Source organism: Eptesicus fuscus, chromosome 11 (genome assembly GCF_027574615.1).
Source record: "Eptesicus fuscus isolate TK198812 chromosome 11, DD_ASM_mEF_20220401, whole genome shotgun sequence".
NCBI lineage: Eukaryota > Metazoa > Chordata > Mammalia > Chiroptera > Vespertilionidae > Eptesicus > Eptesicus fuscus.
This window is the reverse complement of record NC_072483.1, coordinates 73,936,212-74,007,666: the sequence shown is the minus strand read 5'-3', so window position 1 is coordinate 74,007,666 and position 71,455 is coordinate 73,936,212. Positions and strand designations below refer to the sequence as shown.

The window sequence follows — 71,455 nt, the reverse complement described above, 5'->3', positions numbered from 1 at the left end:
CTTTCCAGCTGGCTGGCCCTTCGGGAGCCTGTTAAACTGATTCTGGGCACCTCTGGGGTCTGATGGGTTTTGTGACCCACAAAATGGGCCTGTCTTCCAGCTCCACACTCACCCCTGGGAGGCAGCCGGCTGAGAACACAGACCCACTTAAAGCTGCAGAGCTGTTCTCAGCCTCAGAGATTCTGGAGCTCCATAGAAATAATAGAAATGAGAGTACTTTTCTCTTTTACTTAAAAAATAATTTACGCAAGTCAAGTGCCAAAAAAGGGCTGAGAACACTGTGATAAGTTTGCGGTGGGAGGCGGTCTGAAATGGGCAGGATTAGTTTTGTAATCCTCTCTCCCCCTAACCTCCTCCCCCGCTTCTTTCATTATATTTTTAGCAGACTCTCTGGCCAACCACGTCTAAAAAGACAAATGCAAGTACAGTGAGTGCTTATCAAAACCAAAGGATGTTTCTCTTTCTTCTTCTTTCCCCCCTAAAAACTGTCCAGGAGCATGGAGAGGACTGGAAGTGCTGGTCGGTCTTTTCAGCCACATGCCTCGCCCGAGCTTGGATCTCAGGAACATTTTCATGCCAAGGCCCATGTGCCTGACTGTCCAAGTGTCGGGGGGTCACAAAGCACAAACATTGCTCAGGGCTATTTTAAAAATAGTTTAGCTCTTTGATTAAATTGTTAAATAGCCCTGAATCATGTTTTCTCTGCTCTAGCAGATGTATTTGTGCAATTGGCCTAATTTTAACACAGGCCCCAGTACATTATAGTTACTCAACAATTGTTGAATAGATGAGCAATTCCTTAACTCTGTGTCTGTCTTCATTTAACATGCATTTATTAAGCCCCTCCCCCCCTCTCTGTGTGTGTGCTCATGCTTCTACAAGTGTGTGTCCACAAAGGGGGTTGTTAAATATTTAAGTGAGGAGGAGCTGGGGTTTGGATGTGAAATGAGGTCCAGGGCACTCCACACCTCAAAGTAGGGCAGACAAGGGCCCTGACCCCGGGGCAGGGCAGTGGCCTTGGTGCCCACTGCTGCCCTGTGCAGGAATTATTGCTAAATTATATTGTCCAGCAGGGGAGGCAGTGGGTCGGGCCGACAGGTACCTATTGTTGTACATAGAATATGTTTGTGAAACATATGTTTCTTTTGTATGTGATAAACACCTTTTAAAGAGAAGAGAATTTCTTCCTTCGAAGCAGGAAGTTTCAAGTGAGCCAACTGAAAACACACACACACACACACACACACACACACACACACACACACACACACACCCTAAAGCTGCACAAAGCCACTTCATAAATGATGGAAAGCAGAGTATCCCAGTAACTGCAGAACTGAAAGCACAGAATTCAGCCTGGCCTAGCTGGGAGCACACGGCCTCCTTCATCCCTAGAGCTCAGTCTTTTCAAGTCTGTCTTCTGTCCCTGCCTCCTCTTATTTCTCGTCTTTCTCTCCGGGAGTTGTTTCCCACCTGACATCAGTTTCTAGAGCCCCCTGCTTGTCCAGTCACCTGTCTTTTCACATTATCAAAACAAAAAAGGTTGCTGCACTTCATTCATTTGCATGGTCTGATCAGCACATATACATTGATTAGACACATGCAAATTGATTTGACCCCTGCATTTTATGGGAAGGAAACAGATTAGTGAAGATAAGACTCTCAAGATCACACTGCTATGGAATAGCAACAACCCAACCCTTGATACTGATTGAGAATTGGTCTATAATAATTGTTAGATCAGAGCTATAGGGAAGATTCTACAAACTTGCCAATTAGAAACTTGAGGTGGAACTGAGGCTGAGTCAAGCCAAGCTTTCTGTCATTTTGATAGCTGATCAGTCTGCTTGGATCAATACTGTTTGTTTCGGCTTCCAGTAATTTCTTCTGCACAGACTGTACTCAGAATTTGTAGACCTAGCTGAGTCCCTGGTGTCATCTGCTCTCTAAAGTTCTCAGCCACCAGAAGCAGTCCTGACTGAAGAATATGGGAGCCTTTTGGTAAGAAGACTAGCCTTTTGGAAAGATTTTTTAAAAAATTGATTTTTAGTCAGAGAGGAAGGGCAAGGGGGAGGGAGAGAGAAACATCTATGTGAGAGCAGAACATCCATTGGCTGCCTCCTGCACACCCCCTACCAGGGATTGAGCCTGCAAATCAGGAATCAAACAAGCAACCTTTCGGTGCACGAGACAATGCCCAAATGAGCTACATCCACTGAGGCAAGACCAGGATTTCTGGTTTGCCTGTCACTTTGATGTGAGAGAGAGAGAGAGAGAGAGAGAAGTGGGAAAGTCAACACTGGAAGCCCCTGCTGTTCACAATGACCCCCATCATCCACATTTCTTGGTTAAACACTTTAAAGATACAGGACATCATTTTAGGTGCAACAGGAGACTCATAGACAAATATACAGAACTTCTGTTTTATGGATTAGGGTTGGAAGGAAGACAAACACACATGAGTATTTGTTGCTCAAATGCAAGGGACTGTGTATGCACATGGATGATGTGATGGTCTTTGGCCAAAAGCAACACAGTTCTGACCGGAAGGACTTATAAGATGGTGTGCTCACATGTATCACAGTCCATGCTGAGGTCACGGGGTTCCGTACACATGACTACCTTCGGAAAGGAAGATCTGTGGTCTCTGGAGAAAATCCAGATGAGTGCAGAAGGAGAGAAGAGATAGAGAGCAGAGAGAGAGAGAGAGAGCTGCCCACCTTTCAAATCCCACCTCCACCCCGCTCCCTGCCTCCTTACCTCCCTCCCCAAGTCAGAATAGCCATGGGCATGTGCCAGACCCAAGCCAGCTGCTTCTGTGACCTGTTTATATGCTGTAACCAGAGCCTGCTCTTGCCTAGGCTGCCTAACAGCTGCAGAGATAAGGAGATGGGCCTTCGCTTCCAGAGATTGGATGACCTGTGCTGGTGTCCATCTCGGGGCAGGTTATCCTGATCATTTTCCCAAGCCCAGGGTGGGATTGGGAAGAGGTAGGGCTGACAGCCAGCTACTGTTCAGGTGGCAGGGGTGATCTTCCTGAATCCAGGGTGAAGCTCAGAGCCTTATACTGCATTTTCTCCTGTGGTATCTCCAGCACCCCCTTCCTCCGGCTCCCAATGGGGTTGCTTTCCACGGGGTCAAGGGAGGTGAGAGAGGAGTTCTGCATGTTTCATTAGTTTTTTTTCCTCCCTCTTTATCTCTGTCATCACAGAAACAGAAAAGAACACGTGGTGAAGCTCTGGGTCAGGCCGAATTCTAGATTCTGCTGCCAAACTCATTTTTCAGGCCAAGCACTTCTTGCCTCTGCCCTACCCAAACCTCCCCTCAGAGTCAGCCTCATCTTCCTTCTCATCTTGGTCGCCTCAGCCTTTCTGAGGCGGTGGGAGGGAACCCCTCCACCCAGGCCAGTCTGTATTCCCTGCAAGAAAGCAGGGGTAGTGAGCCCTCCCTGCCAGTGCTGAAAGTTCTTCACATCAGGCTCACCCCTGATCTCTCAGTGAGCTGTGTCCTGACCCCCCACTTTCACATCCATATCGTCCTTACACCCTCCAGTCTTCCTTTCTTCCTTCCTGTTAGTTCCCTCTCCAGCAGGTTCCTCTGACTGGGAGCAGCCCCTGGTCCAGTGAGTGCACACTGTGCCCTGGCTCTCTGTGTTCACATCTCTCAAGTAAGACTAACAGGTGGTTAGTATGTTCTTTCTTTTGGTCTCCTGCTTCCCTATCACTTTGGCCAGCGGTGGGGGCACAGATGGGACTCCTCCTGGGGCCTAGCACTGACATGACCCATGACCTGGGACATTGAGCTGCCTGCCAACGAGTTCTGTACTGTCCTGGCCTGTCCCTCCTCTGATGGTGATCTTGGCAAGGGTGGGGATGGAGCTCATGGCATTGGCAGTTTGTTGAATAGCTGCCTCAAAGGTGAAGGTATGGGAAAAACAACAACAACAACAACAACAAAAAACACAAGCAAACAAGGCATTTAGTCTAAGATCTGGATTCAAGTCCACACATGGGCAGTGACCAGTTGTGGGACCTCAGACAGTTTTCTCGTCATTTAAAGTGGGAATGGTGAAACTTTACACTTATTGGGGTAGATGGCAGGTTCAGGGGAACTAATGGAAGGAAATATCCTTGGGAAATTGTTTTCTTAGTTTCTGGCACATAGTGGATCAGCAATATTTGCTGCATGTATGAATAAAAGAAAGAAAAGCGGATACATCAAACTATAAAGCTTAAAACAATCACCAAAATGAAAAGGCAACCTGTGGCATGAAAGAAAATATTTGCAAGCCATATATTGGATAAAGGGTTAATATCCAAAATATATAAAGAACTCATATAACCCAGTAACAAAATAAATAAACAATTTAACTTGAAAAGGGGTGAAAAAAAGAGGGGGGCAGAGGAACTGAATAGACATTTTCCCAAAGAAGACATACAAATGACCAGCAGGTACATGAGAAGATGCTTACCATCCCTAATCATCAGTGAAAATGCAAATCAGAATCACAATATTATCACCTCACACCTGTTAGAATAGATGTCATCGAAAGGACAGGAGATAAGTGTTGACAAAAATTTAGAGGAACGGGAACCCTTGTGCACTGTCGGTGGAAGTGTAGATTGGTACAGCCACTAGGGAAAACAGTATGAAAGTTTTTCAAAAAATTAAAAAGTGGAACTACCATATGACCCAGCAATGTCACTTTTGGTTATAGATCTAAAGAAAATGAAAACAGGATATAAAGAGATATTTGCACTCCCACATTCATTGCAGCCTTATTCATAATAGCTAATGGAAACAACCTAGGTGTCTGTTAATGAATGAGTAGGTAAAGAAATGTGCTGTATACATATTAGAATGTTATTCAACCATGAGAAAGAAGGAACTCCTGCCATTGGTAGACAACATGGATGGACACTGAGGGTGTTAATGCTTAGTGAGATAAGTCACACAGAGAAAGACAAATACTTATGATACCACTTAAATGTGGAGTCAGAAAAGCTAAATAGTAGAATCAGAGTAGAATGATGGTTTCCAGGGACTTGGGGCAAAGGACAGATGTTAAAGGAAACAAACACACAACTGTAAGATGTATAAGTTCTGGGGCTTTAATGCATAGCATGGTGATTATACTCAACAATAGTGTACTATGTACTTCAGAGTTGATAAGAGACTAGAACTTAAATATTCCCACTGCAAAACAGAAATGACAATTTTGTGACCTGATAGAGATACTAGCTAAAGCTACAGTGGCAATCACATTGCAATGTATAAATGTATCAAAGCAACATGGTGCATACCTCAAATTTACCCAATGTTTTATGTTGATTACAGCTCAATAAAAAAACAGATAAAGGAAGAAAGGAAGGAAGGAATATGGAGCTTCCTGGAACACTTGCTTTTTAAAACATTGAACTCTAAAGCAAACTGGACTTAGAGGCTGCTGAGCTTGCAGGTTCTGGCTCCAATTTGCTGTGTCTCAACTTTGTAACTGGGCGCTCACTGACGAGGCTTTTTTATCCTTCCCCTTGATCAGAGGCTAAGGGACAGGGAGAACACCTATTAATATAACTGTTGGTTCATGTTCAGGAGGACTTCCTGGCAAGGAAGGGCTGTCTCACCTACCAAGTCTTACTGCTCCCCAGGGACCACCACTCTCTGTCCTCCGATCTTATTGTCCCCCCTTGGTTATCGAACTTCTTCTGCACCCTCCCTCTCCGAGGCCTTTGCAATGTCTCCCCTGTGTCTGGACCACTTTCTGATATAGGTCACTTCCAGGACTGTGTCACTTTCCAAGTGACCTGGTAGGCCAGGTAGGCCTCTGGCTTTCAGTTTCCTTATCTGTAAACAGAAAAACTAGACATAACCTTTGGCTTCTTGAGAGAACTAAATGGGATCAAGTAAGGGAAGCTCCTAACCCAAGGCTTGGCTCAGGGTCCTGGCACGGGTGATGGCAGTTCCTATGATTTTTGTTCATTAGAGTAACTCCCTCCTCTCTCTGTTTGGAGAGCTGTCACCCTCATTCTGTTTCTTGTTCTGCTTTTCCCCAACAAAGACTGGCTTTAGCCCATTTCCTTACTGTCACTACAGATAAACCCATCACCTCCCACCCTATCTGCCCGAATCTTTGTTTTACTAAATGTGGAAGAAGTTATAAAGATTTTAGAACTTCACAAAGTCCTATAAGCAACACCTGCATAATAACACTCCTGTTGGGATAATAGCTAGAAGCTTGGGTGGGTGCTTGTCTCCTGCTTGAATTCTCCTCCTCCTCCTCCTCCTCCTCCTCCTCCTCCTCCTCCTCTTTATCATATCCTTCTCCTTCTTTTACAAAATAGGTTTATTTACTAACCAAAACATTGATCCTAATTAAAACAACACTTTGAAATAGTTGCATGCAAAATGTTGTGGTAAAGATAATTGAATACAATAATGAAAAAAAAAAGCAGTATGGAGGCTTGAACTGAGCTTGTTTATTCTTACAGCTAATTGCCATGAAAAGTGAGGAAGAAAGTTTCATTCTGCTTTTTCATAGATCTGAGTACAGGTGACATTGTTCAGTATGCATCTCACCACTAATTTTCCATCTCCCATTGTTCTTGTTATTTCCCATCCCATTCCTGAAGTTGAACCAGTACATTGTTTATGAAGTTGCAGATCTGCGTGTTTCTGCTATCATCTGCAGTTTCTTCAAACTTTTGATCATTGTACCCATTTCTCACACAGCCATTCCCACTACTACTGCCTTCATGAGTCCATCCAAGTCTATGCTCTTCACCAGGTGTCTTTCTCCAGCTGCTGAATGGTGACCATGGTGGACATTTGGACTTTCAGGATGGGCAGACAAGGGTCTGGCTTGGGTAGGTGGCACCAAATGGCCAATGGGAGGTGTACCCTCCTACTTGAATTTTTAATAGTGAAGTTCACAACCTCTAGCCCCCTATTTCTGACAACTTTTGGATGGCTCTTTCCTCATCAAAAGTAGCCCTAGAGATACAATCAAGCAAAAACTTGCAGATCCACCAACTAGCTATGAACTTTGACCTTAGGGGTAAGGATGGGAAACTGAGAAGAAATTTCCTTAGCATTGGTTCACAAATTTCAGTGTGCAGAAATCACTGGGGTGCTTTCTAAAAAGTGCCTATTGCCAGCCCCTCCCCATTGATGATGATTCAGTAGATCTTGGGAGGGTATCAGGAATTTACTCTTTAACAAGCTCCTTGGGTAATCTGAGGTCGGTGGTCTAAGAAACCCCACCCATAACTGTGAACACCTGAAGATATCTTTTGCTTACCCCTGTGTTACTCCCAGGTTGTCCTCCCCATCATAGCCAACCTGAGTTCATCTGCTCAAGCACAACTCTTGAGTTCTTTTCAGTGGTTAATGGTAGAGCCAAGGATGCTTGAGGTAGGGGAGGTTAGCTGTTCCTTCTCATTTCTGCCACCACATTCTAATGAAAGCAAGTCTCAGACCAGATTCACACCTACAGTTCTCAAATAAGCATTCATGGTCAAATAGGCATGATGTCACATCTTCTCTGTGAGCTTATATGCCTCCTTCTAGATGCTCTGACTTCCCACGGAAAGTTTATTCAAGGAAGAAACCACACAGTTCCAAAGGCAGGCTCCTGTTATGCTGATAATTCAGTATCAGGCCATTTTTTGAGCAATGGCTGGACACAGAATGGCTTAGGGGCCAAGTCCCAGAAGCCATTCTAGGCACAGGCCTAGGTCTCCTTGGGTTTTTATACCTCCTCATGCAAGGTAGGGAGTGTTTCTAAATGACTTTAGCTAACCTATATCTTGTGAATATAAAATTTTACAAAAAGGACCAATTTCCATCATTCTCCATGCTAAATATATGTCACTAATTTCACCAGTAAAAACCCAGCTTGACCAGAAAATTAACAAAGTCTTAGATATGCTCAAGGTCTTGATATTCAAAAAACTTGGGGTGGCTGACCCTGGAATCATGACTCTGGAGTCCCCGGAAGGCCAGGCAGAAGCTACCCTTTGCAGGACTTCTTCTGAGCCCACTCTTTGCTCTGTTCCTCCCTTTCTGTCCTGCTCCCCATTTCCTTATTGGTCCTTCTGGGAGGCACTTACATAATAAATCATTGTGTTAGAACCCTCCTCTTAGGGTCTGCTTCTGGGGTACCTGATCTAAGGCAGCCAGCTGTGCATTTCTGAAGCTTTAAGATCAAATCAAATTACCAGAGGAGCTTGTGAAAAATGCAGATCTGAAGGTCACACCTCAGAGACTGGGTCTGAAGGGTGGGGACCAGGAATCTGCAATTTAGTGAATTCTCTGGGGTATCTTGCTGACTGTGGCCCTTGGGCCTCTGGAAGTGCTCCTTCCACCAGACATGGGTTGATTGCTAGCTCGGGCCTCTGCAGACCCCCACTGCCCTGACATCTGCTGATTCCACAACTTCAAGTGGCTTGACTTCAACCAGGAATAAATTGCTGCTGCCTACAGTCCAACTGGCACTCTCCTGGTGTCAGGTTGATCCTCAAGGCCTCAGGTCATTTACACTCAGCTCCAATCCAGCCAGGTCACTTTTCAGAGACATATATGGCTGAACATTTGCGAACCATGAGACCTCTCCTTGGCTCCCATCTTTCTGTCCTACTTTCCAGCACCTACCCAAGTTGCCCAGTTTTTACATCCTGGTTACTGAGTCACACACACACACACACACACACACACACACACACACACACACTTTTTATTTCAGATCTCAGCAACATGTGGTGGGATAGAATTCTGAAATAGACATTTCTGGCAGTAAATATAATAGTTACACAAGTGTTATTGTCATACTTCCTGGGTTGTATCTGAGCTCCATCACTTACTTGCTGTGTGACTTTGGGCAACTTTTTAAACTGCTCTGTGCCTTAGATTTTTCTTTTTTATTTGAAAAATGGAAATAACAAGAGTAACTACCTCTGAAAGTTTATTTGTTGTTAATAAGTAACTGCTTGGCACATAGCAAGTGCACATTAAACATCCATTTATTATGCAAAAAGAACAAACTCCCCAAATTCCTAACCAGATGAGTCACCTGGCGATGACAATGTTTTTTATACCCTTAGTACAAGGTGTGTGTCACTCATGAGCCCTTGGGAGGCTCTTACTTCTCTTCAGCCCTCTGTGCTCTCTGCAGGGGAGCACTGGGGAAGCGACAGGTGGAAACAAGTTGAACAAAAGTTTTGTAGCTTTGCATTGTTCTATTTTGACTGTTGACAGGCACACAGAATTCTGACTGTAAGGATAACCAAGGGGTTCGTATTGGAAAGCAACCGTGTCCAACACACATTCACACTCATGTACACATTCTCACACACTCATATGCACACTCACACGATATATTCTCACATACATATTCTCTCACACATTCTTACATGCTGACATATATTTGCTTTCACACACACAGCATAACCCACATTCTCACACCTACATGCTTACAAATATCTTGCACCCTCACACATGTATCCTCACCCACATTTTCACACTCACATGCTCACAAATATCTCATACCTTCACACACATTTGCCATACACTCACACAGGTTTCACACCGACATGCTCACACATTCTCACAGTCTCACACTTAAATACAAAACTTCTGCAGAGTCAGCATTTAATGAGGCCTTTACTGGTGGAGGTGCAGGATCTGGGAGGGTCAGGAAGAATTCAACAGACTGTCATGGGGCCTATTCTGCGCTGGGCCTAGGGAGCTGACTGATAATTCAGACTTGATTCCTATGTTTTCTAAGTGAGGTGGCCATGGGCAAAACCAAACCTATAACAGAGTCAAAGAACTGAGCCCCATGCTAGACATTCAGGCAAGATGTGGTTGGAATCTGCCTGGTAGAGAACAGCACCACCACCAATGGTAGAAAGAAACAGCTATGTACCAGGTGCTATGCTATGCACTTTAATGAAGTATTTCATTCAATCTGCTCAACAACTAGTAGGCAACACTATAAACCCCCTTTGCAGATGAAGAAACTGAGGCACAGTGAGGTTCAATAACATTTGTGTCCTGCAGCTTGTATGTGTGGGCCTCGGGTGTGAACCCTGGTAGCCTTTGTGAGGATGGTAGCCTGCCGCTGGGTTACACGGAAGGGGCAATGTTTGAGCTGAACTCTGAAGCCTGTGTGTAGGGTGGGGACATGGGAGATGAAGAAAAGTTACAGATGGGAAAGTAGATGGCATGTTCCTGGGAAGGGAAGGCAGCTGGGGGTCAGATCAGGGCGTGACTTGAATGCTTGTTTAAAGAGTTTGGCTTTTGTTTTTCCCCTGTGGGCCATGAGGTCTGGAGGAAGAGAGCGATTTGTCTTTTAGGAAGACGATTCTGACAGGACAGGGTCAGAGATGGCAGAAAGAAAGCCTGGCTAGGATGCTATGACAGTGAAGGGTCCACGCGAGAAAGATGGGGGCTCGATGAGTCCACTGGAAGAGTTCAGGCCATGACAAGGGTCTGGGGGCAGGCCTTTCTGACTGATGGCTGAAGGCTGTCTTGGGGGAGAAGGAAGGGAGAGGCCACATTTGACAGGGATGTTTCTAGTGAGGAAGCAGGAAAGGTGTTGGGGCTGGTGACAGTTCCAAGAACACAGGAAAGAGAACAGACTCCAGCGGGACAGGTGGTGAGGAATATGGTATGGATATGCTCAGGGAAGTGTGTTCGGGAGTAGGCAAGGGAGACACTTAGCCCCAGGCATATGGGGCAGTGTCCTGAGGAGAATGCTGGCGTGGGAGGCTGGGGAAGCTGCCAGTGCTGGCCAACACAGAGGTCAAGCAGAGAGCATTCCACTGGGGAAGAATGGTCAGTGTGTGTGGTTCTGGGATTGCCCTGCCTCTTCCCCTCCCTCCTGGGAGTCAGTTCTCCCCCTCAGGGCCTGCTTTTTCCACTTGACCTCTTCCTCATGGTCACTGACAAGGCTCCTGTTCCCAACTTGCTCTCTGCACATCTTCCTTGGCTTGGGAGGAGCCAGTCATCTGTGGGTAAACCCCTCACTTAAGGGTGAACAACTATGATTGAGCCAGAGCCAGGAACCACTGTGACAAGGAAGAGAGGGATAGCAAAAGATATCCCTCAGATATGGCCTTGACATGGATGAAGGTGTCCACTCTGCCAAGCACTGGACAGAGCCCTACGGGTACAAAGATGAATGAGATCTGCCCCTGCCTTCAAGGGCTTCCAAGATCAGCAAGAAAGAGCCATGCAAAAGCATACCCTGAGATGCTGAGGATGTAAGTGCTGTAATAGAGACCACAGTGATGGGACCAGAGTAAAGGGACTGGTGGATTCTTTCTGAGAGTGTCATGGAGCATTGCCCCAAAGAAGGAACTTTTGCACTGGACCTCGATTGGTGAGCAGGATTTTCTAGGCAGAAAATAGTAGGCGGTAGGATGAATTACAGGATAGGGAGGGCATTCTTGACAAGGAAATCATACTAACAGAGTCACAGACCAGTGGAAAAGATAAAATACATGGTTTGATGTAGAATATAAGGGAGCAGATGGGTGGGTGTGGCAGAAGATGAACCTGGACAGGTAGGTTGGGACTAAACTGTGAAGGACCTTGTGGCTTAGGAGAGTTTTGAGTATCCTTTTGCAACATTGTGCAATCAAATTTTCTGTAATGGTGTAAATGTTCTATATTTACATTGTCCAATATGGGAGCCACTAGACTCACATGGCTATTGAGCACTTGAAATGTGGCTTGTGTGGTTAAATAATTGAATTTTTATTTACTTTACTTTATGTATATTTTAACTTAAATAGTTACATGTAGCTAGTGCCTACTGTATGGGACACTATATCTCTAGGTACTGGAAAGCTTAAATGAGGGAAATAGGGAACAGTGCAGGAGTGTGGTTGATGTGGTGACAAGCATATAGCCAATAACTAGCCTTGTACAATATATAAGGTCATCTACACTAATAAAAGAGAAACATGCAAATTGACCATCACTCTGCTACACCCACAAGCCAATCAGGAGTGAGTATGCAAATTAACCCAACAAAGATGGTGGCGGCCACGGAGCTGGAGCGAGCAGGAGGCTTGGGTTACCCCCGGTGATGGAGGAAGCCAAGCTTCCCGCCCACCCTGGCCGGCCCTGGCCTCTGCTCAAGGCTACAAAGTTTCAATTATAGAAGATAAATAAATCCCAGATACCTGCTTCCAGCCGGCCCTGGCCTCTGCTCAAGGAGGCGCTGAAAAAAGAAAAAAAAAAAAGAAAAAAAGGAGGGACTGGGAGCTTGGGTCACTGGGGTGTGTGGCCAGCCTGAAAGCAGCCCTCAGCCACACCCCCGTGGCCCGATCCCTGTATACAGGCAGTTGAACATCCCTCGAGGGGTCCCAGATTAGAGAGGGTGCAGGTTGGGCTGAGGGACACCACCTCCCCATGCATGAATTTTGTGCACCGGGCCTCTAGTTCATACATAATATAGTAAAAAAGTTTGCAAAATCAACATTTTTTCACAATGCCCTCTACCACAATAATAACTTGTATATATACCTTTCTGCACTGTCACATCTGGGAAGTGTCATGTGCTCCTCACAATAATTCTGTGAATTGGGCAGAGATCATCTGTTCCTTTTTCAGCAAGTTGGGGTTCTCTAAGATTATGTAACCTCTCCCACTTCTTCTCTTCCTCCTCCCTTCCCCTCTCCCCTCTTCCTTCCTTTTTACTTCCCTTGCCCTGTTCCTGTTTCCTGGGATAATTTTAAAAACTAAGCCCCCATACATTCAAACCCTTGGCTCAGGCTCTACTCTCAGAAGAGAAACTCAGGTTAAGAGAGGCTTAGGAACTCTCCTGGGGCTTAAGCTGGAAGAAGAAACTCAATTTCAGAGCTGCAAAGAATTTTACCAAATTTCCACTGAAGGGTCCTGAGAGATCAAATAGCACACCCACTCATTTTACAGATCTGGAAAAAGGCCAGAGACCATCTAAGACCATCCCCCAAACCTATCAATCCAGGGATAATCTGGAATTTCTGCTCCTCATGAGGTGAACTAATCTATATAAAAGCAGAGTGCTTAACACAGCAGGTACATGGTAAATGTGAAAATGAAATGACACGGGGAAGGGAGTGGATAAAGGTCCTCTGTGAGATGTACAAAATGTTTTCACATGTCTCTGTGACAAACCTCTGCCTTCAGGATCATGGCTCTCTCCACCTGTTGCTGCTGCTCTGGGCAGGAGGCTGAAGAGGCAAGGATCTGTTGCATCTAGAATATATATATATAGGATCTGTTGCATCTAGAATATATATATATTTTACCAGGGCTTCTAGTTCACAAAATTGTCTGGCAATTTATAGTTCAGGTCTTTGAGGAAGAAACCCCCCCAACATATTTGAGATGCTGAAGTATTTTCTCAGGGCCTCAGTACAATCACCACGAGCAATGAATACAAGCAACTGGGTTTGGCTTAAAAGACAGGGAGATTCAGAGATCACAGAAACCCCCAGGTTTAGGTCTCTGGATTAAATGTCTTAATTTGAATCATATAAAATCACTCCCTTTTCTAGGTCAGAAATGGTTGAATATTGGTAATTTTATATAGGTCAGCCTATAACTGACAAATACATATTACATATTTATGGGAGAGCCAGAGAATATGAATATCATGGGTGTTGCTGAAAAGCTAGTCTAAATGTTCCAGAAATAGTCTCCCTGCTGATAAAAAGGTGGAAGAGGAAAGCTCTCTTGGACATCTTTCCAGAGGGTGAACAACAAGATTAGAAGTCCATGACAGGTCTAGACTCAAGAAGATAAATGTGGAGGTTGTAGGGACTGGCTCTTAGGATTAGCTGTGCACACTGTTGGTCTCTGGACGTGAGGCATTGGGACCTGGGTTTGATAGTGAGTTAGTCACAAGCATTAACTGACTTGGACATGAGTAAAAGTAAAATAAAAGAGTCAATATTAGGAGAAATTGAACCCAACTCTTGGGTGGTGGCTTTTTCCTTACCCTTTGGCTTGTCTCTTCATTTGTCTTCCCATTATACCTGAAATCCAAAGTGGTGGATGGTAGAGTAGGACTGAGGGACAGGTGTATAGAAAGACGTGGTTAACATAGGGGAATATGATCAGCTCTGGGAGGTGATATTAGGAGTCTTCATCCCAATCACCTCAGCTAGTCCTTTTCAAGGACAAATACAGCTATGATAATGTTGTTTTCTGATTTTCATAATATTTTACAATTTACTAAGCAGTCCACAGATATTATGTCATTTATTTTGATTTTCAAACAACCTGTGAAAAAGGTATTGCAATTTCACTTTTCCAGATTGATTATGGTTCAGAGAGCAATTCTTCAATGATGACAGTTGGTACAATCAGGTTCAAATGTGTGTCTTTGGCCTCCATATTGATTTTGTTTGATCTTATGGATGGTGGCTAAGGCCGTCACATAACCAGAAACTCCTAGCAAAAGCAATTGTTCAGATATTCATGGAGTCCAGGCTGGTAACAGGCATGAGTGAAGCTTGTTAGATATAGGACATTAGGGAGTGGTGGGGACTGTGGCCCAGGAATGGTGAGCCCACACCCTGCTAACGGGGGCAATCATTACTCAGCTCCAGGTGATTCTTGCCAAGAAGTACTGGCCTGATTGTTTTTGAGAAAAGTTGGAAATTCAATTAAATATTTAATGAGTGCCTTCCATGGCATCAGGTAAAGCAGTGAAGTAAATGGATAAAAAAATTTCTTCATTTTAATGTGAACTTGTCCAATTTTTAAGTGTTGGGAACTAATAGAACATTTAGAAAACATTGTCTAGGCCAAACAAAACACATTTGTGGGCTATGTTTGGCCTGTTGGCTGCCAGTTTGTGACTTTAGTTCAAAGACTTTGATGGACCAAGTGTTCTCCGAAGAGGGGACAGTGAAGAATGGCCCACTAGGACCAGGGAAGAAATTATTAGCACTTTTATGTTTATTGTTTTTTTTTAATCTCATCCTTTAAAAGTTCTTATCTCTGTGAATGCTGTATCATATACATAATTGATTTGTATATAGCATATATATATCCTAATCAATATTTCAATAAGTATTCTATTGAAATAATATATAAAATAACAATATTATTTTAATATAAAGTATTTAAATATCTATTGAAATATTTGAATAAATGATAGTTCAATATCTATTGGTTAATTAAACTAATATCTGTTGTTATTTTAATATTTAAATATCTATTAATATCTATCAAATATTTAAATATCTATTAATATCTATCACATATTTAAAATATTTGATAGGTATTAAGTATTTTTTTGCTTTTTCTATTTTTTAAAAATTTCTTTATTGGTTAAGGTATTACATATGTGTCCTTATCCCCCCATTACCCCCAGAACCCCCCCACTCATGCCCTCACCCCCCTGTTGTCTGTGTCCATTGGTTAGGCTTATACGCATACATACAAGTCCTTTGGTTGATCTCTCCCTCTTATCCCTCCCCTCCCCTACCTTCCCTCTGAGGTTTGATAGTCTGATCAATGGGTATTAAGTATCTTAATAGGTATATTGGGAAGACATGATTCAGTATTCTTATTGATAGGAATGTGAATCAGGAAAGGTTTAAGACCACTGGGATAGTCCTTAAAAAGTAGATAATTGTACACCCCCTGCCTGCCTGAAACATGGCTAAATGCTCAGAGGGCTTCAGGGAAGTGGGTTTGGGCAGAGTATCTATAGTAAGATTGACTCAACCCAAACCATTCCCCTGTTTCTTCTGCCAGAGCCCTGCAGGTCCTGCTGAGTGATGGAAGAAACAATTGGAAGATGGTGCCAGTTCAGCATAGACCAACATTTCAACCATTCCAGCCATGCTTATGGGGCTGTATGGTCATGATAGTTTCTATTTCTTTTAAAATGGGGCATGCTGTGACACTATAGCTGTGCTGGAGAAGTAAAGGCTGAGGAATAATTTAATCCTTACCCTTTAGTGTCAGGAAGGTTGTTATAGGAAGGCAGGTGATCAGATACTCTTCAACTTTCCTGAGGACAGAACACGAGTAGGTGGATGTAAACTGCTAATAGGAGATTCGGGTTACTGTTACAGAAGACATCTTTGACAGTGAGCTTTGTCTGAGTCCTGTTCTAAAGCCTGTCTTGGACACTGTACTCACCATCTGTCAGTAGAATGGCAACATGATGTCCCAAAAAGAGCGTTGAGCAAGGAGCCAGGAAATGAGTGCTCTAGTCTTGCAGGGACCTTTTGGTTGTCATGACCTTAGAGAATGTGAGATTTGTTCTTCTCTGGATCTCATTTTCTCCTCTTGAATAAAGGACATGATCTATGGTCTCTGAGCTTTTTTCTTTAACTTCAAACATTAGTCTCATGCTAAGAGTCTAGGTGTTGGAAAGTTAATACCATGTGTTGGCAAGTATTTTTCTGGGTTAAAGCAAGTTGTCTCTTTAACCTAGGTCAATGTACTAGCTTCTGTAGCAAACAAATCCCATAATGTGTAATGGCCCAGACATAGTAGAAGTGTATTTGTTGTTCACAAAAACTATAAAATGGGTTTTCCTGATTGACGGGCCATTTTCCTCTAAGTGGTGATAAAAAGATCCAGGAGCTTTTAATCTTGAGGCTCTGCCATCTTCAATACTCCATGGCTCCATGGTGGCCATGCTCAATTACATTTAGCTGATAGAAGGGAGAAAAACATGGATAATTGAGCCTGGGATACTTTTATGGGCCATTCTTGGAAGGATGTGCATTAATCCTGCTCAAATTCTATTGACTAGAAATCAGTCTCATGGAAATGCTGAGGTACAAGGAAGGCTGGGAAATATAATTCAACTGTTTTTTTCCCCCAGGGAAAAAGAAACAATGGACTTGGCTAATAGGAAACAATATATATCATAGAGAGGAGAGCTAAAAAGAGAAAAGATTGTATGGAGTGGAGAAGAATAGGATAAGGATGATATTAAATATCTTCTAAAAAGCTTGGAGCAGTCCTCAGCTGATGAAGAATGGCAGGACCTGGGTTTTAAAAGATTTCCTGGCCCACATGGAGGAACCCTGAGCTAAGACTCAAGATACCCTAGGTTCTGGTTTTGGCTAAGTTTTAACCTCACTATGGGACTGAATAGAATTTACTCAACTATTATGCTTCAGATTCCTCATCTGTAAATGGCTTTTTCCCTTGCTCCATTCAGATCTTAACTCAGATGTCTCCTTTTTGAGGGGGCTTAGTGTTTACCTTTTTTATTCTTTTCTAGCCCTTGATCTATTGATCTCTTCCCCTCACCCTTATTATTTCTCTTTAATGCACTTATCACTTTTTGAAACTATTTTCTTGACTTGATTGCTTGTGTATTTTCTGTCTCTCTCTACTAGAATGTTAACTCCATAAGTGAAGGGACTTTTTTGTGTTTTTTTTTTTTTTTTGTACAATTTGTTCCCCATAGCATATGTAGTAAGCATTAAATCAATATGAGTTGAATGAATGAATGAATCAATGAAGATAAATTGACCACAGGACCTTTGTAGAGACAGCTGCTGCCAGTGGCTAATATTCTTCAGCAAAAGGAGGAGAGCTGAGGTCTTGGGTTTGATGGTCAGGGGTGAACCTGAGTCAATCTCCCTCAGCCTACAGTGGTGGCACTTGAGCGGGGCACAGGGCAAGAATCTCTGACACTGGAGGCCAGCTGTCTTTGCCCCGTGGCCCTGATAAGATCCTGGGCCTCAGAGTTCTTTGCCACCCTCTCCTTTTCTCTTTTTAGGTGGCAATTGGCTGACTTCCCATGAGGTATCTTTGGCTTCTTCTTTAAGACACTTGCTCTTGCTGTTGAGAAATGACTAAGCAAATTCTCCATCTCACAATGGTCAGCTTCCAGCCTGCGAGAGCTGATGCTGCCAGCTCAGATTGGTTTGGAAGGACAGGTCCTCCTTATAAAAGAGCTCACTCCCTCCTTTGCTCTGTGTTCAGAAAAAAACAACAACACTAAATAGATACCATCATCACTGCCTTCTTTGAAATGGCCTTACTCACCTCCTCTTGATGGAATTCTAGGCTGACTTCCACAAGGGAGAGGAAAGCAGAGATTAATGATTTCTACTCTCTGTGTTCAATGTCCAAGATTTGCAAAATGACTGGTAGAGATGGTAGTATAATAATAATGACCCCATTTTCTGCTTACTGAGTGCTTGCTATGTAGCAGGCCTGGTGCTAACCTCTTCAGGTATATTAGCTCATTTGATTCTTGCAATGAAATTATGAGGTAAATGTTTCGACTTTATAGAGAAGAAATTGGAGGCAGTCTAAGGAACTTGTTCAAGGCAACGTGGCTCATAAGTGGAGAGACTGCATTTAAGCATTGGTCTCTGTATTTCCAAATATGGGTGCTTGCTCATCCCGGCTGCACTCTACATCACTGCACAGATCATTCCTAGAGCTGAGTACAGTGGGAACACAAGTAATTTTTCCAAATTTCTCTGCTGCCCTCCCCTTAGTTCACATCAGAAAATCCCCTGCTGAGTTCCATGGGAGGTTAACAGGTTTAATGTGGAAAATTGATTTAGAAGTGAACTAAATTTGGGAACTACTGGGTGAAGATTAAATTATAAAAGACTGCAGAATCATTAATTTCTTCACATTGATAGCACATCTTCAAGAGAGGGATATCATGCTGCCATTCCTAAATTAATTGACTAGGATACCCTCCCTCCTAGAGTATCTTGGGGTTCTCGATGAACACTGGAAATTTCTGAGCTCTACTAATATACTCACTGATCTATAAAGGTGCTTGGGCATTCTTTTCATCCCCACTTTCCTAATCTGAAATCCATAAATCCATAGAAAACCTACCACTTTCTAGGCACCATGCAAGATGTTCTCTCCCATGTCATCTTATCCATTCCTACCACAACCTAATTTCATAGGAAAAGAAGCAGAGGATCAGCAAGACCTGCTGGACAGTGAGAGAACTGACATTAAAACCCAAATTTTCACCCTAACCCGTTTGACTCAGTGGATAGAGCATCGGCCTACAGACTGAAGGGTCCCAGGTTCAATTCCGGTCAAGGGCATGTACCTTGGTTGCGGGCACATCCCCAGTACCCGGAGGTGTGCAGGAGGCAGCTGATCGATGTTTCTCTCTCATCGATGTTTCTAACTCTCTATCTCTCTCCCTTCCTCTCTGTAAAAAATCAATAAAATATATTTTAAAAAAAAACACCCAAATTTTCCAATCCAGATTTACTGATTTTCCTCCTATACTTCAGGATTTATTCCTTCAGTTGATTATCCAAATTCTGGGCATTAGTAATAATCCCAAGTCAAATCCTACTTCCTTCAGAAGGTCATATGTCCATTGCTCCCTCCCTGACCTGTGCATGGCTATCTCTCCCTTTCCTAAACTCCCTTCAAATTCACTATCTCTACCAGGATTTGATACCCACTTCATCTGATTGCTCTTGGTACATATCATCTCACCTTTAGGAGTGAGGTACTATCAGACTCATTTTATAAATGAGGAAACTGACATGTAATAAGGTTCAGTCACTTGCCAAAAGTCACAAAAGAAGCCAGGCCTCAGGACACACATTCCTTCCACTATTCTGTGTTGCTTCCATCTAGTTCAACTCCTTGTTTCATTAGTTGGGGGAACTGAGGCCAGAGAGGGGAAGTGACTAGCCCCAAATCACACAGCTTGTGAGTAGCAGTGCTAGGATCACCTGTAAAGCCTCCACACCAGGCACCTTTCCTCCCAGCAGGCTGCTTCTACAGGTTTGATGCAGGACCCAGCTGGGACTGCCAGTCAGCTCCTGTTACCTGGATGCTGTAGAAATTGTACCCTGTAGCTGCAGAGGCAGCATGAGCCTGGTAGCCTGCTCCCTGGGGAATAGCCAAGGAAGGTCATCCTACTAGCCTGCAGACCCAGCACCTAAAATAAACCAGGCTGCAAGCCCAAAAAAACCCCAAATAGCCTTCCCACAGCCCAGGGCCAGGCACAGCCTCAAACTCCCAGGTTCCCTTGGCACAGTGCTGAGCGCAGTATTTATCGGTTGCTGCTTCTTTTTGTTTCGAAGAAAATGGGTTACTATTATTCTGGATCTTAGAATTCAGGACTGACACAAGTGAGGAAATTAAGATCTAGGAGGCCCTTGGAGCACGATGCGGAGGGGGAGGGGATATTTCGGATAGTTGGCTTCCAAATTTGAATGCTTATCAGATTCACTGGAAGAATGAACCAGGCTTCATCCTAGACCTACGGAATCAGAATCTCTGGGGCCAGGGCCAGGGGCTCTATTTGAACATGTTTCCCAGGTAGTCTCTTCTGGTCCAGGTTTGTAAGCTACCATCCCAGGTTTGTTCCTTCTATTTGCTAGCCCACTTGATTTCCAAATCCCCTCTCCCCACCCATTCTCAACTCTCATTAGTGCACTTTTTTTTTTCACTTGTGAAATTTAAAATTCTATATTGTCCATGTGCATAGCATTGTGGATGGTGTGATAAAAACGCTTAGTGGAGTTTCCATTATCTTTTTAAATGAGGGTCCAAGTTTCCCCTTTATATTGAAGTTTAGAAGTTTCTGTTCTACAAGAGGTTTTAAATTCATAGAGGAGTCAGTTCTGAGAAATTCGGTCACCTAAGAAGTCTGTCACCAAGGCCCTGTGTTTCCAACGCAGTCTGTAAAACTTAGAAGTTACGAGAGTAATTACAGTTGACAGGAGACATGCCATTGTATTTAAATTTCTTAAATACCCTTGCCAGCAGCTGGCAATACCTGTTGAAAGAGGAGAGTTTCTTTTATGATTTAAGAAAAGATTGAAAGTTATTTTCCTTTGGTTTTGAATGCGTCAAAGAGGTTTGAGTTGGGTAAAGAGCTTTTTCTTCCTGACCAAGGAGAAGAAGGACTCAGATGGAATGGGGACTTTCTCAGTTCATCAGAAGACCCGAGAGGAGAACAAATGAATATTCTTTCTTCAGTAAGCTAAAGCACAAGTGGCACTAAGGGGACAAGAGCCATACTAGCCATGGGAGACCCATGGGAACCTGGGAGGTAGTTAGCAGCACCTCAGTGGAAAGGACACTGGAGTCCATTCTACACTTCCTTACCTAATGGTGGGGCAACAGAAAGAAGGGGAGAGAGAACTCTAGTTGAATACTTACCACAACATCAGGCATTATATTAAGTGCAGGGAAATAAAAATCACTAAGACATAATTTCTACATGCAAGGAGTTAGTTGTTTAGAGGAAGCTTGCAATGAGAGAAGGCAAGGCGCTGTGATTTTGTTTTGCTGACTAGATTGTTGGGATGGATTGTGTCTGCCATGGGTGTGTGTGTTTGCGGGGAGGGAGAGACAGACACCATTTACTACATCTAGATCTAGATAAACCATAGCTCCATCTTGCTGCTCAAGGGAGCTGTGTGTGCACTGTGGCAGGGCTCAGGGAAGACCTCCAAAGATAGCACTGTTCATGCTGCCCAAAATGGTTGAGGCCTCCAGGGAGGCAAGATTTGGGAAGAAAGATTGGAGAGAGGTCATGGCCATTTCAGAGTGAGGCAACAGACCCTTATGTGAACTCAGAGAAGTTTCTGTTTTTGTACCCACAGAGTCCTGATGACAGTGCTAGGCCTCAGCAATACATAAAGTGGACCGAGTTTTTCTTGGGGGATTCTCCTGTTTTGAACGCTTTAATCCCTTTAGAAATTCCGTCCCTTTGTCATTGAACAGGTCCCCTTTTGTTCAGAGAGAAAAACTGCCAGACAAATACATTATATCACTCAAGGTGACTTAAAGAAGTTCTAGAATTATTTAAATTTAAAAAGAAGGTGGGGGGAGAGAGAGAGAGGGAGGGAGAGAGAGAGAGAGAAGCTTAACCCAAGTCCATCAACATTAGAGTTTTGATTTAGGCATTTACCTAACTGGGAATTCTTTAGGTCAGGGATTGGCAAACATTTTTGTTAGGTCGAGGCATGGGGGAAAGACCACAGCCATGCAAGCATCCGCAAGGTAGATGGTGACAAAGATAACTGGCGCCTTCCCAGACCCTTGCCAGCCTTCTCAGACCCCTGCCTGAGGCAGGAATTCCACACCTCTCATGCCCTCCACCCTCCCCTCACTAAACAGCTGTATAAAGGAAGTACCTAAGCCCCCGTTTTGGCGCGAACTCCCCTGGCCCACTCTCCGACCGGTGAGTTTCGCCCGGGAGCGCAAGATTAAAACCTCCCCACTTTTCCATGGCCTGGACTCTGTGTCTTGTTTCCTGCGTCGCAAACCTTTCAATTTTCTGTAAAGGTCCAGATAAGAAATATTTTCAGTCTTGCTGGGCATGCAGTCACTGTTGCAACTACACAGCTTTACCATTGTTCTGCAAAAGCAACCACAGATAATACCAGTAAAGTGAACTGGAGTGGCTATGTTCCAATAAAACTTTATTTACAGACATTGAAATTTGAATTTCACCCAAATTTTCATGTGTAGTGAAATATTATTTTTCTTTGCATTTTTTGCCAACCATTTAAAAATGTAAAAGAAATTCTCAGTTTATGGATTTGGCCCATGGGCTTTGGTTGGCTAACTCATTATCTCGCTTATCACATCCTAACTTAAGATGCATTGTATCTGGGTAAAGCAACCCTGCTTGAACATTCTCTTTGTATAGTCTGGCAATTTATCTATTTATTCAGTCAAATACTTACTGAGGACCTACTAAGTGCTCAGGGCTGTTCTGGGTTTTGAGGATTCAGAAATGGACAAGACCAAGTGCCTGCCTCTGGGTGGTTTATATTTCCCTTTCCATGGGAAGAAGATTTAGGGCCCGGAGGCATGGATTTGGGTTTTGGTTTCAGCCCTTCCTTGCTGCTTTTTAGCCACAGACTTGGAGGCAAGGCACATTTTAAGTGCTGAGCAGAGGGACCCTGAGCACAGGTCCTCTAGTGATCCACAGGGAAGCCCTGGGATAGCTTTAGTGTTCTGAATTTCCAATGAAAAAGTCTAGAAAAAAAAAAAAAAGAATAAAACAGCTCAAAACCCAAGACCTTTTGGGCTCAGTGTACTCTGGCAAAGCATCCCGGTGGGGTTCTGGGGTGGTTTTCAAGAGCCGTGGCTTCTTTTGGACTTTCCCATGGCTTATCTCAAGAAAACCACTGTTCTGCAGATGTTCCCTTAGGACTGGGTCATGGTGAAGGCCCTTTGCAACAGCAGTGACCCCTGCTGCCAGGGCTTCGGGGTCAGTGGTCATGTGCACCCTGGCAATGGCCCCCATCTCTCCCATTCCAAGGCAGGTGATTGAAAACTTTGTGAATTCCTCCTCAGAGACAAGAAGGCCCCTCCATGATGTAGGAGAACACATATGACTGTGTTAAGACAGAAGAATAGCTCTATAGTGAGTAGGAAATTGCTCCCAGCCCATGGGCCCTCACGATTTACAGTATATCTGCTTCACAGCTAGTCTCTTCGCTGTGTGTTGGGAGGAGGTACTGGGGAATTGAGCCTGGAAGATCAGGGATTTGGTATGGTTCTTCCTTCTAAATTCTATATAACCTGCCTTGATGAGAACTTCCAGGAAACCCCTATAGCAGCCCCTTTGTTCCCTCCTAAAACCCAAACTGGCCTTATCACCCATTAGCCATGTGACTTTGATGTCCCCCAGGTCCCTCATGTAGATAATGAGTGACTTCATTATAAGATTTCATGACCTCAAATGTTTATACCTGTTGTCAGAATCTAAAGTTCGAAACATCCTGTCTTCTTTTTTCTTTTATCTCTCTGATTCTCCTACTCTGATCTGGCTTAGAGATGTTCAGATTTGCTAAAACATCACCTGGTTGTTCCATCTCAGGCCATGTTCCCAGAAAACCAGGGCATAAGATGTGGAAATTAGTGGAAATGAGGAGGGGAGGAAGGATGTGGCCCCTGGCCTTCTAGGTTTTCATTAGAATCCTCCTCTGTCTACTGCCCTACCCCCAGCCAGATTTTTTAGTAACTATTAATGTGTATGGGTAGTTATTTTCAAGGCTTGATCTTATACATTACGTATTATACACTCACTGAAGACAGAGGCATAAGACAGGTCAGTTATTTGTTTTGTAACTACTACACACCAACTACAATGCTTGGATAGAAGAATGGATAAAATAGACCCAGAATACTCCTAGATGGTGCCTTATACTCTAGAAGGTCATCTCTCTAATTCCCTCATTTTGTAGTTGAGGATTTTGAGGCTCAAAGTGAGACTGTAACTTATCTAAAATGAGTCAAGGGCAGAGCCAGAACAGGAACACAGGCCTCTTAACCTAAGTGAGACCAGGCTTCCTCACAAACAGAAAGCAGAAATGGTATTTCCATACATTTGCTTAGCATTTGAAATATATAGAGTATGTCTAATCTCCATCTCCATTGTGGGGAAGGACAGGCATTATAATTATTATTCCTATAATTACGAATAACCTTCATGGTTATTCGTTTTCAGATGAATAAACTGAGGCTCAGGAAGTTAAGTATTTGAATAAAGATCAAGTGGCTAGAGGAGGCAGAGCTGTGAGAAGAACTTGGCTCTTCTAATCACCTGCAACACAAATATTTCCACTTGCACCAGCCACCCACCCTCCTCTCTCCTCAATGACTCCCTAGTTGCCTCTGATCAAAGAGGAGTGAAAAGAAACTCAAAATATCTCAGTAGTATGCTGCAGTACTGTCAGCATACAGGAACGTGGCAGAGACTATTAGGGGAGGGCTAAAGAAAATTTAGGGAAGGCACAGCACGAAGAGAGGTGAGAGGTACAGGCGAGATTGAAGAAAAAAGAGGCATAAAACAGGTCAGATTAGGGATAACAGAACTTGCCAATAATTTTGACTCCCTCCAAAATCAAAATTGACTTACCTTGTATAGATCAAAACAGTTGTCCTGGTAAGGGAGGTGATGGGACACACAGTGAGGCTTGGACCACTGATAATCATGAGAGTTATAACCCCTGTCTGATTTGATTACCTGGGGTCTGATGATCCAGAGTGATGGGCTGCCCAACTTCACCCTTGAATTCCTTCTGATCAGATTTCTCCTCACTACCCAACTCCCACCTGGGAACTAGAAACAGTAGGCACGTGACATGCTCCGAGAATTCTGTTTATGCAGGTTAAGTTCTACATGGGGAGAGTGGTAAAAGAGGAGAAAACCTCAGGCTCTCTCGACTGTTTTTTAAATGATTTCTCCTAGACTTTTAAGGATCCTGATGGCATCAGAAGTTCTAGAACTGACTCTACTAGTAACCCATCCATTAAGTCATCAGTTTTTTAAACAAATTTTCTATCATCTAATCAGTGATTTGTAATGAGCATCTTCTCTGCAGCCATTCTTTGATCAGCTAATTTTGGGTACATAAAAAGAACACACTTCTAAGACTTTTCAACTAGACTATATGTAATTATTCACTTATTTGCTTGTTAGACTATTGGGACTCTTGAAATTAATCTGCCACCTGTCAGCACACTGTCAGTGGCTCTGTGTTGTATAGAGAGATTATGACTTGTCCATCCATTTGATAAATGTTTATTGGGCATATACTATCTTCTGGATATAGGGATGAAATAGTGGTCAAAGTATTTATGGTCTCTAAATTCAGAGAGCCCATGCTTAGTGAAAGAAAAGAAGCAACAGCCAAGAATAATAGCTCAATTATGAGAAATGCTTGGAAGGGAGCAAAAAGGGTGTGAGATAATACAGTAACATTCAGGTGAGGTGGAACCCAGGATATTTAGGTAGAGTGGGAAAGAAAGTGTGGGTGGCATCTGAAATTTGACTCTGATCAACCATGAGGCACATGAAGGTAGGGGTGGAAGAGAAAGAAGAGGTCCAGAGAAAGACAATGGATCCTTTAGTTATCTATGTCTACATAACAAACTACCCCAAAACTTAATGGTTTACAACAACAATGTATTTATTGTCTCTCACAACTCTGTGGGTTGATTGGACATTTCTGGGTGTTCTCACTAGGGGGATCTCTCTTACAGTTGTAGTCAGATAACAGTTGGGACTGAAGTTATCTGAAGGCTCAGCTGGGCTGGATATTCAAGCTGGTTTTCCACTTCTATGGTGCAGGGGCCAGGCTGGCTGGACTAGCTGAAGGTTGCCTATCAATGCTCTCCCTTCCTATGGCTTTTCCATTTGTCTAGGTTGGGCTTCCTCATAGCATGGAGGACTCAGGATAGCTGGACTTCTTACATGGAGGCTGGATTTCTTTAGGGTGAGCAGAAAAGGGAAACTGCCCAAATTGTTAAAAACTAGACCTGGATCTGGTTTAGTGTCACTTCCACAGCATCCTGTTAATGAGGGCGGTCACAGGCCAGCCTAGATTCTAGGACATGGAGTTTTAGATTCCACCACGAAGGGAGAATGCCCGATGCTTTCAAGGAGGTAATGGACTGATGGTGGCCATCTTGGAGACAAGCTAAGGCTTTGAGGTATAAGAGGCTTGTATGTTAGTGGACCAGATAGTCATCCAGTATTGCTAGAGTGTAGTGAGGGTGGCACAAGATGAGTTAGGAGTGACAGGCAGAACAGGGTCCTTATAGCTATGCTGTGGTAGGAAATTTAGATTTAAAAAACTGTCATGAAAGCCTTTAGATATCTTGCTTTTCAAGCTGTCTCTTTTCTTCCTCCTTCCAATTCATCCTCACTTTCCGCAAGATGGTTATCCTAAAACCTAGCACTTATCATGTACTCCTGTGTATTCCAAACGTTCAGTGACTCCCCATCGCCTCCAGCCTGGCTTTTCAGGGTTCTTTGCCACTTCTCTCCCATTTTTGCCCAACTTGTTATATTGAGCCTCTTCTTTCCCCTGAGAGGTGCCTTTTGTCTCCCTGTCTTCATCCCAAGTCACATCAGTCACTTTGCTCATAATACACTCCCATGACCCCATCTCCATTTGTCAAAATCATACCCTTCTTTTAAAACTAGCCTCCAATGACCCCTCACTCCTGGAAATCTCCTCATTCTTGGTGATTGGAAGGTGCAGCTACATTTATATCTGTCTAACCATCACTCTCACAGGCCCATCCCCATTGACCCTAAGTCTGTGAGGACAGAACGTATAACTTCTTAGCTTCTCCTGCCCCGAAGCCCTATGCCTTGAGCACAGCAATCAGTAAGCTGATGCTTGTTGAATTAAACAGTGGTTTCTCTGGGACACCAGCCTACAGTGTCTCTTCCTTTCCCATGGCAAATGTCAGCATTCAGCTCCCAGCAACCCCTGGTCCATGGCCCCAAGGTTCCTGGCAGGGCTTTCCCGCAGGACCTGGAGCTGCTGTTCCCAGAGAGTCAGGCCTGCACAGGCCAGAGCCAGCTCCCAAGGAGATGGAGAGCTTCTGATTCGCCAGATCCCCTGGCTCCTCTCTCTCAGCTTCCTTGCACTTATTTTCCTTGGCAAGAGAAAGCCCCCAGTCACCACTTCATCTTCCATTTATAGGCATATATGCATCTTTGTTATTCTTTTCAGAAAATGACAGTGTTCTCAGCTTAGAAAAAAAAAAAAAAAGAGAGAAAAAGAGTGGAGGGCCATGCAAAGCAAAGAAGGCTTTGATATAAAGCCTCCATTGATTCCTGCAATATTTCTGTTCATATTGGAGAATGGAAGCCACCCTTCCGGCCTTTACTGCTCTCTTATCTCTGCCTCAGCCTATATTATTAGCTCCTCACACTTTACTTAAGTGTATTATGGGTGAAAAGAAAGCCAGGGTATGGCCAATAAATTCGGCAAAGATTCTTATTATCTAGACAAGGAAATGGGCATGGCTCCCTGGCTTGAGTCCATGTCTGCACAGTCTTTGAGTTCTTCTTCTGACACCAAAGTATTCGTTGGTCAAAAGTCAGACTCTGTGGGTTCTGTATACAAAAAGGAGCAAAAAATAACAACAAATATTTATGTAGTGCTTTCTCTAGGCCAATCACTATTTGAAGCAATTTTTAAATAGTAACTCATGTAAATCTTTCAATAATCCTAAGAAGTAGTACTATTTTTAACCGCATTTTACAGATGAGAGAATGGAGGCAGAGAGAAGTTAAGTCACTTAACCTAAGGTTACACCAATGTTCAATGACACATTTGGGATCTGAGTACAGAAGGCTGATTCTAGACTCTGTGTCTTTAACTACTCACAATGCTACTTTAATTTGCTCATCAAATTACATGCATGTTTAAATAACCTAACAGGATCACTTAGTCCTTCTTATATACCCAAGTGCAGTACAAACAATGGTGTCTGAGGGTTGTGTGGGCAAGGTCTGGAACAGGTCTGAACCAGTTCTCAGCACAGGTAATTTGATTTGGTTCAAATTCTGACTTTCCCACAGATTTATGATTCTCAGTATAGTGTTTCATGCTTAGTGTGATTAGCAAAGATATTTTCTGATATCCAAGAACAACTCACCTCTCTTGGCTCAAACTCATAGCTTGAATACTCACTAAATTACCAATTAATTCATTTCTTTTTTCCTTCATTTATTCATCAAACTCTGATCCTATGTCTTGTATATAAGATACCATATGGGCAAGTGAAGGATGAGTGGAAAAAAGGAAAACTAAATGAAATAGTTGTAGTCCCTGCCTTCAAGCTGTGAGTTTGTGTGCACATGTGTACACTTACAAGTAAACTTGAGAACCCAACTTTATATACTGTACTCATTTGGGTCGTTTAGTACTCTGAAGTGCTCAATGTGATGCATCTTACTGGTTCCCTAGTGTCCAGAACACCACACATAAACAGGTTTTTGAAAGGCAGCTCACTGGGGCATAGTTGCTCTTATTGGCCAGTGAATCTCTACGCTGTCCAAACTGGATAGAATAGTGATGGTAGATTATTGGTTCACGCTGTGCACGACACTCTATTCAATTGCTAAAAAAACAAGAAAAGGACAAAAATGTTAAAAAAATGATAAGACAAGCCATAGACTGGGAGAAGATATTTGCAAAAGACACATCTAATAAAGGACTATTATCCAAAATATGCAAAGAACTTTTTTTAAAAATTATTTTTTGTTAATTCTCACCTGAGGATATTTTCCCATTGATTTTTAGGGAGAGTGGAAGAGACAGAGAAAGACAGAGAAACATCAATGTGAGAGAAACACATCGATGCTGAGCCTGGAAGCCTGCAACCAAGGTACGTGCCCTTGACCAGAATCGAATCTGGGACCCTTTGGTCCTGCAACCAAGGTATGTGCCCTTGACCAGAATTGAACCCGGGACCCTTTGGTTCTCAGGCTGATGCTCTAGCCACTGAGCCAAACCGGCTAGGGCTGCAAAGAACTCTTAAGGCTCAACAGTAAGAAAACAAACAACCTAATTTAAAAAAATGGGCCAAAGACATTAACACACACCTCACCAAAGAATATATGTGATGGCAAGTAAGCCTATGAAAAGATGCTTCACATCATATGTTATCAGGGAAATGAAAATTAGAAAAACAATGAGATACCACTCCCCACCTATGAGAATGGCAAAATCTAGACTACTGACAACACCAAATGTTGGTGAGGATGTGAAGCAACAGGACTCTCATTCCTTGCTGGTAGAAATACAAGATGGTACAGACATTTTGGAAGATAATATGTCATCTTCTTATAAAACTAAACATACCCTTACCATACAATCCAGCAATTGTGCTCCTTGATATTTATCCAAAAAAGTGAACACTTATGTTCCCACAAAAACTTACATATGCAAGTTCGTAGCAGCTTTATTCATAATTGTCTAAATTTTAAAACAATGAAGATATCCTTCAGTAGATAAATGGATAAATAAATGGTGGTACATAAAAGAATACATTTTTCAGCTATCAAGCCATGGAAAGGATAGAGAAATCTTAAATGCATATTACTAAGTAAAAAAAGCCAATTTAAAAGGCTACATACTGGATAATTCCAATTATATGGCAATCTGGAAAAGGAAAATTATAGAGACAATAAAAAGGTCAGGGTTTGGGGGGTTTTGGGTGGGAAAGAGATGAATAGGCAGAGCACAGAGGACCTTAAGGGTAGTGAAAATATTCCGTATGATTTCATAATGATGGATAATGGATACATGTCATTATACATTTGTTCAGACTCACAGAATGTACAACACCAAGAGTAAACCATGAACTTTGGGTAATTATGATGTGTCAATGTAGGTTCATTAATTGTAACAAATGTCCCATTCAGGTGGAGGATTTTGATAATGGGGGAGATTCATGTGTGAGCAGAGGTTATATGGGAAATATCTGTACCTTCTTAATATTGCTGTGAACCTAAACCTGCTATGAAAATAAAACCTTAAAAACAAGCAAGCAAGCAAGCAAGCAAGCAAGCAAGCAAGCAAACAAATCCTGGTGTTCTGACCTTGATAAACCACTTTGCATCTATAGCAGATACTAGTTGGTTATCTTTGCCTCATCCATTTTCCCTTCTTCTTTGTCAAAGGCCTCCAGTTTTATTTGGGAATTCAAGTGGTCCAGGGAAGCTGCTTTTGCTGTTGGCTCATTGGGAGCTTAGTCAAATAGAATAGCTAATTCCCTGCCAGTAATGATTACTTCTGGTGTGACTTGCGGCTTAAGCTAGCAAAGTCCAAGTGAGTATCAGGCCTTTTTTTGGTGAATGCTGGGACAAAGATGCTCTTGTGTACCTTCTAGATGTGAATGAGGAAGTTCATGACTCTGGGAGCTGCTGGCTAGCAGCCATTCTTGGGAACAGTAGGGGATACAGTGTGGAGATGAAGTTAAAGTTAGGATAGAGAGCTAGAAAGAGAATAAGTTCTCAGTGAAACTAATGAAGCCAGTATACCTTTCATCTTTTTAATTAAAGAGCCAATAAAGTGCTTTTAAGATTTAACATATATGAGTCAGATTTTCTTCTACACGCAGTCAAAAGAGACAGCAAGTAGGTGCATTATCTTTTCTGGCACACACTGCTCTGGACATGAGTAAATCACTCAGCCTTTTTGATTATTTTTATGGATGCAGGTGGAGTAAAAAGAATTAAAATGCATTTTTAAAAAGTTAAATCATTTTTTATTGTTGACAGTATTACAGATGTCCCCCAATTCCCCTTGCCTCTTAGCCCCCCTCCTCCCAACACCTGCCCCACTCAAAGTCTTTCTTTTTTATGTCTCATTTTTGTCTTCTGGAGAACACAAATACCCCCGTCATGGTAACCAGACCCTGTTGGTAATTATAATGGACTAGAGGTCTGGTGCGCGAAATTCGTAGATGTGGGTGTGTGTGTCCCTCAGCCCAGCCTGCACTGTCTCCAATCTGGGACCCCTCAAGGGATGTCCGACTGCCCATGTAGGCCCGATCCCACCAGGATCAGGTCTACACGGGCAGTTGGGCATCCCTCTCACAATCCAGGACTGCTGGCTTCCAACCGCTCGCCTGCCTGCCTACCTGATTGCCCCCAACTGCCTTCCCTGCAGGCCTGGTCCCCCCCAACTGCCCTCCCCTGCAGGCCTGATCACCCCCAACTGCCCTCTGTTGCAGGTCTGCTCCCTCTCAACTGCCCTCCCCTGCTGGCCATCTTGTGGCAGCTATCCTGTGTCCACATGGGGGAGGCCATCTTTGACTACATGGGGGCAGCCATCTTGTGTGTTGGAGTGATGGTCAATTTGCATATTACCCTTTTATTAGATAGGATTGTGTGGACAGTGTTCCCAAAGAATAGAACAGAAGTGAGTGGAGGGAAAGATTCTGTATTTAAATTTCACTAGTAGCTTTCTTTTCCATGCTTACTATCTTTAAGAAAGCAGACTCTCTCTGCCTCATACTTTCTCTTGGTTTTGGGCAGAGGTTTGAAGGGGAGGGTTTGAGGAGACAGTTATAGAGTGTGGGTAGGAGGAAGCACTTTAGTGAAAATTTAGAGCTATGTTAGAGGTAGAAATCTCTCACATTTCCCTCTATTTTATAGGAAGATAAGCTGAGACATAGAGTTGGGTCCCAGTCCACATACCCTGGGCAGTCCAGCCACATTACAGAGATTTGAATTTGAGTCTGAACTCCCAACCAGGCCTCTCCTCTGGATGACCTCTTTGCCTCCTCCTGAGTCTTGTGAATGACTTCCCCTGGAACCAAATAAGATGTTCTGGAGAAAGCACTATGTCAGCCTTGTAGGCAGAAGGGTCTGGTTTCCTGAGATACCATTGCTGGACTCATGGTGCTGGGCTGATTCTGGGCTCAGGTGTTTTCTAAAGTCAGGTGACTGGTTTTTACAATATCTTGAAGCTTCCTTCAGAGGAACATGGAAGCACATGGGACACAGGTCTCATAACAGTTGAAGAGGGGAATGAGGGCTGAGGCATGGCAGTTAGCTGTAGTCAGCAAGAGTCCAAAAGGCAGGAGCAGTTGGTGGCATGCAGCAGCATTGTCCCCTCTGACCTTCAGCTCCTGGAGTTCCAGTAAAGGTCTTGGCTATGCTGCAGCACTGGGACTCTGCATCTCAGTAAGATATTTTCTCTTTCACTGTAGAATTGAGAAGAGTAAGGAATATAGAGGCTTAAGAAAGATCCAGGGGCCTGAATGTATTAGTTATCTATTGTTTTCTAAGGAATTACCCCAAAACTTAGTGGCTTAACTCTGGTCAGGTGGCTCAATTGGTTGGAGAATTGTCCAGTAAACCAAAAGGTGGGTTCAATCCCTAGTCAGGGTGCATACAGAAGGCAACCAATTGATGTTTCTCTCTCTCTAAAAAAATAAATAAAACATATCCTCAGGTGAGGATTAAACAAAACACTTAGTGACTTAAAACCACAAACACCAATTGCTTCATAGTTTCTATGGTTCAGGAAATGGGTGTGTCTTCACAAGGCCCTCTGGCTCAAAGTCTCTCATGATGCTGCAATCAAGGTATTAGGAAGGGCTGTAGTCTCATCAGAAGCTTCAACTGGGGAGAGTCTGATTTCAAGTTCACATAACAAGCTCACATGTTGGAATTCTGTCACCACAGGCTGTTGGGCCAAGAACTTAAATTGACCACTGGCTCTGGGTAAGAGGTCTTCCTAATTTCCTTGTTATACATCATTTTCCATACGGCAGTTCACAACATGGCAACTGTACTCCATCTTTGTGAATAAGTAAGAGAGTAAGAGAAGGTGAGCAAGACAGCAGCAAAGACTTTTTCTAACAATGGAAAAAAGACACCACTCACAATAGTCACGCATCTTCAGTCCAGGACTGTTTCCACACGGGGCAGAGAAGAAGGGTGTCACATGATTCAGGGCTTCATTTGGTCACCTGCACACAGAAAGAACACACTGTGTAACCAGAATTTCATGAAAGATCATAGGAAAATATTTTAAGCCTCTTGTCCTCAAACTTCTAACCACAGGAGCTCACACCCAGAGCATGTTGCTGCCGGGTGGGCCATGCATGCCACCATTCCTCTGGGTCCTCCTTCCTTTCTCAGCTAGGACACATGTCCTCAAAACCGTCCTAGTCCAACCAGCTCTGCTCCAACACAGGGACTCATTAACCCAGAGGGTATCAGGCCTCCAAAGCACTTTTCTCCTGGTAACCTCATCTTTTGCACAGAAGTTATAGTCTTTACTTTTCATTTATATCATTAAAACTCTCATTTGGGCAATTTCCTCAGAACAAAGAGACTCTCTATGCTAAAGAATTGTTGATGTTTTCCATTTCATGCCAGATAAAAATTGCTTGCAGCTTGAAGAAATTAAAAAAAGTTAATTACAGAAGTAATGTGGAATAAAATTTAAACAATATAGATAAATCTTCCTTGTTCACCACATGATCTTGTGCTCCTTCCCAGAGATGATCACTGTCAACAGTTTGGTGTAAATATTTTAAAAAATGTACAAAATTATGTGTGTGTATGTATATTCATGTGCTTGTCTATATATATATATACACACACACACACACACACACATACATATATACATATATACACTTATACACACACACACACACATACATATATCATACACACACATACAGGATGAGGCAAAAGTAGGTTTCAGTTATTTGTATGGAAAATAATATATAATTAATAAATATTAATACAAGAGTAAACTCTGTATTTCACATATTCACAATTGTAAACCTACTTTTGCTCCACCCTGTATATGTGTTTATGTACACACACCTGTTATTTTTACATAGAAAAAGTTCTACCCTGTTAAATTTAAAGGATATCATACCATATGTATTATCTTGCTAATTTCTTCCCCACATAATAATATGTTTTGGAGATCTCAGTTTATATCAGTACACATATATGTATGTGTATATTTCTAACAGCTACTGAATACATAGTGGCACAGATGCATTTTACTTTATTATATAGTTCCCTAGGGTGTGCTACAAGAAAGGACACCTGCATTAGGCTTTAGAGCAGGCCCACTTTTATTGCTAAGTCACTGTGTGAGAGTCTTGTTCACTTTAAATGTGGCTATGACAATTTTGAACACTTCTTGTGTGGAGATGTAAAGATTTCTCTAAAATGTCTAGAGGTAAAATTTCTGCGTCCAAGAATTTGCCCATTGAAATTTTTAATAAATCAGCTTACTTTTTTTTTTTCAACTTCTACCCCTCAAGGTTTCAAAAGTCTTAGGGCCTGAGTTTCTGTTTGAACAACTCAGATATATCCCTGTGGTTCCCTCACTCTTTATGGTTTTCTACATGGCTTGTTGCGTGCATTGTTTATAATTTTCTTTCTCAGATTAGACCTTAGAACCAAGACCTGGCTCCTCATTCATGTTCTAAATATTAAGTCTTCCTTGATGATGGATTAGCCTCATGATACTTCTATCAGTTTTCCGATTAAGCTCAAAGTCTTAGTACACAGTCTACATATAGGAGTACAATTTATAGGCACATATCTTGGCACCAACTTAACATAGATCAGAATTAAAAATATCAAGCTTATGTTTCACTTTCTGGCTAACCCTGCCACCGTTTAGTCCTGAATCTGGAGGATAGCAGCTTTTTCCCCATCATATTCTAGGTTTAAAACCTTCCCAAAGGCAGGTCCAAACTTTCTTCCAGCTGCCACTCAGCCACAGCCTCAGTCTCACCAGCAGAATCTCTGCATTCCTGTCTTCCTCAGACCTGGGCTATGGAGCATGTCCCTCAAGTTTGCTCTCAGCTCAGATTAGTGTTAGTCTATGATTATAAAGACACCCCTCCCCCCTGCCCCATCCTTTTCTAAGTTAGAATCTATTTTGCTTGAACAGCCCTACATGTGCTAGGTCCCCCCAGCTCTCAAGATCAGAACTCAACCCTCTGCTGTTCTGATCAGCTTTCTCAACTACTAATTGACAGAGTTACAAGGAGCCACTCTAGCCTCCATGAAAAATTTAGCATGTAATTGAGGAAGAATGTATCATCAATAAATTCATGTATTTAATAAATATTTATTATATGATTCAGATGGTGGTAGGGGATACTATGGTCAGAGAGAAAGAAAACCAAACCAAACCATGACCTTCAGCTTTATGAAGCTGGCAGACAGGGAATTAATAAGGATGAAACCCAGTATGTGAAAAGTGATATTAAAGAACATGCAAATGTTTGAGAGTATAAAAGAAGATCTGACTTAGATGGGTTGTGAGGGAGGGGCAAAGATAGCTGCCCTAACAGCACCTTCTACTAACAGCTCTTTTTTTTCTGAGTTTTTGTCAGAACCAGGGTATTCAGGTCTCCCAAACGCTGGTTCACTGCCCTTTTCCACTCCACCATGTGACCTTGGTCCTCATTTTTTTTTTTTTTTTTTAATCTAAATGTGAGGCTGGTCTAGAAAAACTCTGAATTCCCTTCTAACTACAATGTTCTTCTTTGTCTTCCTTCTCCTTATAGAAGATATATGTGGCCACTTACCAGCAGCATTGCATCCATCCATTCATTCATCACATGTTTGTTGAGCAACTATTATGTGCCAGGCACTGTATGAGGGGCTGGAAACATAGTGAAGTATGAAACATCATGCTGCCTGCCCTATGGAGTGTCCAGGCCTTGAGTACCAGTTTGAATTAATGGAGCCCTCTCTGGCCATATCAATGCGTTTAGAATTGAGTTGTGGTGGTGTAAGCAACATTGGGAACTCCTGGTGTATACTTTGAAGGGCCCAGGACAATAGTTTGCATCTTTTAGGCACTTAACACACCCTTAATGAACTTTGCTCACCTTAAGGGCATAAAACCTGGGGGCACAAAAGATAGCAGGGACCTCACTTTCAACATAAAAAGCAGCTGTAGCATAGCGGCCTCTCACTTCATGAGGTTTATGGCACTGGCTGCTGTCCTGGATAGATGTGGGAAAGCATAAATACAGTTCTGGTTCAGAGTAAACAGTCAATAAACCCCACTGGTTCAGCTGGGAGGATATTGTCCCAACCTGGAACCCTGGAGTGAGCAACCTGGATGAAGGGATGATGGTGGTCTGTCTTCAGGGAAATTATGCTCCTTTAGGGCCATGAGAACACATCCCTGTAGCTCTAATATTATTTTAGCCAGTGTGGACTTCCAGAAGGGCAAACACAGTGAGCTGGAAACTGAGAGGTGATAAAGCCCATTCTTTTCTGGCTGGGTTGATTAGGAAAAGGTTCTTGGAACCGTGTTTTAAAATATGGGAGGAATGTTAGAGAGGTGATAGTGAGAAACAAAAGAGGTCTCTTTCCAGAGGGAAGCCTCCCTTTGGGCTCTGGCTCTATTCCCTTGCAGTTGAAACCATGAAAAATAAGTAGACCTAGGAGAGAAAGTGCTCATCTCCAGAGTCTTGGGATCTCATGCTTGGATTTTCCATCTCTTCAGTAGGGGTGAGGAAGTGCAGTTTGTGCTATGGGCAGAGGGATGGGGAAGCAGACCCCGGGAGGGTCATCTGAGGGCCCTATGACATTTGGAGAGTCTTTCTTTTAGATGAGGAAACTGAGACAGAATGTGGGACCTCTTTAAGCCCAAACAGTTTTCAAAATAAATTTTAATTCATTAAACTACAAGCTAAAAGAAATAAGAAGGAGACATATCTCTTTTTCTGAGTCTTTGCTCTTTGTCTACACCTGTCCCCACCTCATGGGGCACCTCCCTGGCCCTTGCAACACCCCAGGCTGGGCATCAGGCCAATCTTTCTTAGATGAAATCCAGGCTGCCAGATTACCCCACCCCGCCCCCCCCTCTCTTGGGAGATACAAAGGGCTTCTGTGACTCAAGCTAGAGCTCACAATCCTCCTCTGTCTTTCTAGCAACACAGTGAGGCCATGGGGTGCATCTCATGGTGGTAACCCCCAACTGACTTGCTATGTCTCAAATAGCATGAAGGTTTCCACTCTCAGCCCCTGGGGCCACCCCTCCACACTTACACCCTTATTTCACTCAAGTTAGCCTTTTTTTTTTGGCCAAAATTCCAGGGGGTCTAGTTTGGCTCCTGAAGTCAGGGCAGGGGTGGTCTGCAGAGGAACTGATATTTATAGAGTACTCACCATGCACCAGGTATGATGTGCATTGTTTTGCATATGGATCCTTTACAGATCCTCATGGTGACCTTGAAGGGGGTGTTTTTAACCCGGTTTTACACAGCAAGTGACAGAGGCTCAGAGAAGTTGGTTAACTTGTTCAAGGTCATGTAACTGTTAAGTGGTTATGGCAAGATTTGACTCTAGAACTCGCTAATGCCAAGGCCTTTGTTTTTTTCTGTTATAATTTGTTGCTTAGGGTTTGACTCATGATCCTGTCTTTACCAGAGAGATGACAAATGTTGTCTGTCCCTGTTCCTGTCTGTCTCCCACTCCCAAACATTCTACTTCTATCAAAATACCCCTTCACTTTGGAGAAGGACATGGTCTGGTTTTAAGGGTAGTGTGCCCGGGGCAATATGGGAGGGGGACAGCAGAGAACAGAGGTCTGGTTCTGCCTCAGTCACTAACTGGGCATCTTAAGCATGTCTTTTCCAATCTCTAGGCCTCTGTTCCTCCACCTATAAAACTAAGGCCACAGTGTCATGGTTAAGCACACAGATGCAGAGCTATAGATAGCCTTGTTAAATCCCACCTCTGACACTCACCAGCCATTTGACCTTGGATAAATTGCTTGATCTTTCTCTTCCTTGGTTTCTTATCTTTAAAACAGAGGTCATAATATTATGTACTTCATGGGGTTGTGATGACTATGAAAGAAGTATAATATGTATAAAGCTCTTAGGAGAGTATCTAGCATAAGTACATTGCTATTATTATTCCAAGATGTAAAAATTTCTACAATTCTATTTCAAGTAAATGTATGGAAAACAAGATAGAATGTAAAGCCTAGTGCCACCATCTTGAGTTTTTCTCTCTCTATTTTTTGCCTTTGTGAGTGTGGGTGTGAGTTAACAGGTAGATGTGAGTAGATCATAGTGATAATTAGACATCAAGTTATCCCCCATCCTGTGTGTGTGTGTGTGTGTGTGTGTGTGTGTGTGTGTGTGTGTGAGACATATAGAGCTTCCTGATATGACAAAATGAACAAACATTAAAAACAATTATATATTGTGTTTATACACCAGCCAACTTTGAAACCATTCACTAGGAATCCAATGTTGTAGAAATTATATAGCAATACAGTGGTGGGCCATTTTGGCCCTTGTCATCTGGGAAGACAATCATTTAGGTACACCAGGGACAATAAGGATGACCATGGGAACAGCAAAAGTAGCACAACAGAACACAGCAACCACTTCCTAAAACTTTAGATCTAAAATATTAAGTTAATCAAGACGTAGGGGGTAGGTGTACCCCCTTTGGATGCTTCCTGAAGCTCCCTGACTCCCAGGCATGTTTACTTTTGCAGAAACATGAGTAGAAAACGTGTCCCTAGTGAATGGGCCTGTCCTTGCCTTCAGCAGCAGCCCTGCATGCAGCTCTATTCTTCTTCTTGCTTTCCCATTTGCTGTTAACTTTTTCCATGTGATAATGTTCTCCATGGGGAAAATAAAAGGAGTCGAGAATGAAGCCAACTTCTGGTTCTGGCAGTGAAAGTAAATTGTATGTTATATGTTCTCAGCAAATTCTTTGTGTTAAGATGGCAGTTTTACAGGAAAAACGGTATGTTAGAAGGGAGTTCACAGATGCAGGGATGGAAGAATGTGGCTGCTTTGTACCCAGGATGATGTTTCTTCCCCACGGAGCAAGTTTCATTCTATAATGGACATTGTGCTTGGCTGCCTGGCTTACACCCTCCTTTCTGTGATGGTAGTCCCTCGATTTTCCCTTCAGGACCAACCCCACCCCACTACAACACAAGCTTGACCATTATTTTCTCTCTCCTGTGACCCTGAATTTTTAGGGGAGTGATGTAAGAATGGAGAACAATTGGAGACATTTCAGTGTGAGGAGAGCACCCTGTCTGCTTCCTGCCTGACTCCCATCACATGGCCCAGCTGTCTAGCTTTTCCTTGTCTCCCAGGCAATTCCATACCTTCTAATAGATCCCACATCTCCCTCTTTTAAGTTAACTAGAATCTGTCTCTGTTGCTCTCAACAAAATGCAAACGGATGCATACTTTGAGCAGTAGCAGGTAGGCTGTGAGCTCGTTCCTGATCTGCCAGAGGGGAGTAAATAGAAAAGAAAAAGGGGATAGATTAAGTGGTCAAGCCAGAGATTCCCTTTCTAGCCTCCCATGGTGGCAAGGCTGGGAGAGGCCTCACTGTTTGCAGAGCTTTTTCTAATCTCCTCTTCTCCCCCCGCCCCCCCCGCCGCTCCTCCTCCTCCTCTTCTTCCTCCTCCTCCTCCTTTTCCTCCTCCTCCTCCTTCTCCTTCCTCTTCGCCTTCTCGTTCAATTCTTCTTCTAATTCTCCTCCTCCTCCTGTTTCTCCTCTTCTTCCTCCTTCCTCTTCTTAATTTTCACCTAAGTATATGTGTTTTTTATTTTATTTTTTAATTGACTTTAGAGAAAGAGGAATAGATATATAGACATAGATGTGAGAGAGAAACATCAATTGGTTGCCTCCCACACATGCCCTGACTGGGGATTGGACCTGTTTGTCTGTAGCTACACAGACCTGGAGTCAAACCTGCAACCTCTTGGTGTACAGGACAATGTTCCAACCAACTGAGCCACCCAGCTGGGGCTCTCACTTCTTTCTTGTGCTATCCCTGGGAAGTATGATCGGTCCCCATATTCTGAAGTAATGTGGCCTGTCCATGGTTCAGAGGTGGCAAAGAAAGTCCTTTATCCATACCCTGTGATTCTGCTGGCTTCTATTTCTAGGAGAGAAGTCAGAGAGATGGCTGCTGCTGGGCTATATTTCTTTACTCATCAATTAGGACTTCTTTTTTTAAGAATCAGAAGAGATTTTAGAGTCCCAGAGAAGGCTCTAAATGAGTTGCCATGGAAGTTTGGGCAAAGCCCAGCTGGGGTCTGCTCTCTGGGCTTCTAGTCCAACATTCATAGTGTGGCTCCTGGACCTATAGCATCAGTGTCACCAGGGAGCCTTAGTAATGCAGAATCTCAGGCCCACCTGGACCCATCTGAATCAGAATCTGCATTTTATCAGATTGGTCCCAGGTGAAAATTTCAGAACCATTTTTGTATATCTCTCATGATATTGTTCTGAAGGAAACAGTAAGTCAATAAATCAAGGTCCACTTTCTAGTCCTGTTGAGAAGCTCTCCCTTTCTGAGAGCTTCCATTTGAGGGACTTTAGAGGATGATCCCTTCAAATTGTGATCAGGTTCTTTATGTCTTTTCATTAGAAACCACCTGTGTATTAGACCTGAGGGCTTCATAGCTAATTAATTACAGAGACACATGCCTGCTGCTAGTGGGAAAAATAAACATGATCCTAATCAGTGAGTTTATTAATCCATCCTTGGTCCTTTTCACTGACATCAATTCTCAGATTTTATTTTTTACAGAATATTAAGAGGTGAATTCATTGATTTGTCTCCCAAGAAACAAAGGCTGTTTGTGTGTCCTGATATGATGATCCTCTTTCCCCTCACTCAAGGATGGCTTGTTCCTGCTCCTATGGGTGTGAAATCTAGTTGGAGAGATAATATCATCCTCAGGTCCTACATTTTATAAGAGAGCAAAACAAACCATAGGGACGTGTAGGTGCTTCCTGATCTCAGGATCTGGCCTAAGTAAAAGGGTCAGGGGAAATAAAGAGGCTCTAAATCACAATGGAGGCTCTCTGCAGAGCAGGTAAGCAGCACGGAGGGTGTCTGTTCACAGCTTCAGGCTGTAAGTCATCCTGAGGTAAGGCAGCACACAGAATCATGAATCAGGGCCAGACAGTCACAATTATATCTAAAAGGCCAGTCCAGAGGGACAAAAAAGGCAGCCAACTTACTTAAGGCCTATAATTTACCAACATTTAATATTCCTTTTTAAAAATATTAAAACATTTTTTAAATTATAGTTGATATATAATATTATATTAGTGTCAGGTATACAACTTAGTGATTAGCATTCATATAACTTATGAAGTGATCATCTGATAAGTGTAGTAGTCATTTGATATTCTTACAAGCCTCCTAGTGAGGTAGATATTATGACTGATTTTTTACACATAAGGAAGATGAGGCTAATGGAGGTGGGAAAATTCACCAGAGATCAAATGGCTAGTAGAACCAATGCTCAGAGGAGCCACCCTCCCTTCTGCCTGAGTCAGGCTTGGTTACAGCGACGGTGGGCTGGAGTCATAGTAAGAGATGAAATGGCCCCAGCTGCAGGTCAGGAGGTGTGCAAAGGCTTGGAGTAAACCAGGACTGATGACAGATCAAGGTCACAATGCAGGAGGAGTTGGCTCTGATGGAGTGCAGACCCCCGGGTTTCAGTTCTGGAACCTTTCCCTAGTACGGTGCTGTGTGGAGAGAATTGTCATCTGTACCACTTCTGGGATACTGGGCTCGATTAGGGAGAGGCCTCATGTTTGGGCTGATGAAAGGCTGGAGAGGGAGGGTGGTTTGGGGCTTCAGAAGTGAGGTGAGGCTCAAAGTGAAACTGCTTCCTGACTCATCAACCCAGTGAGGTGGTTTAGCCTGGCGACTAAAACCCCATCCTCCTAGCAATGAGGAATTAAGACTCTGTCCCATTTGGTTTTCTCTCAAGAATGGGCCTGGTGAGTGAGTGAATACTGATTGCAGAGCTAGGATGCTGCTGTCCTCTGGTCTCAAAGGACAGAGCCTTTGGGTGAACCCGACACTGAAGTCCCAGTCCATGTCTGACTTGCACTAGCTACTCTCAGGGCACACAGAGTCCCATCCCAGCTGCCAGTTTCTAGGCCTTCACCCCTTCTGCACAGCCCTGAACGCTTCTCCAGAACTTCCTGTTTGCCTGTGGCTGCACAGACACGGCTGGTCCCACCCAGGGTCATTTTGTGAGGCCCAGGGCAAGAGGTGGGAGACAGCTCTGTTCTCCTCATAGCTCCTCTGGGTTTTCTCCACACACACACACACACACACACACACACACACACACACACACACACACACACGTACTCTGGGACCACTCCCATCAGACCCTGAGGCTAGTGGAGCAGAAGCCTTGTATCCAAGTCAGCTCACAAGAAGGTCAAGGTGACCCAGAAGGGCCCGTGGCCAAGATCCTTAAAACTTTTATTTTTTATTTTTTTGACTTTCCAAAATGTCCGAGTAAATGATGACTTCAGGACATAGTGTTCCAGAGCAAACTGTAAGGAGGAACATAGTCCACTTGGTTGTGGTGATGGAGGAAAAGCACACCAAGGGCAGAGTGTTTGAGCTCCACCACTGTGAAAGGACCCCTGTGTTATCTACCCGTGTGCCTGCCTGGTGGTTGCTGGGCCTACAGGAGCTATCGACAGAGAGACGGAATGAATGTTCCTGGAGGGCAGGGACTAAGTCAACACGAGCATTGGAAAATTTCCAGCATGAGCCTGGAAAATGTTCTCACTGCAAAAGTTTTCTGGTTGGTCACCATTCCTTCTCCAACCTGTCTATGACGGCCAAGACTGCAGTCACCAGGCAAGGGCTTGGCTGTCCTGATGGGCCACCATTCGCCACATGCCCATCCTAGTCATTAATTACTTTGTGTTTAGAGAATTGTTGAAATATAATATTGTATTAGAACAGTTTGGGGATATACTTGTCCAGCAAATGACATGAAAACATGCTTTTGAAACTGAGGGCTCAGGAGCCCTGAGAAGTCAATTTGGGGCCTCTCTACTGCTGAAAGGACTTTGTTCTGTGACAACAAATGAGAGAAGACAAACACGATACTAAAGGAAAAAAGAAATGTTGCCTACAAGGTTGTGTTAGCTAGCATCTTTGGTTTTTCAGAGCTATTCTCCAACACACTGTGCTCCTTGATGCCGCGGGAGGCTGGCCCTTATATTTAGTATCATGTGGGATCCCTTCCTGCTGGCTTCCAGTTCAGTGTGACCTATGCAAGCACAAGGAGGAGATTGGAGGGCATTGGAGAATGCCAGGGTGTTTCGGTTCTGCTTCTGAGACTCCGGCAGTAGCTATGATCTTCCCCAGTACAGTCTTTACCAAGAGGCCCATGTGCCAAACACACAGTTTTGGCTTTCCTGGGGCTCCATGTAGTTCATTTGACCCTCAGACCCACCATTGTTTGTTTCTAGATGTCTCATTTCTATGAATAGTCCCTTCAGTCAATCTTCATTTGAGCTCTCTGCAGGAGCCACTTTCCTGGGGGATCCTGACCAACTTCCTGAGCAGAACAGTTTCTTGAGGGAAGTAAATTTCACACTCAGCACTGTTGCTCTCCTAGTTCCTGACTCTTGCCTTTGCCCTATGGGAGAGGTTGTCTTTGTGAATACTGTCAATCTGAAAGATGGCAGAGACAAGGTGAAGCAGTGAACACAGTGTGAAGGGGGAGCTGTGCATGAAAGCATTTGAAGGCCCGTGGCGGGCAACACAGCAGGGGCAAAAATGGAAAAGGTGGAAAGGAACCCAGCTCAGATTGTGGGGTGTGCAGTCCAGCAAAGCAGCCCCAGCTGACACTAACTTTAGGGTTTCCTTAGCACAGCAAAGCCTTGACTAAGGTCATCCCTTATCAAAGCTTCCTGGCTGGGCTATTTTGGTCCCATGTAAGACTGTTCAACTCCTTCCTCCACTCAGTCCTCCTGCCCCCTTTCCTTCTTGAGTATTGGTCTCTAATAAGCATCTTGCATCCAAAATCCATCTTAGTTTTTGCTTCCTAGATAAGTTTAAAAGAATTTATAGCTGGAGCAGCAAAGGCTTGACATTAACTGATTCTGTGTGTTGCAAGGACCTTAGTCTTTCTTTACATGGAAACAGAGGAACTCCCAGAGGGCACAAGAGAATGCGAGATGGCCATTTCTGATTAGGGAGTCTAGATCAGACTGTTTATAAAGAGCTTTGTGCAGTCACGCTATGAACAAGCATTAGTAGGCGATAAACCAGGCATAATATGGAGGCTGAGGTTTATGGAGTATTTTCTGTATTCCTTTTTTTACCAAAGTAAATTGGAAATATTAGGAGGAAGTATAAATTCAGTTAATGCTAAGGGGAGATTTGAACCTGAACCTGACAAAGGGATCAGTCTGTGCATTCTCTACTGAAAAATCACTGATCCTTTTGCTGTACTACTAGAATATGACCTACAGGGACATTAATCTCCCAACATTCAGTACCGGCATGCCTCACCAATGCTTCATTAAAAATACAGTTTGGTCACTTAGTTCCATGTCACAATCCCCACTGTTGGAAATGTAAACTTCATGTCTAACCTTATCCTTATTCCTTCCTGGTTGCAAGCAACCAAGTGGGTGGCTTGGTTTAAATGAGAGTCTCAATTCCAGCTTGTGCCACCTTGGTAGTGACTCTTAGGCAACAGGAAACACTCATTAAGAAAAATATTACCCCCAGTGTCGAGATTCCTGGCTGGACCATATCAGAACCCAAGATCAAGGTTTTTTTCCTGCCGATAATCAATATAGGTCCATCCAGATGGAGGTAATTCCTACTTCCAGACACACTTAAGGTTTATTTATGACCGTCACACCATCTGGCTTGAACCTCCTAGGCAATATCCCACCTTTATCTTTGTCCAATTCAAGCCCAATATAGGATGTGTAGGTCCTAACAGTCTGCTAAACTTGCTCAGATGAATTAGAAGCACCTCTGAGTGTTTTCTACCTCTGGAACATGCCTTTAGTTGAACATGTGGTTTGATGTCCCTCCTTATGCTATAAGCTCCTTGACAAAACCAGCTACAAACTCATTATTGGCTCTATGATCTCCTCTCCCTCTCCATGTTGGGGAGGAGACAGCATATGAGACCAAGATCCAAATATGGCAATGGCGCATAGCCAGAGTTGGGGCACATGGAAAGGAGGACAGGACAAATTGCTTTGATATTTCCCAAGTTATGTTTAATGGTTTCATAACAGCCAATTATTCCAAGTCTGCCTAGCTCAGAAACCCCTTTTCAACCAAAGATCAAAATAAACATACTTTTCAGTGTTCAACATTTTATTGAGATGTTGGGGAGAAACAGCCAACATTATACATTCCTCATTTCAATCACGATTGGTATTTTACCCATAGGATAGGTTCTTTGGCTTTGATCTAACTTCAGGTCTCTTTGGCAGTCCTCCTTCTGTTGTCCTCTTGTTGCTGCCTGGTGTTGTTTGAAGTCCACCAGGGCAGAGCCCACTAGTGGGGTCACACGTGGGAGCGGTAATTGCGATTGGCTGTTGGGGAAGGACACGTTTGCAACAGGGACACCAGTTAGAACATACCCATTCATACTGTTCCTGCCCCAGAAAGAATTTAAATGGAAATGAAATTCTTAGGCTGAGATTTCAGCGTCCTATGAGAGCTAACTTCAAAAGGGAGGGCCTTGGGGCAACAAGTTCCCCCATGTTCAACTGTTGTACTCATCCCTCACTCACCATCATCGCCTCGTTTCCTATTCTTCAGGCCGCCCTTCCGGTATTTTCTTTTGCTGCCACCTCTCTTCACTCCCTTGTGAGGAGATCTGTTCTTGCTCCTCCTCATGCCATGACTCTTTAATTTGCGGCTGGTCGACATTGTAATTTCTGCAAAAATGAGGAGCTTTGCAGAGCCAGGAGGCTGCGAGTCTGGGTATTTAAGGCCTTAGCCATTGTGATTGCAAAGGGGTGTGGCTTAGTAGGTGGGTGGGGCTCCATTGTGCTGTCACTAGCCTTTGTTACACTAAGGTCATATATGAGAAATAAAGTGGCCCCTCTTAATGCAGCTCAAATTTTGAGGTCCTTTTTTATGTTAATGAAGCTTTCTAGACAGGTGTTATTGAACAACTAAATTCCTGTCCTAAGCTGGGCTTCTGGGAAGTGCAAGAGCCATTAATATAGGTATCTCCTGCCTGTAGAAAATTTAATGGTGGTTGAGTGTCTGTGTATGCATGCCTGTTTCAGTCCCTCTATAGCATTGGGAGATAATAAATGTGTTTCTCTATGGACTTGACTCTAGGAAATCCAATCTAATATGGTCAAAACATAAACATTCCTTCCTTTTCATCTAAATCTGGATTTCTCAGTCTCAGCTCTGCTGGCAGTATGAGCTGAGTAATTTTGTGGAACTGTTCTGTGTATTGTAGGATGTTTGGAAACATCCCTGGACTCTACCCATCAGATGCCAACAAAGTCCCCACACAGTGACAACCAAAAATGTTCCCAAATGTTCCTTTGGGGAGGGGAGGGAGGAGTAAAATCACTCCTGGCTGAGAACTATTGGCTTACCCAATGGTGATAAGAAAATAGCAGTGGATAAAAACATAAGTAGACTGTGCTCATGGAGCTTTCAACCTAGTGGGGGGAGAAAGCCATTAATATGACATCTATACAAATCAATGCATAATTACTTTCCAATAGGGTGCGGAATGAGGTTGAAAAGAGAGACAGAGAACAGCCTAGGCTCAAGTACATTATGAAGCTATGGAAAAATATTTGAGGATAATATGAAGAGACTAGAGGCTGTTGGGTGGGGGATAAATTAATGGGGAAACGAAGTGAATAATGGGAGAAGCTATTGCCAAGAGTAGAGGTTCAAGAGAGAGAAATATTTGATAATGGTTTAGGCCTGACCAGGGAGATAGGATGAAGAGATATAGACAGGAGACAATGACTTGGTGATGGATTGGATTTGGTTGGCAAGAGAAGTGGGTGTCAAAGGTGTGGCTTTTGTTTCTGTCTAATGCAGCTTTCTGGGTGTTGGTGCCACTCACTGGGTTATAAGGCATTTTAGTTTTTTAAGACATTTTGGCTTTGAAATGCCTTTGAGATTTCCAAATAAAGATATTGAGTGATTATTGTGTAGGTAGATCTAGAGCTCAGAGTAGAAGCCTAAGCCAAGATAGTCATCATTCCCAACTTCCCTGATAATGGACTCATCCAATCTTTTCTTCTTCCTTTTTTATGTCTTATATTGAGTCCTTTTGAAAAAAAAAATATCAGGGTTACTTAGCTATTCTTTTCTCTCTTCTTCTCTCTCTCCTGCCATTATCCTTTCTCAAGAACCAAGCAGCTGGACTGCAAGAGGTTCTTAACAGAAATTGGTTGAATAAAACAGAGAATGTAGTTCAAGCTCCATTCCCTGTGTTTTTGATGTCTATAAAAAAAGATGAAAAATTATGTTTTGAAACCCAGTTTCTTTCAAGTGACACTATTTTTCTGTTTCCAGGCAGGCCTCTCTAGAGACCCTCTGTTAGAATCCTTTTTCACCCAAAGAGAGGAGAGCTGTATGAAACAGGCTGCTGCCTTGCCTCTTTGTCCTGGGGGGAACTTTTCTGTCCACTCTAGCCTTGTTGTTCTTCCTATGAACAAATTTCATGAGAGCAGGTATTTAAAAATTGTGTTCACTGCTGTATATTCCCAGGCAATGAACAGTCCTTTCACAGAATAAGAGCCTAATAAGGATTTGTGGAATATTTGTTGAATAAATTAAAAACCCTACGTTCCTGACTATCCTATTCATCCCCATTTTGTCCCACCTCTACAAGGAAGACTTTCTTAACTTTTCAAATTTTTACTATCTTTTGAAATTAGTTCAAAGTCCACAGTCCTATGACATTGTCCTTAAAGTCTGGACAACCAACCTCAATGGTATAAAGCCCTATTTTGTGCCCACATTGTCATGTCACATTAATGAATCTGATCTAAAGAGAAGGCAGTGTGTCTCGGTGTTGGTCCTGACTGTGCCATAAAAATCACTTCTCTGGATTTCAGCTCTCTTATTTTGTAAATAGGTAGGTTGAGTTAAGTAATCTATGAGATCATATGGCTACTGTGGCAGGCTTCCTATAGTTAGGGACTGCATTTTTATTTCTATTGCATTTCTCACAGGTTCATTCTAACCATTTTGGTGTTAAGAGGCAGACAGTACAACATAGAGTGACAATGTATACCAAGTGGGAACATTTCTAGAAAGGGAAGGAAAAAAAGACATTTGTCTCCATAATGAACCTTCTGGTGCTCTGTGTTGGCCTCTCATGCCTGACTGTGCTGACTTGGTGGTCTCTAGTTTGAGATGCATTTTCTGGATGGTCCAGGAGACTGGGTAACACTACTTACCTCCAGTTCTTTACATCCCCTGAAGACTCACTCTGCCAAGGAGAAGCTGAGGTCACAGGGAAGAAGGAAGCCAGACTTGAAAACTGATGAAGAAACAAAGAAGCCCCTTTACATAGGGTTAAGGAATTAGTTCTGGCTTCAGATAAAATACTGAGAAACTCCAACAGCAGAAAGCCCAATGCTGGCGACAGTAATTCAAAGACCAGTTTGGGTGGGGCTGTGGAGTGTTTGGGTTGACTTCTGTGTCAGACATTCTGCAATGAGATGAGCAGGGTTCAGCACTGGACACCTCTGCCTTTCTCTTTCTCTTTCTGCTTCTGCCCCAGTGTTGGTTGTGCCAATACAATTTAGATAGAGCACAATGAGTTCATTCCTGACCTTCCCAGAGCTCACCTTTCCTTGAGAACCTTCTGTGAATCCAGTCTGCTATCTCCTTACCTTTTCTTCTGCTCTGTTTTGTATCTTCCTTTTTTAAAAATCATTTTTTTAATTTTTCAATTACAGTAGACATATAATGACATATAATATTATATTAGTTTAAGGTGTACACACCAGTAATTAGACATTATATAACTTACTAAGTGACCATCCTGATAAATCTTGTACCTAAGTGACACCACATGTAGTTATTAGCATATTATTGACTATATTCTCTATGCTGTATTTTATAATTAATTTGTAACTACCAATTTGTACTTCTTCATCCCTTTACCTTTTTCATCCAACCCCCTAACACCCGTTTCATTGGAAACTGTCAAAATGTTCTCTATAGGTATCTATAAGTCTATTTCTATTCTGCTTGTTAATTTTGTTTTTTAGATTAAATTTTTGGTAGGTACGTTTTTATTGCCATCTTATTGTTCATATTTTTTATCTTCTTCTTAAAGAAGATCTTTTAACATTTCATGTAATACTGGTTTGGTGGTGATGAACTCCATTTTCTTGTCTGGGAAGCTCTTTATATATTCTTTGATTCTAAATGATAGCTGTGTTGGGTAATCTTGGTTGTAGGTCCTTGCTTTTCATCACTTTGAGTATTTCTTGCCAATCCCTTTTGGCAAAGCTTCTGTAGAGAAATCAGCTGACCATCTTATGGGAACTCCTTTGCAGGTAACTAACTGCTTTTCTTTTGCTGATTTTTAAGATTCTCTCTGTCTTTAACATTTTGCATTTTAATTATGATGTATCTTGGTGAGGGTCTCTTTGGGTTCATCTTGTTTGGGACTCTCTATGCTTCCTGGACTTGTATGACTATTTCCTTTACCAGGTTAGGGAAGTTTTCTTTCATTATTTTTTTCAAATAAGTTTTCTTGCACTCTTCTCCTTCCAACACCCCTATGATGTGAATATTGGTACACTTAAAGTTGTCATAGAGGCTCCTTACACTATCCTAATTTTTTAAAATTCTTTTTTCTTTTAGCTGTTCTGATTGGGTGTTTTTTGCTTTCTATATTCTAAATTATTAATTTGATTATCAGCTTCATCTATTCTACTGTTGATTCCCTTTTATGACTGGTTCTTTTATGTGGTTTCCATTGTCCTTTTTTATGCTATTGAAGTTCTCTGTAAGTTAATCTACTCTTCCCCTAAGTTCATTGAGCATCTATTAAATTGCTTGCTTCCATTTAGTTTATTTAGTTATTTTTTTGGAGTTTTGTTCTGTTTTCTAATTTGGGACACATTTCTTTGTCTTTTCATTTTGACAGACTCCATGTGTTTACTTCTATTTATTAGGTAGAGCTGCTATGTATTCTGGGCTTGGTTGCATGGCCTAATGAGGTAAGTGTCCTATAGGACTAGTGGCACAGCCTCCTTGTTTACCTGAGATTGGCACTCCAAGTAGGCCCCACTATGTAGGCTGTGTATACTCTCCTGTTGTAGTTGAGCCTTGATTGCTGTTGACATGTCAATGGTAGTGATTTACCCCAAGATGATTGGCTGCAAGGACTGTTTGCTACTACTGTGGAGGATCAGCTATGCAGAGGCCCACCCTATAGAGCAGGACTTACTTCAATAGGGCTCTGGTGCTCAATGAGTCTGTCCCTGAAGTGTGTCACTTGTGAATGTGGTTGGATGGTGCCACAGTATGGTCTGAAGCTGTCCACTGGGTGTACTGGCTCTGAGGCTTCCTGGGAGGTGCAGGACAAGGTCAGCCACTACCTGTGTTCTGCCTGGCACTAATCAGCATGAGTTACAAAACAATCTTGCTACTAGTGCTGGGCTTGGAGGTGTCTGGGAGAGTCCAAGCTGTGAACCAAGGCCAGATTCCACTAGTGCCATACCTTGGGCTACTTAGTGAGAGGTATGGGGCATGCTGAGGCCAGATGCTGCTTGTTTGAAAGATTTTAGGAAAGTCTGAATCATAAGCTAAGACAGGGCATTCCTATGGGAAAGCCACTGGAAACAGTTTGGGTGGACCTGCAAGTTGGGTATGTTAGGGTATAAGGAAATAACAAGGGCAGGGCAAACAGTGATAGCCAGTTTGATAGAGACTCAGATATGACACCTGCCTGCCAGTTCTGAGGGGGTTAGGGCCCAAAAAAGAAATAATGACTTTTACCAGCACTTATATCTGGGAAAAAGCTGCCTGATGTCAGACAATTCAGCTTGTTCCATATGTCCCCTTTTGAGCTGCTGTCCCAACGCTGGAGCTCCAAGCAAGTATGTATGAGTAAATCTGTGCATGGGCCCTTTAAGAAGAATACCTGGACCCTAGCTGGTTTGGCTCAGTGGATAGAGTGTCGGCCTGCGAACTGAAAGGTCCTGGGTTCAATTCTGGTCAAGGGTACATACCTCAGTTGCAGGCTCCTTCCCGGCCCGGGCCCTAGTCTGGGCTCATGCAGGAGACAACCAATTGATGTGTTTCACATCGATATTCCTCTCTGTCTTTCTCTCTCTCTTCCACTCTCTCTCTAAAAAAAAAGAAGAAGAAGAAGAAGAAGAAGAAGAAGAAGAAGAAGAAGAAGAAGAAGAAGAAGAAGAAGAAGAAGAAGTAGAAGAAGAAGAATGGTTGGGACTCCAAAAGCCCCCCATTTCATTCAGCCACACTCCCTGTTGGTTTTTACAGCAGAAGCTATGGAGACTTCTCTTCCTGGCATTGAAATCCTGGACTGGGGTCCTGGTGTGGGGCTGGGACCCTTCACTCCTCAGGGGGGTCCTCTGCAGCGAAGATGTCTCTTTCAATTTTTATGTGCTACACGTGGGTGTGGAACCAGCCCATTCTGTGTCTCTGCCCCTCCAACCAATCTCAAAGTGGCTTCTTCTTTATATCCTAGTGTAGGACTTTCATTCAGCTAGATTTCAGGTGGTCTTGAAATGATGGATGTCCTGTAGTTTAGTTGTAATTTTGATGTGGTGGTGGGAGGATGTGAGTACTGTGTTTACCTATGTCACCATCTTGATTGGAAGTCTATTTTTCTTTTTGGCTGAAGAAACCAAGGCACAGGATGGCTACATGAGCTAATTCTAATAATTGAGCACAGGAATAGAAGATACACCCAATAAAACTGTTTTATCCATATTTTGGCTTTATGGTGGGTCTTAGCTGTTTTTTGAAAGAAAGATATTTTTCTGAGAGCTATTGGGACAGGAAGAGAGAATGGAATCTTTAGAAGAGGAACCATCAGCTTCTTCTTTCTTGGGCTGAGATTTATCTTGCCTGGAGACAGGTGGATGGATAGAATGATATCTTTATCTGCTACAAAGATGGTCAAATGACACAGCAGGGAAAGGCTTGGAGATGGGTATTCCCTCTGGCCCTTTTCTTAGATTAGGAAGGAACTGACTTTGGGTGTCACTATTTTGGATCTCTAGTTGAGTTCCATCTCCAATTCAAACTCACTCCATTAATTTATCTGGGGAGTCTGATGGATGTCTTCTTCCCAGGGCTGAATCTTCATTGTAGCTCATTAAGAGTGAACATAGAAAAGTTGCTGACAGGCCTTACACATGTTGATGACTCAGTGTGAATCCTTCTCTGAATCATAAGTCTCTCCAGATGTTGACCTCAGCTGGGTAATGGGGACCTTTTACTCTGTTCACATGTACACCCTGCCTTCTTTGCTCTAGATGCTGTTGCTATTCACATAGGCAAAAGGGGTTCACAGGCAGGCTGGGAGATGAGAAAGTGGCCTAGAGATGGGTCTTCCCAAGAGGCAGAGCTCTCTGAGCTCAGGACTCATCTGGTGTTTTCTGTAGGAAACAAAGATAAACCAAAGCCCAAGCCCAATGGGTGGTTTTCAGAGAAGAAGGAAGGCGGGACCTCAACTCAATTTGCCTCTTCCAATTCAGTTCTGGGAATTGAGAGAGCATCTTGGTTCTGAGAATGGTTTGGGTTCTATCTGAAGATTTGTTGGAGTTCTTTCCCAATTTCCCCTCCAGGTTTCTTTCCCATTGGTTCTGACTGTATTCCCAAACTGTCTTTCCATAAGCAATTCCTTTTTTTCCAGGAATAGAGAGATTAAGGCACTAAAAGGTGGGAGACTCATCACAAGAGCTGTGACCCTGAGAGGTCCCTCAGGAGCCATCTGGACACCCTCTTTTGGAAGGCCAACAGGCTTGTCTAAGGGCTGCACCAGGCAGGTTGAAAGCCTTGGTGAGACTCAGGATTGCTGATACCCAAACCAAAGACTGCCCACAGCTCCATACTACCTTCCCTACTTGATTTAAAAATAGATCTGGCATCGACTGTTCTACTTATCTTTTCTGTCTCACTTGTGCTGCTTATCTTTTCTACTTATCTTTTCTGTCTCACTTGTGCTGCTAGGATCAGAGTGAAGAAATATATTAAAGAGAGAGGGAGAACTGGGAAAAGCTAGTGAGTTCTTAGAGGCAGTGTTGAACTTTGAGGTCCTCTGGACAAATTTAAAATTCTCATTTGGAGAGAATTCAAACTTTTGTTAGTTGTTATTTTTGGACTTATGAAAAATTATTTAACTATTTTCATTTCTTTTGTTACCCCTAACAAGAAGGCTAGATGGTACAGCATTACACAAAAAAATCTAAAATTTATGTTTCAAAAGGTTCCAAATGATATTTTCACATTAATCACTCCCCTGCCCCCACTGACCTTAATCCCCATTTGTAATATAGTAAAGAAGAATATGTCTCTTCCCAAAATACACTGGGAATACAGTGCTCTTCAGTCAGACAAAAATAGGTCTGCATTCTAGGGTATTAGAAAGGGGATGTTATGGTATGAAAATATCACACATATTCAATCATTTGGCCTTATATGATCTTAAAATGTGTTTCAATTTATCTACCAATTGGAATAAGGAACTTTGAGTTCTGAAGGTTTCTAGAGAACAATTTCTTAATAAATAGGTCTTGGGATGAAGAATAATTTGGCCAAAGACACAAATTATAGGCAAGTTGGGTCTCAAGCCCAGATCTCCTAATACCCAGTCCAGGCTTCTTGTCATTGTGCCATAGGCATTACTGTTGAGATTACTAGTCTCTTTTTTTTTTCTCTGCTCTTCTCTTCTCCTTTCATGTCCTAAGAGCCGCATACCAGGGGTCCTTGTTCTCTTGAAATCATTCCTCCTACCAGTGGCAACCATGTCATTGAATTTGAGGACACTTGGCCCTATGAAAGGGGGCTGAGTTGCCACCAAAAGGGGAAAAGGACCAGAGAGACACACTGAAGTTGCCACATATGAAGGTCAATCCCTTCATAATTGATGCTTTCAAAGCATTGTGACCAATATGCTGATAGAGTACATTGGCCAGAGGAGATACTCAATATTTCTGGGATTATTTTAAACATAAGTGCCTGTTATAACTGTGCTGATCAAAGTTGGGTCAAGAGGGAATATCATAATTCAGTAGTATCTCTTTGACTTGACATGATGAAACTCTACTTCCTACTCTTAGTTGTGATCAATGGAGGGTGAAAAAGAAGAGATAGTTTAGAAGCACTTTGACTCTTGGGTATATTAAAAGTGGAATTGACAAAGAAGATTTGCCTGACAGTCAGTGCCTACTTGGTTTTCCCATTACTCCCTTGGGTAGAATTCTCATATTTGGAAAAGTAGATTTAAAAGAAATGGAACAAAGAAACTCTTTCACTGCTTTTTATAGTCCTTGAATTCTGTGGTCCAAAGTTCAAGGCTTTAGGGACACTTTCCCCTTCACATGACTTAGGCTGGGACAGCAGGAATGACTTGCTTAATGAAATCTTTAAAACTAAGCCTTCATTTTCAGAAATGAAGAAAGACCCAGATTCTAGGAGCCTCACAGTTATCAGATTTTATTGATCATGAAATTCCCAATGTTGAACAGCCTTATTATTGTTCTGGCAGAGAATGTGGAAGGTAATGCTGCCAAAATGTTTTGGAGTGCTGTTGAGGACTGTGTCACCATGCAGAAATATTTGTTTTATCAGTAGACTACTGTCCTGCAACAGTAAAAGTGCCACTTCTTGTTGCAAAGAAACAAGACAAAATTGAGGTTGTAGAGGTCCATGGTTAGGGTGGAAAAGTCTCAGAAATCTCCTCAGAAGGCACACAAAGCCAACTTGACATTCTCCCATATTTCCTTCATGATTTTGTTACCCTTTTAGCTGTGGTTTGACCTGGATTACTTGGAACATAGTTCCAACACCATATAAGTCCTGTCTCCCCAAAACTATCTGTACTCAGGGCAAGGTGAATACGCCAGCCTTTTGTTAAAAAAATAACATTCAAGATGGTGATAGCAGAGCATAGACCACGCCTGTAAGTCCCCTGAGCACAGAGCCATTTGTGACTGCCTATGGAGCCCATCCTGTCCTTCCTAAGGCACTTTTTATGGTAAAAATCCAAATAACTACATTGAAAGATCTCTATCACATTCATCCTTATAGTCTAGGAGAGTTGGTCAATGTCTGATTCACAATGGGGGCTTGATAGGTACCTGTGAATGACTTGCTTCCTACTGAAGCCATGCCATGTGTCTGAGAAGGAATGAAGCTTCTTTAGTAACGGCTCTATCACTACCTCCTCACCCTCCTCCTCACATACATCCTCCAAATACTCTATTTCTCCTACACAACCTCAGGACCACACATTCAAAAGCTTTGCCAATTGCTGCCTTCTCCATCCTCCTCCCCCCATGCTCTTCTTGGTGGTACTTTCTTTTATGTCCCCGCAGGAAGTCCATTGAGTCTTAGGTGGTTGATATTAGAAGTTGACGTGAGCTTTCCATTCATTTACCTGAAGATGGTATTTTGAGCATTTAGATGGGTGTGGGGTACCTCTAAAGAAACTAAGCCACTCTGACTTAGATTTTTCTATTCTGAGATGTCACAAAGACCACATGAGGTCAGCAACCAATCTACAGAAGGGCTGAACAGTGGAACCTGTGATGATTTCTTTCAACATTTAGTCAGACTGATTTTCTGGATCCAAGCCTCTTAACTTACTAAACTTGGACAAATTATTTTAATTTTACTGGTCTTAAAAAATCTTTTAGTTAAAATTAGAAGGACATAAACTTAATGGCAACCTTACTATTTTACTAATGAGGAAACTCAATGCTCAGTTGGAGATAACTTCCTACAGGCTTCAAGAAATTGCTCAAGGACATAAAATACTAAAGAGCAGAAGTGGGATTTAAATCTGAATCTACTTTATTTTAGTGTTTGTGCAAGTGTCTCCTGATGCATTTGCTGACATGGAAGGGAAGTAGGTGGAGATGGTTAATCAGGTAGGGGTTGACATCTTTTACTTAATGTTTAACCATCAAGAGGATATATGAACAAAAGACCTGAATATTAAAGCCCTGAAAAGACTGACTCACATCAGTAATGGGGATGGAGAAGAAGGGGTATATTATAAAATATTGAAATAACAGTTAAGATATGGAGGGCTATGAAGGGGAAGTTTGAAACTAGACTTCTGTCCTGAGATCATGATTGCTGGGTAGATAAAAGGGCAGGAAATGTATTAAGACAGTCAGTACTCCTTTTTTAGTTTTGCACAGATTGAGATGCCTATTGGACAGATTGGATGTTCACTTAGATGCCTGTGGACAAATTGGATGTAGGTAACTGTAGCTCAGAAGAGCAATTGGGGCTGGTGATATAGATTTGGGCATTGGCAAAGTAGAGTTTTGTGTAGTTGAATCTATGGGAAAAGATAAGATGGACTAGGAACAAAGTTATGGGATTTATCTTTAGAATACTTGCCATATCCCTGGCATTGTTTCAAGCACATGCTATTATCTTGGCTCTATACTCCCAGAATGTAAGGTGCCTAAAAGAAGGCAGAGAGATGAAATAACAAAGACCAGTCAAGATTGGATTTCCATCCCAAACTTTGGACTTATCAATAGCTGAAAGAGGAGGTTGAGGTCAAGAAGGGGTGAATATTGTTCAAGTCCTTGTTAAAGAGCTCTTTCTAGAAATAAGACAAAGGAACTAGGAATGTGTAAATGGGCCAGCAGAGGAAAGAGCTGAAGGAGACAGAGAGTAGAAGAAAACTCAGGAAGTGGGGGGCTGCACAGTAACAGTAACAAAGACAGAAGCTGCCAAACTTGCAGTAGTTGTAACGCTTGTTGGGGGACTTAGGTACTATGCAGAACATTTGAGGAACCTATCCCACTTTTCAGTCTTTACCTTATTTGATCTAATAGAGAATTTGGCAATCAGGCTCAGACAGACACAGAGTTGGGGGTTTGGTCACAAGTGCAGTGAGTATGAGAGAGAGAGGAGGTGAGGGAGTAGAGGATAGAGATGGTTTTGAGCAGAGGAAGGTAAGCCTCTCTCTAGCAATCTTCCAAGCTTCTCAAAAGAGGAGGCTTTATTTAACCATGACTGCTCTGCTATAAAATGATAGGACTTCTCTTTGTTCTTCCAGTTTCACTTTACTCCTGTGTTCTTCACCCCTTCTTGACCTCAACCTCCTCTTTCAGCTATTGATAAGTCCAAAGTTTGGGATGGAAATCCAATCTTGACTGGTCTTTGTTATTTCATCTCTCTGCCTTCTTTTAGGCACCTTACATTCTGGGAGTATAGAGCCAAGATAATAGCATGTGCTTGAAACAATGCCAGGGATATGGCAAGTATTCTAAAGATATTAACCATGTATTTAATTGTTACATAAACTCTATGAGGTGGGAAGTATTATTGCCCTATTCCAGGATCAGCATGGTTAAGTAACTTGCCCAAGGTCTCACAACTAGTAAATAAAGGACCTGGTCATCATCTTGTAAAAGAAATGGAAATGACTTCTCAATTAAGATTGTTTCTTGCCATTTTACATTCTCTTTTTAAGTACATAGCACAATGATAAGTAAATAAGAAATTCTCAATAAATCCTTGCCAATTGAGTGAATCCTTATTATCAAAACAACATTTTAAAATGAGGATATGTTCACAAAGTGGGGATTTATTCAGGTTGTTATATGGATGAGGGAAATCCATGTTTATACCGTATGTACCTAGCCTGGTGAGTTTTCAGGCATTTTTTAAGCTATAATTTGGGATCTCATGAAAAAATCCTTATTGATTCCTTTGTGCTCATCCTTCAAACTGACCCATGACCCCATGCCTGCATAGGAAAGAGTGCAGAAACACAAAGGGCCAGAGGTGAAATTAGGGAGATAGATTCTCAACACAAATTTCCTGGGGATGAAGCTGTATCTTTGTGAGGTTCTGGAGGATGATTCAGGTAGTAGACTAAGAAGTTGGACTACAGCTTTGAATTCCACATTGTTGGGGATTGAAGTGGGGACTGAGGAGGGGTAGGAAGGAGAGATTACAAAGGGGACAGGAAAACTTTGGGAGTGAAGAGGATATGCTTATTATCTTGATTTGGTATATACCTATATTAATACATATTCAATTGCACATTTAAAGTATGTACAGTTTATTGTATGTTAATTATACCTCAATAAGTTCATTTAAAAAATTCCATATTGTTCAAGTCCTTGTTAAAGAGCTCTTTCTAGAAATAAGACAAAGGAACTAGGAATGTGTAAATGGGCCAGCAGATAAAAGTTTTAAAGATGCTGGACTTATCTCTGAAAGACTAAAAGAATTTTACTTGGTTTGGATCACTTAGGGTGGTTCTTATGAGTTATACTGATGGATAGCCAGTTGATTCCAGCAGTTCTAGTACATACTTTCTTGATTTTATCCAAATGATTCAGTATTTTCCAGCCATCCAAACAAGCCCTAATGTTGACTTTCAGCCATTGTGACAAGTCATCATCATCAATCACCAGGTCTTTTCAACAAGAGGGTCCATGTCATGGCCTCCTGTCTCCATATATAAAGGGAGTGATGAATGGCTCATTTGGAAAATGGACTTGGGGATAAGGAGGGGGAGCAGACAGAGGCTGCTATTTCAACAAGAGTCCCTCTGATGGCCAAAGTTGGGGAACATAAGAGAGTGAGAGCCTGTGGATGTAGGTGTTCAGCATGTCATCTGAAGGATTCACCACAGAGACAAAAACCAAAGAAGTCATGCCATCAAAAGAACAGGAGGATAAGGTATTGGTTACATTTTCTGAGAAATTGTCATTCTAGCGTGGCAGGTGTTCCAAAATGTCTCGCTTTTGTCAAAGCATAGCTATCCACTTGCCTTCCAAAGACTGTCTACAACTCTTCCCTAGCATTCCCTCTTCCCCGCACTTTCCTATTAATCCTTCAAAAACCAGACTCTGTGTTTATTGTCTTCTTTGCACTTAGAGCCTCTCTCTAAACTTGACCATTCAGTAGAGAGGTTGGACCTACCCTTTGAAACTCTTGGACCTACCCTTTGAAACCTTATGCCTAATGGAATCTCTGGGAAGCTGAGCTGGGGAGATCCCTGTATAAAAATTGTTTGGTTTTCCTGAGTGTAAATCTTACTTTTTCTCATTTCTGGTCTCCTTAGTCAGCATCATATGTCAATGCTCTGGTGGAAGAAGCTTTTTGAATCCATGTTTTCCCCTGACACGCTCTCTCCCACAACCAATGATGAGATAACCTTCTTTCGGCGCAGGCCCAAGACCATCATAATCATCATTGATTTTTCATCTCTGCCCCAAGTCTCTGAATAAAATTTCTTTCCTTTCACTGACAAATGTTGTTATGTGGTGTGTGTGTGTGTGTGTGTTTTAATTTAGGTGGAGATTGACTTGTGACACCCTGGCCTTTCCTCATATACTGGGATAAGTGAGATGTGATAGGTAGAGGAATAGTCAAGTGAAGCATGGGAAATATATAGTTTTCTTCTTTGCTCCTGTTTAGGAGATTTGCTAATGAAATGTAAGAAATGGTTGGTTAGGCTTTAGTTTAGGATAAGTTGAGATGATTTTTGGATATTAAAATAGTTTACTTGGTTTGGTAGACCTTCTATGGTACAACAACCAGAAAACCTGTTACCAGATCATCATCACCACACAGTTGTAGCTTCATTTGTTGGTAATCCTATATAATAAAAGCCGAATATTCGAAGTGTTGGGTCACCCGGTTGGCCATTCTAACAATCAAAGCGTAATATGCTAATGATATGCTAAGGCTGCTCAACCACTCGCTATGGTGTGCACTGACTACCAGGGGGCAGATGCTCCGACCAGTAGGTTAGCTTGCTGCTGGGGTCTGGAAGGTCGGGACTGAGTGAGATGGGCTGGACATGCCCTGGAGCCCTCCCGCGGTCCCTTCCTGGCTGGCCAACCTCCCGCAACCCTCCCTGGCCCTGATTGTGCACTGGTGGGGACCTTGGCCTGGCCTGCACCCTCTTACAACCCGGGACCCTTTGGGAAATGTTGGAGAGCCGGTTTTGGCCCCATCCTGCAGGCCAGACTGAGGGACCCCACTGGTGCACGAATTCGTGCACCGGGCCTCTAGTTAGTAATGAAGTTGCCTCTTTTTTCTAGCAACATGATCTAAGCCTAGATCATATCAACATAAATCCCAGTAATTGTAAACATGAGGAAGGTTAAAAACATAACATAGGCTTAGAATGGCATATGTGTATTTGGAATTTTTTGAAGGACAACATCCTCAAGTTTCCTCCAATAGTATACTCTAGATACAATGTAATGTTGGACCTCTTTGGAGTAAAAATAATTCTGATAGTTGTATGGAATTCCTCATATAATTGAACCTGAAGCTGTATGATTCACATAAAAGTACCAGGTCATCTACTCCTAACTCATTACCATTAAACTTTAAGAGTTCTGCTAATCTTTAAAAATCATGTGCCAGCAAGACCAAAGCTAATCTACATGGCTGAAGTCTCAAAATTCAATTCTCTTTTCTACTTTGGGATATGAAAGATTCAGAAATTGGAAAAGAGACAGGGACTGCCTTTTTATTGTTCAGCCAACCTACCTAGCTAGTCCCCAGGGCTTTGTCATATTTCTTAGATGTTGATGAGCTTTTTGTTCTTGATAGAACATGGGTTTCTTTGATGGTCACTTTGCTCTTGGGTGGTCACAGTTTCTTAGTGTGGGGCTGAGGTGAGATGGTAATTTGAAGTTGCTATGGCTGATGTCCCTGGGCCCAGGAGAAGAAGCATCTTGCATTAATATGTTGAAGTTGTATAATTAGATATAAGTGTATCTAATGGTACATTATAGTAATATGTTATAGTTATACCTCTAGATATAAGTATATCTTTTAAAAAAATCTTCACCCAAGAAGTAAGGATATTTTTTCCATTGATTTTTGGAGAGAGTCGAAGGGTGGTGGGAGAAAAACAGAGAGAGACATCAATTGATTGCCTCCCACTTGCACCACTACTGGGGCTGGGGATTGAACACATGTAAGTATATCTTGTAATCTGTTATAGTAACATATTATACTATATATTGTGATAGCCTATTGTAATAATATGTTGTGCATACACTGGTGTAGCCTTTGAAAAAAAGGCAAAAGCAAAGAAGTTCAGTAGCTTTCCCTGCTTCATTCAGGTACCAGCATGTATACCACACTCATTATTTTTGCCATATTTACATAGACCTGGGGGGCCATCCAAGAGCTTAGAGTCTAGAGTCAAAGTAACAGTGCAGGGAGACCTGCTTACTAGGTGTCCAAAGCATGAAATTAAGTGTGGAGAACTTTAAATTGAAGGCTTTATATATTTGTTGATAAAAGTCCTGTATGAACTAATAATGTATGACCCAAGTTACATCTTACAGCAGCTTTTGTGAGTTATGTCAGGTGAGAGGGCTACTTGAAAGGGCCATTTGAAAGTAAAGGGCTGGATAGGACATATTTTAGTCTTTGCAGGAAAAAGCAGCCATCGTAAGTGAATGGCCATGGCCATGTTCCAACAGGACTCTACAGAAATACCTAGAGCTTGAACTATTATTTCATTTATCTCAATTGTACCACTGAAGTAACAATTATCTCAATTTTACAATTGAAACAATCTGAATGACTAACAAAACAAAAAGAAAAGAAAAGGAAAGAAAAGGAAAGAAAAGAAAGGTAATAGCATGTTCTTTCTTTAGTGTTTTTTTCTACTCTTAGGGGAGAGATTGCCCTGGCTCTGCTTGTTCTAGGATCCACCTTCTTTGGGCTTTGTCTAGGTGTCAACTTTACTGTAATCTTCCTCTTCTGAAGAAGGAAGACTTTAACCCTTGTGGTAGTTTGTTCCTTTTATTTACAGGTCTTTTTCTCTTTCTGGTTGCCTTTATTCAGTGCCTCAATGTTGTTTAATTTTAACATCTTATTTTTATAAATGACAACTTTTTATTTATAGTTTATTACAAATCTATTGAATATTCTTAAATGTATGGGATCAGAGAACAAGATCAAGAAAATGGTTGAATAACAAAAGTTAGGAGTAAGTAGAATTTCAATTTATAATTTACTAGAGGCCCGGTGCATGAAATTCGTGCACGGAGGGGGGTTGTCCCTCAGCCCAGCCTGTACCCTCTCCAATATGGGACCCCTCGAGGGATGTCCGACTGCCCATTTAGGCCCGATCCCGGTGGGCAGTCGCATCCCTAAACGGGCAGTTGGACATCCCTCTCACAATCCAGGACTGCTGGCTCCCAACTGCTTGCCTGCCTGCCTTCCTGATTGACCCTAACCGCTTCTGCCTGCCAGCCTGATCACCCACTAACCACTCTGCTGCCAGCCTGTTTGCCCCCAACTTCCCTCCTCTGCTGGCCTGGTCACCCCTAACTGCCCTCTCCTGCAGGGTTGATCACCTCCAACTGCCCTCCCTAGCAGGCTTGGTCCCTCTCAACTGCCCTCCCTTGCAGGCCGGGTGCCTCCCAACTGCCCTCTCCTGCTGGCCATCTTGTGGTGGCCATCTTGTGTCCACATGGGGGCAGGATCTTTGACCACATGGGGGCAGCTATATTGTGTGTTGCAGTGATGATCAATCTGCATATTACTCTTTTATTAGATAGGATAGAGGCCTGGTGCATGGGTGGGGGCCAGCTGGTTTGCCCTGAAGGGCGTCCCGGATCAGGTGGGGGTTCCCTTGGGGTGTGGGGCGGCCTGAGTGAGGGGCCTGTGGTGGTTTGCAGGCCGGCCACGCCCCCTGGCAACGCAAGCGGAGGCCCTGGTACCTGGAATTTATTTTCCTTCTACAATTGAAACTTTGTAGCCTGGAGGGAAGCCAAGCCTGGGGCTCCCTTCGAGGCCGGCAGCCATTTGTGTTGGGGTTATAATTGAAACTTTGTAGCCTTAAGCGGGTGGGCCCGGCCAGGGTGTGCGGAAAGCTTTGCTTCCCCTGTTGCCGGCGGCAACCCTGGCCTGCTCTCTCAAGCTCCATTCTGCCGCCATTTGTTTGAATTTGTTTACCTTCTATAATTGAAACTTTGTAGCTTGAGTAGAGGCTTAGGCCTGGCAAGGGCAGGCGGAAAGCTTGGCTTCCTCTGTTACCTAGGAAACCTTGCTCTCTGTGGCTGTAGCCATCTTGGTTTTGGTTAATTTGCATACTCGCTCTGATTGGATGGTGGGTGTGGCTTGTGGGTGTGTCGGAGGTACGGTCAATTTGCATATTTGTCTATTATTAGATAGGACTATCCTATCTAAGAGAAGAGTAATATGCAAATTGACCGTCACTCCAACACACAAAGATGGCCACCCCCATGTGGTCAAAGATGGCCGCCCCCATGTGGACACAAGATGGCTGCCACAAGATGGCCAGCAGGAGAGGGAAGTTGGGAGGGACCAGGCCTGCAGGGGAGGGCAGTTAGGGGCGACTGGGCCTGCAGGGGAGAACAGTTAGGGGCTACCAGGCCAGCAGGGGAGGGCAGTTAGGGGTGAATAGGCTGGCAGGGGAGGGCAGTTGGGGGTGACCAGGCTGGCAAGGGAAGGCAGTTAGGGGTGACCGGGCCAGCAGAGGAGGGCAGTTGGGGGTGACCAGGCCTGCAGGAAAGGGTAGTTAGGGGTGACCAGGCTGGCAGGGGAGGACAGTAAGGGGATTCGGGCTGGCAGGGGAGCAGTTAGGTGTCAATAAGGCTGGCAGGGGAGTGGTTAGGGGCAATCAGGCAGGCAGTCAGGCGAGCGGTTGGGAGCCAGCAGTCCTGGATTGTGAGAGGGATGTCTGACTGCCTGTTTAGGCATAAATGGGCAGTTGGACATTCCTCTAGGGATCCCAGATTGGAGAGGGTGCAGGCTGGGCTGAGGGACATACACACATACACCCCATGCACGAATTTTGTGCACCGGGCCTCTAGTACTCTTATAAAAGGGTCATTTAGGAGGAGGTTAGAGTAGGGAAGTGGGACTAGGGTACAGAATCTACTAGTCCTAAACCAGATGTTTCTCAGGGAGTTCAGCAATGACAGGAAGAAAGTGGGCTAACTGGCTATTTGTAAGGTCAGGGTCTCCTGAAATGCAATGTGGTCATAATGCTACAGTCATCATTATCCTTACAAATTATAAGAGCAGGTATTGAAACTGGCCCAAAATTGAACTTCATAAGCTTATAAATTTGAGTGCAATCCCCCTTTTCCCTTTTACAATTCATTTTCTAATTTTTTTTCCCCATTCTTTCTACTTTTCAAAATTTTATAGTTGTCCTTTACTATGGGCTTTCATTACATTCTCCAATTATAGTAGATTCATTTATTCCAATAATGTATAGCCAGTTGATGTTCTAGGAGCCCACAGGTGTATTTTCTTTGACACACTATACAGGCCAACATGAGGTGGGCAAAAACATCTGAACTAGTTGTTACCATTGAAGTCAGCAGCATTCATCTAAAATCTAGATTTTTGACTTGGTTGCTCTTAAAATTTTGTCTGGCAACATTAGACCCCAACTATTGACAGTTCAGAAGTATCTTTTAGATGAGGTATGCACTCTTCAATTTGACATTGTCTTTGCAATCTCTGCTTGTTTCACGTAGATAACCAGACTGGATCTTAAAGACACTGGCTTTAAACTTCTGTCCTAAACCTTTGAGATCTACCACTACTGATACTATTACTTCCACTTCTCTATGACCCACATTTATCAGAGGCTAGTTTGATGTTTTAGGCAGGGGAGCTGAGGATAAGAATCTTTTGGATTCCAATTTTTCAGATTTCTGGAACTTCATATTATAAAGCCCACTTTATTCTTAGCCTCAGAATCTGTATATTTTTTTCCCTAAAGTATGGGTTGAAATCCATGAGGAAAAAAAGAAGAGAGCAAGCTGTCTGTCTAGATGTGACTTGCATTTCATAAGGGGAATGAGAGATTAGAAAAAAATCATAGTCCTCCCACCCCTAGCATTCAGCATATTTTGATGGGTATCACACTGTGGTCGCTAAAACATGGTCCCCTTCTTAATAACCTAGAGCAACAAGATAATTGTGTTAGGTAGAATTTTTCAGTGAGATAAATCCCTGTCCTGTAGGAGCCCTGTTTAACTTCTGTCTCTTTGGTGTTTGATGATAATAATGGCAGTGATGGTGATAATGTTGTGACAGGACAATTCACTGAATTATTAGTTTGTGTGTATCCTTAGCAATCTCCACCACCCTTGTTTGAAGTAGGGATCAACATTTTCATTTTGTTTCCTTGCTTTGTGTGGGGGACCAAATAAATAGAATCCCTTGGAAGATAATTTTCTTCCTGAATTTTTATATCCAAAAGCCTGATCAAGAGGGTGTTATGTTTTGGGGATGACTTAATTTTACTTACCCTCCAATAAAGCCTGAAATAAAAACTCAAGTGCAGGTTTTATATTGGGAAGTATTCCAGGAAACAGGAGTGAGGGGATTGGGTATGTGGGACAGGGAAGGAAGAGAATAAAGAATGTGTTACTGAGCTGATTACTGCTGTGGGCAATTGGAGTTCAACCCCACTGGAAACTCTCTGAGGAATTACATGGAATGTACCCCAGAATTGTCCCTCAAGATCCTGGGAATTTGGGACATTTATACATTGATGTTCATCTCCTACTAGTTGAAGGCTTCCCTTGGGAATGTTAACTGCCCCCTTCCTGGGCTATCTAGGTATATGGAAATGTTTGCTCCCTGTTATTTCCTTCTCTGCTTTGTAGGGTCTTAGCAAAAAATGAGAAGAAAATTTATCATTTTAACATTTAATATTGTGTGTATGTAATCCACCTGCATTATAATATCTACATAATATTCTATTATTTGGATTTATATAACTTATTTAATCAGTATCATATATTTAGCACAGTTCCAATTATATGCCTTTATTCAAAAGTGTATACAAAGATTTATATATTTATGCAGTATTATTACAATTTTTATATTTTCTTAGGATACAACTATAAAAGTGAAATTATAAGAGTCAAAGAGGAAAACATCCTTAAGACTCTTAATATGTTTTTCTCCAAATTGTTTTTCAGAGAGTTTATGACTATCATTCCATCAGCAGTGTGAGAGAACATTCAGGGCAAACTTTGGCAGTAACCTGGGAGTGGGTGACTAAGAGAGCTTGTAAAATCTTATTGCTTAGAGAACTTTTAGCACAATGGAGACTTCTATTTATTTAGGGTAGGTTAGGGGGCTATTATATTTGAAAAAAAAAAAAGAATGACATTTATTCTAGGTTCTGTGTTTTCCCTATTCTGAAAATGCTTCTTTATAGTATCAACTGAAAAGAACACATGAGCACACGTTTGCACATATAACATACTGTACATTGAACAGCTCCTTAGAAGAGGGTCACAGTCAGGGGATATTTAATAAAGTTGTCAAAGGTTCTGAATTTATCATCTTTTGTTTACTCTTATTTTCTGTTTATCCATGTAATAAATACATTACCAGGTGTTTTGTGTTCACATTCCCATGACTATGTGGAAAAGAATAAGCCAGATCAATGTTAGGATTCTTGGAATGTCAATATACATTACCAACTGCTCTTAGAAAGTCCAACAAAGCAAAAGCTTAAGTTAATGATCAATAGAATTGGAAGAGACTTGATTTTCCTTTTTTTCTTCTGTCTCCCAAGAATTCAATGAGTAATAAAAAATAAATAAAATTGAGATCAAGATGAAGAGAGAAAATAAAGGTCAAGATAATCCAAATTTCAGTTCAATCCCTGGGTTAGTGAGCATGGTCTATTTCTTGATTAGAACTCAGGTAAAAGATAAACACTAGCTGCATCTATACTTTTCACTGCTTTATCCATCTTCCTGTTTGACTTCCTCGCCTCTCTTGTCTTATAGGCTCAGGGAGCATTCATCTGTCACCAACACAAATGGGCCTGGGTGTCATTGGAAATAAAAAAAAAAAAACAGAACCTAAGAATTCTTAAAATAAATTCTGACTTCTTTATTTCCTCTGAGGCTTCTCATTAGGATATTTAAAGAAGTTCTCAGTAGTGAAATAGTTTGTTAGTTTCATGAAAGATTTGGGTAGACAATGAATTTCCTACCCCTTTTGGCACCCCACCAGTATCTTAAGACAGGTTATTCCTCCAAAACAATGGGGGAAGCTGTTGTGCTGCCCAGTCCCAGCAGTTAAAAGGGATCTAAGTTGAGAGTGGATATAGACATATATAACCAAACCATTAAAACACATGTTATAAAGGATACTAGAGGCCCAGTGCATGAAATTCATGCATGGGGGGTGTCCCTCAGCCAAGCCTGCACCATCTCCAATCTGGGACTTGAGGGATATCTGACTGCCCAATCCCAGTAGGATCGGGCCTAAATGGGCAGTCAGACATCCTTATCACAATCCAGGACTGCTGGCTCCCAACCGCTAGCCTGCCTGACTGCCAGATTACCCCGAACTGCTTCTGCCTGACAGCCTGATCACCCCCTAACCACTCCCCTGCCAGCCTGATCGATGCCTAACTGCTCCCTTACTCTCCCAATTGCCCCTAACTGCCCTCCCCTTCAGGCCTGGTCACACTTAACTGCCCTCCTTTGCAATCCTGGTTGCCCCTGCCATTCCCTGCAGGCCTTGTCTCTCCTAACTGCCCTCCCCTGCAGGCCTGGTCCCCACAACTTCCTCCCCCCTCTGGCCTGGTCGCTCCCAACTGCCCTCCCCTCTGGCCTAGTCGCTCCCAACTGCCCTCCCCTGCAGGCCTTGTCCCTCCTAAGTGCCCTCCCCTGCAGGCCTGGTCCCCCACAACTGCCCTCCTCTGCTGTCCTGGTCACCCCTAACTGCCCTCCCCTGCAGGCTTGGTCTCCCCCAAGTGCCTTCCCCTGCAGGCCTTGTTCCTCCCACCTGCCCTCCCCTGCAGGCCTGGTTGCCGCCAACTGCCCTCCCCTGCAGGCCTGGTTGCCCCTAACTGCCCTCCCCTGCAGGCCCGGTTGCCCCCAACTGCCCTCGCCTGCAGGCCTGGTCCCTCCTAATTGCCCTCCCCTGCTGGCCTGGTCCCCTACAACTGCCCTCCTCTGCCGGCCTGGTCACCCCTAACTGCCCTCCCCTGCAGGCCTGGTTGCGCCCAACTGCCCTCCCCTGCAGGCCTGGTTGCTCCCAACTGCCCTTTCCTGTAGGGCTGGTCCCTCCCAACTACCCTCCCCTGCAGGCCTGGTTGCCCCCAACTACCCTCCCCTGCAAGCCTGGTTCCCCCACCTGCCCTCCCCTGCAGGCCTGGTCCCCTCCACCTGCCCTCTCCTGCTGGCCTGGTCCCCACAACTGCCCTCCTCTGCCAGCCTTGACACCCCTAACTGCCCTCCCCTGCAGGCCTGATCTCCCCCAACTGTCCTCTTCTGCAGGCATTGTTCCTCCCAACTGCCCTCCCCTGCAGGCCTCATTGCCCCCAACTGCCCTTCCCTGCAGGCCTGGTCACTCCCAACTGCCCTCCCCTGTGGGCCTGGTTCCCCCCAACTGCCCTCCCCTCCTGGCCTGACCACCCACAACTGCTCTCCCCTGCTGGCCATCTTGTGGTGGCCATCTTGTGTCCACATGGGGGCGGCCATCTTGTATGTTGGATTGATGGTCAATTTGCATATTACCCTTTTATTAGAAAGGATACTAGTCACGGAGTGCAGAATGATTGAAATTGCGAGGGCCCTAGAGTTTCCAGAACTGTGGTGTCCAGTGCCCATTGGGGAAAATGAAGTTCTATGGCATTTGTGTGGTCTCCTTTTAATCCCAACCACTTACTGTATTTTGACTCATGATGAGGTCTGTAGATAAAATAAGTACAAAATGAAGACCACTTAAAGTAACAGAGAACATCTTGGAGGGAAAAGATGCAGGTAAAAACATCTCCTCCACAGTATAGCTTACATTCCAAGTTTCCTAATTCCTGGAATGTTTATTCATTGATATTTCCCAAGGTTCTAGATCTGAAGGTGGAATGGTACATGCTCAATAAATACTTGGTAAATGATTAAAGGACTCCAATCCCAGGGCTAGTCATGATACTCTCTGACTATTCGTTGCTCTGGGATTTTGTTTTCTCAGCTGTTAATAGGTTCTAGTATGGGAGGTAAAGGTGAAGTTATACTAACCAATCACTGGGCTCCTCTCTATTTGGGATGCTCTATAATTTCCATATTCAAGTGCCTTAAGTAGAAATTTTCTTTATTGTCTCGCAGAATAAACTAACACAAATATTAAAGAAAAATCAGTCCTATTCCTGAGCATACATCCTAGAATGGGCATGTTGAATTAAAACAAAATATCTCTTTTTCAATTTTGGCTCTGTCCTCTGTTAATTTAAAGTTGCCCTTGGAATTCATATACATTGCAGGTAACATGATTCCAATGTTTCTGTAGGGGAATAAATTTAATCCATCTCTGCAAAGCAGCCCCCAGTATGGCTCAGCCATGCTCCTTCTTGCTGCTCTCTGTTCTATTTGCTTCATGCTCCTATCACTATCTCTTAACAATGCCTTTTTACCCTGGCAGATCCTTCCACTGGCAACCAATATGCCCGTTTGCAATTTTTCCAACATTTGCAGAACCAGGCCCATTGTTTCCCCTCAGAAATGCCATCACCAGTTGGCTGGCATCCCCTTCTGAGGGGTCTGGGTCCAGCTCTGTGGGCTCCTCCTCCATCAGTGCAGCCCCTTCTCAGAGCATTGAATCTCAGCTCGGTAAGTGTCTTTGTCCAAGCTTTTAAGCTTTCATAGTTCTAATACTCCCTTTTCCTCCCCTGGACTCAGTGTTAGCTGCTTCTTATCACTGTTCTCTCTTTGATACCTTAATATTCCCTTCGGCCTTTTCTGTTCTTAGTACTGAGTTAATTCTTTAATTAATTTTTCTATGTTAAAATAGCTGAACTGGTGTGGTTTCTGTCTCCTGAGGCTAGATCCTAAATGATATATGCCCTAGAACAAGGAGCGAAGGTTGTTCCATGAAGTCACACACTCCCCCAAGCATGTCAGGCTCTCTGGTTGTATGCAGGTGACATGGCTGCAATAGGCCACAGGTAACCCTCTGAAGGTGAATTGTCCATATGGAGCCCTGGCAAAGAAAAGCACATCAAAGCTGGATCTGGTAAGGGATCCAAGAGGGTGTGCACAGAGCTCTGATGGTTTCTGCTATGTGGACATAGAAAAAGTCAACTTACAATACACAGAAGCTGAGGGGCCAGATGGGTACTTCAGGCAGCTGGTGTTCTGGATCTCAGGGAAGGAAAGTATTAATCAAGTCAAGGAGAATCAGAAAGTTCTTGGAGAGGTGGACAGGGCTTCCCAAGCTGGAAAACTGGTGACAAGAATGGTCAAGGCAAATCTGGGGCACAGACTCTACTTTAGGGAGGGCTCCTACATGAGGCCAAGGAACTTGCTCAGGCCTTCCCTTTGCTCCTGTGTATGGCATCATATCACAATGTCATCTTAAAAATCTCTCTATCTCTCTATATCTCTCTCTTTCTCTCCAGCATTGAAGGGACTGATTAGCCCTGGATGGGCAGGAAAGGAGACTTAGGGAGAGAGAGGGTGGGAGTGTTATTTCTGGGGCCCAGGAATCACTCCGGCTGTGGGAAGAGGGGTTCCCTGCCCCTTCCTTCCTCACAGAGCGCTATCTACCAGCCATGCTTGCCCTGTGAGCAGGCAGATTGAATTTCTCCTTCCCACTAGGCACACTCATACATTGGCACACCGGCAAGCCAGTTGTCTGCCTTTTTTTTTTTTTTTTCCCTTTCCCTCTTAGACCCCCCTCCCCTTCTAATTCTCAGAACTCACTCCCATTGGATTCCAGGAAATGGCTGGTGCAACTTTGCAACCAAATCCCCTTCAATGCTTTAGTATACGGTTTACACTCCTCTTCCCCTCGGGTGTCCTTCACTGCTGGGTCTGGTTACAGAGAGAGGGACCAGGCCAGGCCAGCCTGAGACTCTCCAGAGATCACGGAGCTCTCCCCACCCACAGTTGGCAGCCAGCCTTCCAGAGGGAGTGGAACCTTGGGCTCAGGCCTCAAAGCTCCAGACCTACCCCTCCATCCCCCACTCACCTCAGGATGATGGGTGCTCTACCTTGAGCCTTGACCCTCAGGCTCGCTCCTCAGTGGGCCTCACCTGCCTGCCACTCCCTCCCTCAGTCCCAGTCTTGGGTCCAGGCTCAGCTCACCTGCTCCATGTTGCCCCTTTTCTAGGGGTTGTGGACTCTGAAATAAGGGTCAGAGGACACATTTCC

At 43.1% G+C, this 71,455-nt stretch overlaps 1 protein-coding gene and 3 long non-coding RNA genes across 9 annotated transcripts; 1 reads left to right on the top strand and 3 right to left on the bottom strand.

Moving 5' to 3' along the window:
* Window positions 1-27,771: 27,771 nt before the first annotated feature.
* LOC129150803 (uncharacterized) lies at window positions 27,772-35,658 on the bottom strand. 2 transcript variants are annotated; one of them, XR_008557540.1, is made up of 4 exons: window positions 35,605-35,658; window positions 33,149-33,234; window positions 28,761-28,869; window positions 27,772-27,859 (listed from the first exon to the last, which is right to left on the bottom strand). It is a non-coding gene; the product is annotated as an uncharacterized LOC129150803 (long non-coding RNA). The 2 variants fall into 2 exon arrangements; XR_008557539.1 differs by lacking the exons at window positions 27,772-27,859; window positions 28,761-28,869 and adding an exon at window positions 31,567-32,463.
* Window positions 35,659-45,416: 9,758 nt separating this feature from the next.
* On the bottom strand, window positions 45,417-46,053 carry TNP1 (transition protein 1). The gene is made up of 2 exons (XM_008145183.3): window positions 45,857-46,053; window positions 45,417-45,655 (listed from the first exon to the last, which is right to left on the bottom strand). The coding sequence occupies exons 1-2, from the start codon at window positions 45,993-45,995 to the stop codon at window positions 45,627-45,629; spliced, it is 168 nt and encodes a 55-aa protein (XP_008143405.1). The 5' UTR covers window positions 45,996-46,053; the 3' UTR covers window positions 45,417-45,626.
* Window positions 46,054-46,694: 641 nt separating this feature from the next.
* On the bottom strand, window positions 46,695-55,764 carry LOC114232827 (uncharacterized). Of its 2 annotated transcripts, none has more exons than XR_003618934.2 (3): window positions 55,708-55,764; window positions 48,515-48,597; window positions 46,695-46,750 (listed from the first exon to the last, which is right to left on the bottom strand). It is a non-coding gene; the product is annotated as an uncharacterized LOC114232827 (long non-coding RNA). The 2 variants fall into 2 exon arrangements; XR_008557538.1 differs by lacking the exon at window positions 46,695-46,750 and adding an exon at window positions 47,320-47,376.
* Window positions 55,765-55,886: 122 nt separating this feature from the next.
* Window positions 55,887-59,568, top strand: LOC114232826 (uncharacterized). Of its 4 annotated transcripts, none has more exons than XR_003618932.2 (3): window positions 55,887-56,200; window positions 58,646-58,988; window positions 59,374-59,568. It is a non-coding gene; the product is annotated as an uncharacterized LOC114232826 (long non-coding RNA). The 4 variants fall into 4 exon arrangements; XR_008557536.1 differs by having other exon boundaries at window positions 55,888-56,200; window positions 58,688-58,988; XR_003618933.2 differs by having other exon boundaries at window positions 55,890-56,200; window positions 58,721-58,988.
* Window positions 59,569-71,455: the final 11,887 nt, after the last annotated feature.

Excerpts from the sequence above, each read along its gene's own strand:
- TNP1 (XM_008145183.3), bottom strand. The coding sequence starts at position 45,995 with ATGTCGACCAGCCGCAAATTAAAGAGTCATGGCATGAGGAGGAGCAAG. Across the intron at positions 45,656-45,856 it reads TAGGAAACGAGGCGATGATG|CCAATCGCAATTACCGCTCC; the intron begins GTGAGTGAGGGA and ends CTTCCCCAACAG.